Source organism: Myotis yumanensis, unplaced genomic scaffold, assembly GCF_028538775.1.
Source record: "Myotis yumanensis isolate MYYU_CA2020_CCGP unplaced genomic scaffold, mMyoYum1.0.hap1 SCAF_1, whole genome shotgun sequence".
In the NCBI taxonomy this organism is placed as follows: domain Eukaryota; kingdom Metazoa; phylum Chordata; class Mammalia; order Chiroptera; family Vespertilionidae; genus Myotis; species Myotis yumanensis.
This window is the reverse complement of record NW_027223752.1, coordinates 133,228,021-133,288,968: the sequence shown is the minus strand read 5'-3', so window position 1 is coordinate 133,288,968 and position 60,948 is coordinate 133,228,021. Positions and strand designations below refer to the sequence as shown.

At 44.5% G+C, this 60,948-nt stretch overlaps 1 protein-coding gene across 1 annotated transcript; it reads right to left on the bottom strand.

The window, feature by feature from the left end:
- Positions 1-788: 788 nt before the first annotated feature.
- LOC139015256 (cyclin-Y-like protein 1) lies at positions 789-38,243 on the bottom strand. The gene is made up of 9 exons (XM_070422843.1): positions 38,048-38,243; positions 25,129-25,247; positions 17,850-17,947; positions 14,879-14,914; positions 12,248-12,299; positions 9,688-9,807; positions 5,234-5,400; positions 2,045-2,210; positions 789-899 (listed from the first exon to the last, which is right to left on the bottom strand). Exons 1-9 carry the CDS (start codon positions 38,241-38,243, stop codon positions 789-791), a joined length of 1,065 nt encoding a protein of 354 aa, XP_070278944.1.
- Between the last annotated feature and the right edge of the window lie 22,705 nt (positions 38,244-60,948).

Here is a 60,948-nt window from a genome sequence, read left to right as displayed (position 1 = left end):
TCCATGTTTCTCTCCCTTTCCCTTTCCTTTTCCCTTCCTTTCCCTCTGACATTAATTAAAAAGAAAGAGAAATCTTCAAAGTCAGAAAAACTGAAATGAAACTCATAATTAAAATTATGTTAAAGTAATTCATATATGGTAACAATGTCCAAAAGGTTCCGGAGGAAAGGAAACAGCACATAATATATATATATTAAAAAAGTAGCCATTTTGCTCTAGGAAGCAATAAACAATATTTAAGGAATTTTCTACTGTAAAATAATCCATTTTCCACATTATTAAAGTAAACATTAAAGCATTTGAAACTATACTAGTATACAGAAATAGGTACTTTAAACTTATTAAGTGAGAGGACCAAAGCTGAAAAGAAAATATCAAGTGGCAGGTTAACTAGAAATTGTCAAAAGTTTAAGAGAGACATTTCCTTTTTATCCAAAAATGAAAACAAAATTAAACAAATGTAATATCCTCTAGTAATAAAAATAATCAAAAGGGAAATGAAAAATACTAAGGATCATAAATTAAGCATAGGCTAAAAAAGATCCTCATCAGGTTAAAATCTTTCACTTATTTTTAAGAGGAAATACTAAACTTGCCAGAATAGGGAATATTATATTTCAACAGTCCTTGTTTTGGTAGGTGAGATACTCATTATGTCAACCCACCCCTCCCCGCCACCCCCGTCTCCCTTAAAAGGAAATAACTTATCTGGGATTGGAGCAGGAGCTGTGATTCTTCTCCAGTCCTTGCAGAGGAGGCGCTCATCCTGTCACAGCCCTCATTCCTCCTTAAGATAAGATGGCATGGCCACGCTGCACATCAGTAAGGTTAGCACAGCTGCCAGATTTTTTTGTGGCCACCCTGCACAGGTTTTTGTTTTCACAATATCTGGAAATGGCCTAGGGGGAGACATGAGATAGAACACAGGCACATTCAAAATAAAGGAGCTGCAGCCTTCACAGAGAAAGCATCACTGATAGCCACACAGTCCCACTTCTTTATATGGATTATAGGCATTGCCTCTTCGTAGAGCTGGCGTATACACTGCATGGTCCTTGGGATCCTATTTTATGTTCATCCACGAAGTTAAGTAGTTTAGGGACTCTGATTAGATTGACAGAGCAAAGGGGAACTCAGAATTTTTTAAAGTTTGGGTTTTTTCAAGATGTCAAAGGTGTGACAGTCTTTCTCACAACAGTATCATCTGTTGTCTGTACACTTGGTTCCTTAAATATAATAAATATACAGTTGGGAAAAGTCATTGTTTACTCAGCTATTTACATTCTATCCAATCTTCATTAGTTAGCATTTACTCTAAGCAAATTTTAATGAGGCAGGCATGTGCTGTATTTTACTGAAACATAGGAAAGTTCTACTGACTGAAGCACCATCAAGGTACTATTTCACTTGCACGTTAAGGCAGACGCACTCTAAAGGACTATTAAGTAACACAAAAACTGTCCATTTTTGTTGTAATTTTGTTGTATACTCCCCAGAATTCATAAGCCATAAATATTACTTTGTCGCACATACTTTACAAATCCCATTAAAAACCCATATACTTTCTACACCCAGTGTTTGAAGTACATATTCTACAATCTAAGTATCACTCTCTCAGGTTACTTTTGTCTAACAAACTGAAGGTACTGAACTGTGATCTATACAGAAAAGACATGAATTTGCAAACTGAGTTAAGAGTGATAAGTAGAATATGGTTGTAGATATGATTAATGATACAATTGTAGGAAATTATTCATGTATGGTTATAAAATAGAATACAGTTTCAAAAAAAACCATCGAAGTTTAAAATGGATTTAAATTATTCTGAATCGTGGTCACAGAAAAGGTAATTTTTATAATGTAGGATTCTTATATACACCATAAAAATACTGCTAATATGATGTGAGAGAGTTAATAAGTCTTATTCAATGTGTTAGTTTAAAACAGCTTTTCATTTTCCTAGTCTCTACATAATATGATTTATGCACAGATACTGCTTTTTGAATCTGACAGAAAACCCCACTTTGTGATTCCACAGCCTTACCTCTAGGTTCAGTGCTCTTTCTTTTCGAAGAGGAGTCAATGCAATAGGCAACAATCCATGGTCACTTGCTAAGGACCGAAGGTCAAAATAGTATTGGGCATAGACACTGGTAGAAACATACAGACGAAACCGCAGTAGACATATGTATTGCCTTTCCAACTCATTTCTGGGGAAGAAGGAAAACACAAAACCACCACAGGGCAATTTTAGTCAACATGGTTCTCTTCAAAATTGTCATTCTAAGCTACTAGGTTGGCTCTGAGTTTAGTTTTAAATCAAATAAAGGCTACCCAGCTGGGCTAATACACTAATGTTCAACCAGGCAAACAAGGTTCAACAATTTGTGGTCCCCTTTGAGTTTGGGACAAGGGGAAGGACTTTGAGTTTGGGACAAAGGGAAGGAGGTTATGTCTCTTGTGCACAACTGCTGTTGACTAGGGGCTCAATTATCAGAGTCCCATTAGTGCAGCTGTAGGTTTATTCTTCTTGCTCACTCTCAGGGCTCCACTCTAGTGCTCAGATGAACGGAATGGTGTATGCTGTTTCTTAGCCCTGAAGAACTTGCAGACTTTTTCACCAGGCTGATAGCAGGAAGGGGATTAGTAAAGTAGAGATGTGCCAACAAAAGGACTGAGCCCATCACCACAGCAACAAATGGATCCATTCAGAACCACCACTCTTATCTTTGAGGGGAAAACTCTTGGAAAATTATCAGACACCAAAAAAGAAACTGAGGAAGAGACAAATAAATAGAAACATGTACAATGCTCATGGACAGGAAGCATTAACACCTTTAAAATGTCCATACCACCTCAAATAATCACTTTCAACCAAATTCCTATCAAGATGCCAATGCCATCTTTTACAGAAGTAGAACAACTAATCCAGAGTTTTATACGTACCCACAAAAGACCCTGGACAATTCGTCACAGCAGTTGAGAGAAAAACAAAAGAGGCTGGAGGTATCACACTACCTGATATCAAACTCCACTACAGGGTTAGAGTCATCAAAACAGCATGGTACTAGCATGAAAACAAACATAGATCAATGAAACAAAATTGAGAGCCCAGAAATAACCCCACACCTATATGTTTAATTACTATTTGACAAAAGAGGAGACTTCATTCAACGGTATGAAGACAGTATTCAATAAATGATGTTGGGCAAATTGAACAGATACATTCAAAAATTGAAGCTAGACCACTTCTTACACCATATACAAGAATAGACTCAAAATGGATTGTTAACCTAAATGTAAGTGTCAAAACCATAAAACTCCTAGAAGAAAACATAGGCACTAAAATCTGGAATATTTCTCTTAGTACTTTGCTGATAGATTACCCTGAGCAAGCGAAATAAAAGAAAAAATAAAGGATTGGGACTATATCAAACTAATAGTTTTAGTATAGCAAAAGAAAACATCAACAAAATAAAAAGACAACCCACTGATGGGAAAACATATGTGACATTGATATACCTAATAGGGGGTTTAATATTCAAAATTTATAAAAAACATATATAACTCAACACCTTATATAAAACATATACAGCTCAATACCAAAAATAAGAAAAATCTAATTGAAAAATGGACAGAGGACCTGAAAAGACACTTATCCAAAGAGAGCATACAGATGGCTGATAGATAGGAAAAGGTGCTTAACATCACTGATCATCAGTGATATGCAAATTAAAACCACAATGAGATATCCTCACACCTGTCAGAATGGCTATCATCAACAAAGAGCAAGTGCTGACAAGGATGTGGAGAAAAGGGAACCCTCGTGCACTTTTGGTGGCAAGGTATATTGGTGCAGACACTGTGGAAAATAGTATGGAAGTTCCTCAAAAATTAAAAATTGAACTGCCTATGACTCAGTGATTCTACCTCTGGTATATATCTGAAGAAAACCAGGACACTAATTGAGAGGATATATACACCCTATATTCACTGCAGTATTATTCATAATCCTTAAGCTGTAGAAGCAACTCAAGTGCCCATTAACTGATGAGTGGATAAAAAAGCAGTGGAATATTATGACTCATCCATAAAAAAGAATGAATTCCTGCCATTTGTAAGAGAATAGTTGTACCTAGAGGGTATAATGTTAGTGAAATATGAAATAAGTCAGTCAGAGAAATACAAATAACATATGATTTCACTAAAAAGCAATATAAATGAACAAACAAAACAGAAGCAGACTCAGAGGTAAAGGGAACATTTTGATGGTTGCCAGAGGAGAAGAGGTTTGGGGGCGCTGGGTGAAGAAGGTGAAGAAATTGAGAAGTACAGACTGGCAATTACAATGCAGTTATGGGGATATAAATTACACCATGGGAAAGAAAGTCAATAATACTGCAATAACTATGCATGGTGTCAGGTCAGTACTAAAAATACCGTGGAAAACACTTCGCAAAGCACATGATTTTCTAACCATTATGCTGTACACCTGAGACTAATATGAAATAACTAGAAGCCCGGTGCACAGATTTGTGTTCTTACACAACCCGGGACCCCTCGGGGGATGTCAGAGAGCCAGTTTCGGCCTGATCCCTGCAGGCCAGGCCAAGGGACCCCACTGGTGCACGAATCTGTGCACTGGGCCTCTAGTATGCATATAAGATCTTTGGTTAATCTCTTCCCGCACTTCCCACTCCCCCATTCTCTCTGAGATTCATCAGTCTGTTCCATGTTCCCATTCCTATGGTTATCACTCCTGTGTTAAGCATCTGCCCAGGTCGCCAGTGCACATCATAACTACTGGCTGGGCAGCTGGTAGCTCAGGCTTTTATTTATATATAGATATTGAATGTAAAGTCTTATTGAAAATAAATGAAATTTTGAAAATGGGGGAATAAAAGACCTGAACTGGTAGAAAGCGTTAAGAAAAGCATGAAGGTATTTACATTACTGTTGTTTTTGGATCTGAGCTTCTACAAACTTTGCTACCAGAGAAATATACCAAATCATCACACAGATGATTATAATAATAACACATGAAGACATACTAATTAATGAGGAGTATGAAATGTCAAAGCAAATATGGATAGAAAAATGTGTGTAATTTTATGCCTAGTTCAGTCCTCTGCACAATGTAACCTTTCAAAATATTTCTTATTTTGTAAACTTTATGGGGCAAATAAGGTATTCGAAAATGGTTAGAAACTTCATCAAAATCTTGCAAACTCACAAGTTCTTGATTGTAATGCCCCTTAGCAATGGGAAGAAGTGAAAATTCCACATAGCCTCATCGTGCAGATACTTGTAGGTCAGAATAATCGCTCCCAAAACAATGCGTTTCCAGTTAGATGGGCAAATGTCGATTTCAGCATAAGATAAAAGTCTTTCTATGTAAACCTGCAAAGTAGAACACTGGTTTTTGATTCTAGTTCAGTTTAAGTGCTGTGATAAGAACTTTCAGGAATGATAGATTTCATCAGTTTTTGACATGCCTTTTATTCATAGCTTCTAGAGAGACTGCTTGGCCAGCCAAAGCCAGAGGCCAAGAAACAGTTGCAAATCAGACACTTCTACTGCCTACTTTCCCATGTGAATTTCCAGCCTGCTCACCAAAGAGTCGCTGGTTCCACTCTTGGCCCCAGTCAGGACTCATGCGGGAGGCAATCAATAGATGTCTCTCTCTCATACTGATGATTCTCTCTCTCTTTCTCCTCTCCTCTCCTTTCTTTTCTACTTTCTCTGAAAATCAATGGATAAAATATCCTCTGGTGAGGATTAAAAATTTTTTTAAAGAGAGTCCCCCCAGTGGCTGCTGTGTGGTGCAGCAGGACAGGCAGTGCAAACAGGTGTGTCTGAGGCAGGTCTCTACAACTGTCAGGTATTCCTGGACTTAGTGCCTTTGTAAGAAACACACACGCACACCAAGGATAGACATTTCATATCCCCTAAGCCTCACATCTCCATCACGATTCTGTGAAATCCATCTCTGTCTTACACAACCTGAAGCTTGGTCAGTTCTGTTGGTTTCAGTTGGTAGCAGAGCTGCCAGTCTCTATCTCCCTGGTTCTCCTCTAAACCTGCCAGATAGCTGGTGAGATCTCATGATTTCTTCACATGTATTACATGTCTATTCTACAAAGAACTGGGTGAAGTTAACAGCTAAGCAAAGATTATAGAGGCAAGCTGTGATTTGCTGTTTCGTCAAAGGGTTCTTTGAAGGAGAATATGTTTACTGTCCGAGGTTGTCAGAATGACAGCCCACATTAGCCAAAGGTGTTAAAACCCAACTGTATTTTAGAAAGCAAAAGGTTACTGAACATTATGTGCTATTAGTGAAAGTTTGCACCAATCTTCCAAAGCTAAATGCTCCCAGATATCCTATGAATGAACCTCCTTACAAGGTTCAACTGTCAACTTTCTGGGAATAATTAGAGACATACACAACATTGGAAATCACTCAACTTTCCTTCATCACTTCTACAGATTTAGAATGTGCCATTACTCATTCATTTATACCACTTGCCCTCCTGTGTCAGTGGAATTGAGATTTCTCTTCTCACTGAAACTCTTCTAGCAGTGAAGTCAATCCCATCCCACTTCTGAAGAACACCTCCCACAATTACCTCTTCTTGAACACTTTCCTGTGACAGAGATTCTCCCCAATATGAATGTATTTATGTGATACCCATCCCACTCCCCACAATCCCTAGACTGCCTCCTCTCTGTTTGCTCACAGTAAATGCCCTGAAGCTGCTTCTCATCTCACACTCTCTCCTTCACCCACTGTAGTCTGCCCCTGGCACTGTCACTCGACTGAAACTACTACTGCTAAGGTCATCGATGCGTTTGCACATACAAACCAGAGCTCTTCACCCCAGCTCCCCACTCCCCACGCAGTCCCTAATGTCATGTGGGGCACTGCCATTTGCCTAGGTGCTTAGCCAAAGACGTCCAATTGAGTTGACCTGTTGCAAACTATTAGCAATTTTTGTTATCCCTGCCTGTCACTGATAGTGAGTCTGCTTCCTAGTCTATTTGTCACTTCTCACCCATGTCACTGTTATTGCCCCTGACTACTCGGCCTCCACTCAGACTCCCAGCTACAATCATTCTCCCCAAAGCAGCCAGGATAGCTTTTGTAATCAAGAGCACTTCCCCACCCTGCTCAACTCTGCCAAAGTGTTTCCACCAAACAAATAAAAATGTCACTTTCTCCCATGGCCTGTAAGCTGCAAGGCCCAATCAGGTAGCACTTGCCCTTCTAGGTCCACATGACCTACATTCTCTCCCTCATTCCACACTCTGACCACACTGGCCATACCTCACTCTTACTCAAATACCAAGTATAAGTCCCCGTCTCAGAGGCTGGCACTTATTCCCTCTGCACATAACGCCAGAGCTCCTCATCTTCCTCAGTTCAGTCAGGCCAGGGTCAGATGTCATCTCTTACAGAGGCTCTTCCTGATCACCTCTCTCAAGTAGCAAGCCCCTCTCAGCATGATATCACGTCACCCTGCTGTACCTTCGTGATATTTACTACTACCTGAGATATTCACCTTTTAACAACACTCAGTTAAAGAAATATTTATCTCTTCTTCACTAGGACAGAAGCTCCATAAAAGCAAACACTTTATTCAACCATGGCTCTCCTCTATCCTCTGCACTTAGATCTGTAAGGACTCAGCTCTGAAGGAGAAATCATCAGGCATAGCTTAGGGTGCTATCGAAAACAGGGAGAAACAATAAAATAGAAGGAAGATAAGCGAGGTTCCAGAAAGAGAGTGAGGTCAAAGTGCTCAATGCTGACAAGAAGTTGCTCATTCCATAAATATCCACTAAATACCTGCTCTTGTTACTCTTCCTGCTTCCATGCACTTTTTATTCACACATTTTCTCGGTATTGGAATAGCTAATACTAATTCCCTGCCAGTAGCTCAGATTCATGCTCGAATTCCACATATTCAAACGCGTGGCCGGGTGCATCAAATGCGTGCATGGAGGGGGGTGTTCCCTCAGCCCAGCCTACACCCTCTCCAATCGGGAACCCCTTGGGGGATGTCCAACTGCCAGATTAGGCCCAATCCCATGGGCCTAAACTGGCAGTCGGACATCTGCCTCACAATCTGGAACTGCTGGCTCCTAACTGCTCACCTGCCTACCTGCCTGATTGCTCCTAACTGCCTCTGCCTGCCTGCCTGCCTAATCGCCCCTAACTGCCTCTGCCTGACTGCCTGATCACCCCTAACTGCCCTCCTCTGCTGGCCAATTTGGTTCTGACTAGTCTCTTTCTATGCCAATCAGCATCAAAAGCTCTGCTTCCTAGGCAGCCATTGGCTCCTCACACTTCACCCAGATTTGGTTCTGACTGGTCAGTTTCTATGCCAGTCAGCGTCTCTGGGTCTATCAACAGAGCCTGCTCAGAAGTGCGGCACTGATGAGCAGCCCCAGTGGAGGCCTGGAGAGAAATAGAGGTGCTGCTCCTGGCCCGGCTTGGAGACAAAGAGAGAGGCAAGTGTTGATCAACAGCTGCCACACAGGCTATGGATCAGACCCTGCTTCTCTCTTCAGGCCTCTCTCTGAGCCTGGTTTGCAAGTCCCCTCAGCAGTCAGTGCTGGGTCATAGTGCCTGCAGCCGCAGCAGTCAGTGCTGGGTCACCACGGCAACCAAGTGCTGACTGCAGGACTGACTTTCGGTTGGCTGAACCTCCGGTTGTGACGAACTCAGGGTTTTTATATAGTAGGATGATCTCTAGAGATGCCCCTCTGTCTCACAGGTGCATCATCTTAATGTGTTTGAAAAGGACTCACCCTCTTCTACCCCAGATGCTCTCCTTGCTGAGTTCCCTAGCTCTTCAAGTGGGAGCACCACTCCCGCCTTTGATCAGCTGTGCTCAGCACTCCAGAGGGCTGGCAGATACGTGGAAAAGCCTGTGTCTAATCCAGTGCCCACTGAGGGGTCTCTATTCAGAAGCAGAGGCTGCCTCTCCAAAATTCTGACTGAACACTGACGGAGGAGGCACTGCACTAAGTACTCTTCCCTCAGACCAAGCAGGAGACTTTCCACTTTAGGATTGTCCGAGGGAGGAGTGATACAATCCCCATTCGTTCTCACGAGAATGGACCACTCATTCCAAATGACACATTGTTTCCACAGGAATCCTGGATGAATGACACAGAGCCCCTTACACAGCTGTAGCTGAGCAGACAACCAGCAAAGCCCTTTCAGGTCCTACTGGCACTAGAATCCTGGAAACATCACAGGCAGGCACAAGAGGACAGCAAGGACGGATGAACACCCATCATCCAAGGAACAGAGAACTTAGGGCTCTAGTTCTCAGTCAGGACACACATTACAACTGCCGGGGAATGCAGCCTGCGACTCAGCTTAGACCTACACTGAACCTGACACTGCCTGGGGCCCAGAAGGTTCTGTTATTGCCCCCATCCTGCCCCATCAGCACACCTTGTATGTATGCCTGTGTGCACTGCATGTGCCTATGTCTCCTGAGGTCTGGAGGGAGAAATTGGAAACCTCTCCCTCCTGCTGCCTTTGATAGCAATTGCTTTGTGGTGAAAAAAGCAAGGACATTTTTAAATCATAGTGATTATTAAGCTCAAGTGTGTGAACTTTACAACCTTTGATAGGTTTCCCTTAATAAAGTTCTGAAGGAAGAACTATCTTACCAATGTTGTTATGGCATATCCTCCTGTTGCCTTAAAGGCAATGAAGAAAGGTCGAATAAATCTGTAAATTGATTCGGGATCAGGATTATGATGAAAGAATTCCTCAGGAACCTTTTCTTCCTGAAAGAAAGTACCCATTGAAGAAAAATATTAAGTACTTTTGTAACAACCATGTTCCACTTGTGCCCATGTGCCGCTTAAAATAATTTTGATTGGGTGACATGTATTTTAGCCTTTTAAATATAAATAATGGGACCTTAAAAAACAGTGACTGAATATTGACACTCATTAAAGATAAATACAGGCACAACCTCAGAATATTTATATATTCCTTTCGACCATCCCCTACAATATTCTGTCTAAATGTGAACTATTTTTAGGCTCCAAAGACTTATTGGTCATCATGTCATACTTCTTTGCAATCAACTTTGAGAATGTAACCATCAGGCTCTAAGGCTGTGCTGTGCATACAGTGCTCACCAGCCACATATTGTTATAGAGCATATCTGAAGACATTTTAAAATTTTTGTCATTCTAATTAATTCAATATTTAAATAGCTGTTTAATTGTCTTCTAGAGATCCTGACGTATCTATTAGGTTTATGTACAAATATTCATATTGCTTGATGCTATTGAAAATTTTCTTTTAAAAATATACATTTTTGTTTTTCAGGCATGTTGTCCACTGTAGCAAACTAATTATACAAAGCTGAAACTCAGTTCTTACTGACCTATCCTATATAATAAAAGGGTAATAAGCAAATCGACCGAATGGCGGAATAATTGGTCTCTGTGATGCGCACTGACCACCAAGAGGCAGAGCCTCAGCACAGGAGCTGACCCCTGGTGGTCAGTGTGCTCCCACAGGCGGAGTGCTGCTCAGCCAGAAGCCAGGCTGATGGCTGGCGAGTACAGTGGCTGTGGCAGGAGCCTCTCCCGCCTCCGTGGCAGTGCTAAGGATGTAAGCCATCAGTCAGACATCCCCTAAGGGCTCCTAGACTGCAAAATGCACAGACTGGGCTGAGGGATCCTCCACCCCCAGTACACGAATGTCGCGCACTGGGCCTCTAGTTTCTTATATAACACGAGAGGCTCAGTGCACAAAATCCGTGCATGGGTGGGTGGCCCTCAGCCTGTGCCCTCTCACAATCTGGGACGCCTCGGGTAGGGTCCCTAGGCTTGACTGGTGATGAGGCCCTATTGGGGCTTTCCTTCCCCTGGCTACTGGCAGCTGGCCATGCCCCCGCTGCTGCCACTGCTTGCCATTGGTGTGGCACTGCCAACCCCTACCCCATCACTTGGCATCTCCCTCTGCGGGCAGCAGGCGTGGGGTGTAATCATTGGCTGGCCTGGGATTTCCCTCTGCGGGGTGATCACTGGCTGGCCCTGCACACCCACCACCACATTGCTAGCCAGTGGGCTGGGCCTCCCTCTGTGGGTTGATTGATTGCGGGGGCCCCCAGATCAATCACCCAGCAGAGGGTGGCACTGCCCACACACGACAGTGCTGTCCATAGGGGTAGCCTGGGTCTTTCTCTTTAGGACAATTAGTCGTGGGGCTTTGCCCACCCAGCTGGGGCTCCACAAACGGTCACTGCACAGAGGATGGCCTGGGCCTCCCTCATTAGGGTGATCACGGAGTGCCCGCCCCCCCACCATGATCGATCGCCCCGCCAGCCAGAGGCATGGGTTTCCCTCTTTGGGGCCTTGGCCTCCCTCTGTAGGGTGATCATGGGGCGATGGCCGGGCCCCCTGACCAATCACATTGCACCCACCTTGGCAGGCCTGGCACCAGTGTGTGTCATAGCATGGTCATCCCAAGTTCATCTGGAAGGTCGTTCTGCTGTTTGGTTGTTTGGTCGGTTTGCATAGTACACTTTTATTATTATAAACTAGAGGCCTGGTGCACGGATTTGAGCCCAGGTGGGGTCCCTCAGCCTGGCCTATGGGGATCAGGCCAAAACCAGCTCTCCAACATCCCTCGAGGGCTCCAGGACTGTGAAAGGGTGCAGGTCAGGCTGAGGCACCCCTCACCCCAGTACACAAATGTTGTGCACTGGGCCTCAAGTTTCTTATATAACATTAGAGGTCTGATGCACAGATTTGTGCACAGGTGGGTTCCCCTGTTCTGGCCTGCAGGGATCCGGCTAAAAGCGCTCTCAGACATCCTCCAAAGGGTCTGGGATTGCAAGAGGGCAGTTCTCGGGTTACACACCCCAGAATCGGGTCCCTCCTCTCTGGTTCCGGGTGCATCACCTGAGAACCACAGCTGCCAAGTCACAGCAACTCAGTAGCATCTGCATTGAGTGTCAGCCCCTTGTTGGTCAGTGCGCGCCATAGCTACCAGTTAGACAGTCGCTTCTGCTTTTATATATATAGATTCCTTTTGTAAAATAATTAGATACAACATGTGGTGGGGAAGAAAACTTAAAGGAAGGTAATGTGAACTCCAAGCTGGAGAAAGTAATTTTTTACTAGTGATTAATTTTGAAGCAAATCAGCATGGAATAAGCACAACTGTCTGAGAGAAAAGGACAACCTCAATACAACTGGCACTTACTGTGACAGGATGGAGTCTCTCATCAAAAATGTCCTTGGATCTATTTGCATCTCTAGAAAACAAGAACGTGATTGAAAAAAAACTAATCCAGGAATTGTCGTGTTAGCAACACATCTGCTGGGAGTAGAGGGGGGTGGAGGGAGCTTAACCTTCAACAAAGAAAGTCCTTCTACAAATTCTTCTCTTAGATCCCGTAGGAATTTTCTGACCTCTTTTTATTCAGCACATCAAATTCTGTGAAATTTCTTCTACAATGACCTGCCAGAGCTGCCTTTATAAGCATTGACCCTCCCTAATAGGCAACGCTAGGCAACCAAATCGATGGCCAGTCCTCTAACCTCTCATTGGCAGACACAGGAACATTTTACAACGTAGTAGTAGTGGGCAATTCTTCATGTGAGAATGAGATTCCTGTTTTTTTTTCACTGTTTTTTCTCTTACTAGTTTCCTATATTATATTCTTATTATATAATATATTTCTTCTTGATTCTTTACAATAATCTGAGGTTAAAATTTGCCTTTGTATTTTAAAAGTGACCACTCTATTGATTTGAGGGGGAAAAAATGGATTGGCTGCCTCCTATACATGGAACTGGAAAACTAGCTATGTGGCCTTACAGTATTGAACCTACAACCTAGGTATGTGCTGCCCTAACTTGGAATCAAACCTGCCAGCTTTTGGTGTACAAGACGATGCTCCAACCAACTGAGTGAGGGAAACCAGTCTTCTGGGGGTTTTTAGGTTTAATATTCCACACTACTACACTCTGCTCATTTACACAGTGGTTCTCCAAGTGTGTTTTGCAGGCTTCAGTGTTTCCACTAGACCATTTTCAGGAGACCCATGAGGCCAAAACTGTTTGTATAGAAATATTAAGGCACTGCCTGCATTTACACTGACATTTGCAATGACTGGATAAAAGCCAAAGTCAGTAAAACCGGTTTCTGAGCAAGATTCAAGGCAGGGGTCCCAATCTGTGCTAGTAGTCATTCTATTCTTCACTGCCACTTGTTGACAAGAAATATGCTTTACTTAAGCACATCTTTGATAAAGCAGTGACAATGAATAATGTTATTAGAAGTTGAATCTTCTTTTTATACTCTACAGTGGTTCTCAACCTTCTGGTCCTTTAAATACAGTTCCTCATGTTGTGACCCAACCATAAAATTATTTTCGTTGCTGCTTCATAACTGTAATGTTGTTACTGTTATGAGTTGTACTGTAAATATCTGATATGCAGGATGGTCTTAAGTGACCCTTGTGAAAGGATCGTTCGACCGCCAAAGGGGTCGTGACCCACAGGTTGAGAAATGTTGCAAGGGGAAGTATGCATTAAGCATTTCTGCATACTGAAATGTGGTTGTTAAGGAAAAGCACTTGGAATTAGTTGTGAGATGAATGCCCTACTGTTCTCAGAGAATAATATTTTTATTTGATAATACAAGTGTCGTGCACTCAAGACTGAAAAGTGAGTCTGTCACTTCCAGGAAAATAACTTATACATTTCTTGCCAATTGCACAGTTCCAGCTATCAAGCTCAAAATCAAGATTGGGGAAAACTTGTACCCTTTTTGTGACCTAACAGTTTTTCAATACCTAAAGGTTTTTCTGGGAAGACTGGTGGTTATGTGATGCTACCTAACAAAAGTGAGTTTTGATACTGTAAAAAGAAATGTGAGCTGATACTTTCCAAATGACCAATGCACAATGTTATTAGAAAATTACTTACAATTTAAGAGATTCATTTAGCATAGAAGATGTATGCATGGGTACTAATTTAACAGAGACCTTAGTACAAGTTCAAGGATAGGATTTAAAATTCCATTGTAACTAATTTCAGAAGACAGCTTCTGTGGACTTCTGGTATAGTATCAAAGAATATTGAAAATTATCTGAAGGCTTTGAAAATACAAACTTTTCTAGCCATAAAGATACATGAGGCTGGGTCTGCATATTGTTTACTCAAAACAAATTATTGAGATGACTGAGGTAATCACTAAGGATTGAAGACAGGGTGTAAGTGAGAATCAGCTGTCTTCTGTTGAACCAGACATAAAGAGATTTGCAAAATGTAAATAAGTGACACAATTTCCATTCGACCAATTTATTGTGGAAAATGATTCTCTTTTATAAAGAATTTTGTTAACACTATGACTCGCTATCAGGGGTGTTTCTGCCCCCCAGGAAACATTCGGCCATGGTGGATACAGCTTTTGTTGTCAAAATGGGGCCTGGGAAGATGGTGCTACTGGCATCTAGTGAGGAGAGGCCAGGGAAGCTGTAAACACCCTGTAACGCACAAGGCAATCCGCCACAACAAAGCAGTATCCTGCTCAAAATTTCAACAGTGCTATAAAAACCATGTTTCAACATACAAGGGATTCCTTTTTAAATTCTCAATTTTAATTTCTAATACAGTAAATATCAATATAACCCACATAAACAAATTTTCTTCAGGATCCTCAATAACTTATGCATTGGAGTCCTAAGACAGAAACAAATGGTTCGCTTCAACAATGTAATAGGAGTACTATAGCTTACTCTAATAATATCCATAGTTAAAATCTAACACTAACTTTATATCTTGTAAGTTTATTAGCTAGAATAACAAGACTGGTTTTAAAACTCACCTCTTCTTTATGTGGTAATATATTGCTAGTGCCAGGCTGTGGAGAAAAGAAAAAGTAACAATTGACTTTATGTCAGGTCTGAAGACAGGTTTGAAAAGGGGTGTGGTGGGGGAAGACCATCCCAGCTGCCCAGTGGTCATGAGATCCTCATTCAGAAAGTATCGCCTAAGCACTTTCTGCCTTGTGGTAGTTCTTTGTCAGTTACTAAAATTAGGAAAACCAAAATGCTAAGGAATATGCTGTTAGAAGACATGTTTTGGGTGATTATTATAACATATAAGTTATTACACTCTTGCCCTATCTTTTGCCTTTCTACTCAGAGAACCTTTCATCCTGTACAAGTTAGATCTACTTGTACACATGCTTAAATTTAAGCCACAGTAGTTTTTCCACCTGCCCACCTATTTTCCTTCTTCCCCTAAAGTTAAATAAAATGCTCTATACCGAAGAGTATCATTTAAGGTCACTTTTACATAATTGTTAAGAAAATATAATGGCAAATATAAGAATGCAATGAAGTAAAATTATACACCATGTAGTATTAAAAACATTTATTTCCAAATTAGTTTAAATAAAATTTTAATGATCAGATGTAATTCCTCATATACTGCGTAAGTTCCTATATCCCTATGTTATTCCCAGATGCTGTGTAACATGAAACAAAGGATTGCTGTAGATCAAGTTATATGCTTTTTCTCTTTGCCCCAAATGTCAGAAATGAAGCTCCAAATAATTGAGGAAAAACAAACCTGAATTTTATAACTAGGTTATAGAATATTAGCAGTTGTACAAAGGCCTGTAGCATTGTTAGCATCAAAGATGGGCACTTCTATAGTGCTTCAAACAGTTTCATCTTCAAAATGATTTTAAAATCATAGAATTTGAAGCATATAAGCTGAAAGGAACCAATGAACTTGTGATGATATTTAACTCAACAACCCATTTTACAGAGAAAGTAACCAAGGCTTAAAACTGACTTGCTCAAGGTCCCACCAAGAGTGAGAAGCAGTTCTCCTTCTTCTACCCTCTAACCAGGCAGTGTGGTTCCCAAGCTTGGCTGTGCATTGGGATCATCAGAGGAGTTTTACAAACTGCCTCCTTCCACCTTGAGATGCTCTGATTTAACCAGCATTGGTTAACTTTGGAAGCTTCTCAGGGGATGACAAAGTGCAGCAAAGTTTGAGAACACATGAAGTAGAGTTAAAATCAAAATCATCCCAAATGCTTTTCTCCACATAAAAATGCCTTCCATCCCTCCTCAGCTTATCAGAAGGCTTGTGAGAGTGACAGAGTGTGTTAGGGAAGGAGAAATGGAATGCATGTGTTTAGAGACACATTTAGACAAAAATTGTGTAAGTGATTCTAATAAGGCTCTCCCATCCCATTGAGAACAATGCACTATTACCCCAGAATAAACATTTTTTCAAAACCATTCCTAAAAGCTAATGAGCTCTATTAATATTCTCACTAAACCTTTAATTTACCAATAGTAAATGTACTGAATGATCATTTTCAAAACTTGATAAGAGCAAATGAAAATTTACTGTACTTCCAAAAATTAGACGAATTTGGAGGGAAAAGGCGTAACACCCACTTGTCTAAGTAAGGCTAATCTTCAAAACAACTCTTGAATTATATATTGTAACACCAGAATCATCTAATTCAAAAGAAGCTATGAAATGCAGCCAGAAAGGACTGGTTTTTACTCCCGGATTTAGTGGCCAGACTGAAGAAAAAGACTCAGTGATTGTGAGTTGGGTGCCAAAGCTCAGGACTTTAGAGAGAGACGGGCTCCAGTTTTGCTGAAACTCAATTTGATCTCAACTGTTGTTATGAGAGAAGAAACTTACATTATTATGATTGTGAACTGGCTGTTACAATTAAAGTAGAAGTTACTGAGAATTTAATTAGCCAAAAAAGCTGATACAATATAAACAAAATTAAGTTTATAAATAAATTATGTCTTAGGACTGAAAAATAAAATCAGGAATGAGGATATTAATATTTTCAGGTAGAATTTCCCAAACTGTGTTCTGGAAAGTCAACCCTCTCATCTTGGAGAGACACCAATAATGATCCTTGGACACCACCAATGGGGTTCAGGAAGCTCTAGATCCTAGTTTGGTTTTATTTTGCTATTAAGTAAGCTTGAAAGTTTCATATTAGGGTGTTTTTAAAGTGCATCTCCAATTGTGGACTATGAACTCACAGAATTTAGTGAATAGTTTTCACCATCATGACACTGTTATGTTTGCTTAAGCGTAAACCTGACTGTGACTATATTTCCCAAACTTCACCTCTCTCATGATTTTTTGCTTTGATTTTGTTATATATGGATCGATATAATGTAGTTTCTTGAAGATGTGTAAATATATATCTATACATACATATATATAACTAAATTTAATTCATCTATGAAATTAAAACCTCAGTTGAACAAATTTAATCCTCAAAGAAATTATCTTGAAAAGTTGTTCCTTTAGACTGCTTTGATGCATTTTTCCTGGAAGGAGACTGCATTTCAATATAGAAATAGTGCAGGAAAAAAGAAAGTAGGATGGGGGAAACCTGACACAATCCAATGAACTGTAATTGCAGATACACGCTGGTGCCAGTAGGGGACAAGCTGTCCCTTCTTCCAAGAGCAGCTTCCAGGGTAGTACACATGGTTTTAGGCCTGTATCTCATGAAGAAATACTTTATTCCAGAAACATTCAGTAAAACGCACCTCTCCTTTCATTGTGTTCAACAATGTCTCAGGAACAGTAATGCCTCAAGTAAAGATAAACACTTTTGGGGGGATTTTTCAATTGTTAAGTGGGTTTCCCTTCTTCCATTCACTCTAAGATTAAAATGGAAGTGGAAATCAATATATAATTGACACCAGTGTTTTAACCTGAGCACTGAAAAGGACAATCAAATGAAAGTACATATGGGCAGGATAAGGGGTCTGTCCCCTATTTGTACTCACCACTGCAAGGTGATTTTCAAATCAGACTGAGAAATAGTGCTGTCTACAAATACTGTAGCACACGAGCTGTACTTTTCCCTAAGGTGACCAGGAGACACCTGAATGGGAAGGGGAGCAGAAGAAAATATCACAGTAACTTAAACCTACAAAAGTGTGTTTTTCCTCGGTTAAAATGTCAGACAATTAAGCATTACAATTGTTCTCATACCCTATGAACTGCTTCAGTGCAATACCATGTGCAGCTCTGCAGTAAACACACTGCATGCTCTCACTTCCAACGATGAGAATTGACGAAGGGGTCATAAAATGCTGCCCTGGACATACTACCTATAATCCAACTTGGCAAACACCTATGATTAATTCCCTTTATAACAATGTAAAACATTTAAAATAAGATTTTAGTGTTTTTTCCTTGAGAAATGAATCCTGCCAAGATTTCTATTTCTACTATTTATTTTCTACATTAAGACATACTGCCTTCTATAATATTGAAGCAAGAGCTTTTACTAAAGTACATAAAAGCCAATAATAAATGTTAGTTCAGGAGACAGTGTGACAAAATACATGTATCTGAGGCAGAGGTGTGTGTGTGCTGGGGCTGGCCTGCGGCTCACAAGTTAGGGACCAGAGTTCTCTCTGGGCCTCAGTTTCCTTACCTTGAGAATTAAAAAGTATTGTTTTAAGATTCTCTCACATCCAAAAATAGATCAAACAACTCTGAGAATTTAACTCTCTCCTCATGTTGAAATAAGACTATTATTACATTACTCAAAAGAGAACCTCAGATAATACGGTACTTAACATGATATTACAAATTCTACTGGAGACCTGGTGCACAAATTTATGCACAGGTAGGGGGGTCCCTTGGCCTGCCCGCCAATCAGGGCTGATTGGGGCTGTCTTGCCCAGTCCTGATCCGGGCTGATCAGGGCCAACCAGCCAGGGGGAGGGACTATGGGAGGTTGGCCGGCCACAGGAGGTTGGCTTTGGGAGCACACTTACCACCAGGGGCAGCTCCTGCATTGAGTGTCTGCCCCCTGGTGGTCAGTGGGCATCATAGCGACGGGTTGACTGGTTGTAACGGTCTCTTAGGCTTTTATATATATATAAACTAGATCCAATGCATGAGTTCATGTACGAGTAGGGTACCTCAATCAGGGCTGATTGGGGCTGTGGGAGGTTGGCAGGTGGGACGGGACATGAAAGGTTGGCCAGCCAGCCTGATCGGGGCCACTGGGGCTAGCTGACCAGGGGAGGGGTCATTGGAGGTTCCAATCAGGACCATTGGGGCCAGCTGGAGGGAGGAAACGTGGGATGTTGGTCAACCGGCCTTGGGTTACGGCCATGGGAAGTTGCTTGGTCAGCGGGAGGTGCTGCAAAGGGTTGGCCAGCCACCTTGGGGGAGGGGCTATGGGAGTTTGCCCGGCCCAATGGAGAGACTGCGGGAGATTGGCCAGGCCATTGGGGCCGTCAGGCTGGCTGGCCGGTGGGGGGAGGGTTTGTGGGACGTTGGCTGTGGAAGCACACTGACCACCAGAGGGCAGCTCCTGCATTGAGTGACTGTCACCTGGTGGGCAGTATGCATCATAGCTACTGGTTGTTCGGTTGCTTAGGCTTTTATATATATAGATTCCCTAAGCTACATGATACTTATCAGGACCCCGACTCACTCAGTTGCTCTCTCTGACTACAAGGCATTTTTCTTCCACTGTTTCTCAGCAAGGTTAACCCCACTTCCCATCTACCTCCAGGACACCTCTGCCAGCAGCCACACGAAACAACTGTCCCTTTCTCTGTACTCACACACCTGAGTTACTACTTGTTACATGGTATCAACTGCTTCTAGGGCATCCCTCTCATAAAAAGTGAGCTTCTCTAGGGAAGACAGGACTTTCACTCCTCTTATACTTCCAACCTTCTCAGCACAGAAACTGGGGCAAGTTAAGCGTGCGACAAGTGTTTGACCAATTGTCTAAAATCTATTGCAACTGGAAGGCAAATCCTCCTACTGATACAAATTAGAATTTACCTGCAGTGGTGTCAGACATATGACAATGATTTTTTGAGATATGCTAGAGAATAAATTATCTTTAAAACACTAGAAATATTCATGTCTTTTAGAAGTATCCATTGATTTAAGAGCCCAACAATACAGCAATAATCAAATACGGAAATAGCCCAAACGATGTTACAAAAATCCTCTTAGAGTAAAACCAAAACCCAATTCTAGTCACTGTAAGTAGTTGAAAGTAATAGTAGTATTCTTTAATATGACAGAATACCAACAATTTTAATAAGCTTCGTTTTGTTAGTGGCAAAATGGCACCAGATGTTTGACTTTTGTCGTTGAGTTTGGCTGATTAAGAATTTAGAGCCAAGAACTTAAATTATAAGAGAAAGTATATTTAGAAAGTCACAGAGGTAGAAGTGAGCCAGTGTTGCTGTGTGGGCTCCACACACAAGTTACAGAGGCAGAAGAAGGGCCCCTGGAACTTAGAAGAAAGGAAGGAAGAATATACCAGCCCAGGGGAACAAGACGGGGAAGGCAAGGGCATGCTCCAGAGTGAGAGAACCTGAGAAGAGGGCGGGGAAAACTACAGGCATGCTCAAGGGAGAGAGAGCACAGGTGCTGGGTCCTTCATCTTAAGGGCTTTTTACCTAAAGGCAGAAATTTTAGGGACGGTCTTAGGGGACCTAAGCTGGGCCTGAAGCTGAAACCAACTGAGGCCTAGATATTACTTCTACTTTGACCAAAACTCTGTCTCTAAGCTCAGCAGACCGGAGGCTTTGTTACTAAGATTTTTAGAATCAGGCCAGAACCTCTTTTGTCCTCAGGGCTTAATGCTACGGGAGTCAGGATGCAAGGGCATGCATGGAAGTTGTATGAGGCTATTCTCTGGGCCCATTGTTTCTCTTTAAGGGTGTCCATATGCTGGGGGAGGAAAAGTGAGGGGACCAGCGATATGAAAGTTCAGGGGTTGTAAACTGCATGACCAGTGATATGCTAAGGGAGGAAAGGTCACCCTTGGGTGAGGTCCCACCCTACAATACTTGGTTTCCCAGTTTTGCCCATTGCTAGGCACCAACAGCTTTCTACTTTGGTGACATACTTGGCCTATCGTTCCTACTCTGTTCGTGTCTGCCTCACTGCCTACTGAATCAGTTTTCTTGTGTTATTATAAACTAACTCAGATAAGCCTTCCTTCCTCATATTCCTGTAAAATAGCTTTCATCATGCTGTCATACTTTCCCACCAGTGTGCCCCTCATATACACAAAAGACAGGAAGGGAGATTATCTGGTTGATATCTTTTAAAATACAGAGCATTTAAAAACTGCCAGTATCCAATAATCAGAAATATCTTTATATTATACTAGAGGCCAGATACAGAAAATTCATGCAGGAGTAGGCCTTCCTTTCCCTGGCTGCCAGCACCAGCTTCCCTCTGGCACCCGGGACCCAGGCTTCCCTCACAGCCCTGGCTTCACCTGGAAGATGGTTGTCCGGGAGGATGTGGGGTCAAATTAGTATATTATACTTTTATTATTATAGATAAAATATCATTTTGCCTGTTTCAGATGCTTCCCTTTAAAGCCACTGACTCCTCAGTAACCAGAAGCTCCAGATGGCATAATTTGAAAACAATCACTATTTGGAGGAATAAATTCTCCTTCAAGCTAGAAATATCTTAACTATAGCTAAAACTCTGATATGTTTCTTAAGCCATGCAGTTAACACATACTTTACTTTTCGGATCTCATCAGACAAATACAGCTTAAAATATGAAAACTCATCCAAATACTTTATTTCTAAATGGAAGGTTTACTACTATACAGCTGCAATATGGCATATAATACACCATAATAAAGTCAATTATGACCAGAAACCTATATAGGGGGGAGCAAAAAGAATAGGAATAAATGCACCAAAATATAGACTAGTTAGTAAAACTTTGGGTGATATTTGCTCCCATTTCCTCTACTTAAATTTTTTTCCATTATAAATGTACATTGTGTTCTATTTGAAAATAGTGCTAAAACACTGAAAATTTTTAATCAGACATGGGCTCACAGGTCTATGGGGGTTCATTTAGTAAAGCAACACTTTACAGTATAGTACTGTTAGGTCCAATCAAAGCAACACTGAGTACTTCCCCATCAGTCCAGGTCTACTCCCAATTTTTCAAAATTTCCAGTACCAAGTATCTAGTACCCACTATGGTGGCAGAATTAAATCTCGTAGCAAATCCTGGATATACTGGCTGCCAGATGATTATGTTCCTCTCATCTTGCTTGAATATGTAAAACAATTGTTCTTTATGGTTAAAACTTTACTGTTGCTGGCTTACAACCTCAATAAACTCAATAAACTCCACAGAAAACCATAGAGATAAAAATGCAAATACTAAAAAAGAATCAAAGAGCCTAAATGCTAATGACAAGGTAGTCTTTGTAGGTATTTCAGTAGGTCACTAGAATACACAAGGCAAAAATCCTACTGTATGTTCACTCATTCAGAACAAATGGTAGAATAGATTGACTTTTACAATCTTTTCAAGAAAGGGAAGCGGTTCGTTAGATTTACTGATTATTATTATTGTTTTTTATTGTCTAAAGTTTTACATGTCTACTTTTTCCCCAATTGACTGTCCCTGCCATTCCCACCCTGGGTGGGAAAGCCCCTACCACCCCAGTGTCTGTGTCCATTGGTTATGCTAATATGTATGCATATGAGTCCTTTGGTTTCTGTTCTTACCACCCCCCCTCCCCACTGCCATTTGTCTCTGGATCTATTCTTGTTTATCAAATTATGTTCATCATTATATCATACATATGAGTGAGATCATGTGATATTTATCTTTCTCTGACTGGCTTATTTCGCTTAGCATAATGCTCTCCAGTTCCATCTGTGCTGTTGCAAATGGTAAAAGTTCCTTCTTTTTTATAGCACCACTAGAGGCACGGTGCATAAAATTTGTGCACTGGGGGTGGTGTCCCTCAGCCCAGCCTGCACCCTCTCCAACCTGGAAACTCTAGGGGTTGTCCGACTGCTCGTTTAAGCCCAATCCATACACCGGCAGTTGGACATCCCTTTCACAATCTGGGACTGCTGGCTCCTAACCACTCGCCTGCTTGCCTGCCTGATTGCCCCTAACTGCTTCTGCCTGCTGGCCCAATCGCCCCCAACTGCCCTCCCCAGCCAACCCGATCACCCTCAACTGCCCTCCACTGATGGGCTGATCTTGCCCTCAATGGCCCTCCCTGCTGGCCTGGTTGCCTCCAACTGCTCTCCCCTGCCAGCATAATCTCACCCCCAACTATCCTCCCCTACCAGCCTGAATACCCCTAACTGCATCTGCCTTGGCCCCTACCACCATGGCTTTGTCCAGAAGGAAGTTGGATGTCCAGAAGATGGTGGGTCAACTCAGTCTAATTAACATATTACCCTTTTATTAGTATAAATAGATTATATAGGATAGGATTGCTGAAAGGGGGGAGGGAAGCCTTTTTCAGCAGGAGGAGATGCACTTGGCAGACAAAAATACATAATCACAGTATCTTGATTGAGAGCCAGCCCTATGCACTGTACAGCCAAACTTATCATTAAAAAATTGAACCGCTTTCTTACACTTTACACCTTACACCAAACAACCTTTGCCCTTAAAACCTCTCCTCCCTTAAGTTCTGCCTTCACAGTTCACCCAGATTAGGTTTTGATTGGTCAGTTTCTATGCCAGTCAGCATCAAAAGCTCTGCCTCCTAATCAGCCATTGGTTCCTCGCAGTTCAGCCAGATTTGGTTGATTGGTCGTTTTCTCTGCCAGTCAGCATCTCTGGGCCTATCTCTGGGCTTGATCAGAGAGGCGTGGCTGAACAGCAGCCACCCTAGGTTTCTGGCAAGCAGGCTGAACCACTGACCTCTCAGAGAGAGAGAGAGCTGAGGCTCCTGGTGAGGCCCAGAGAGAGAGAGGCAAGGGCTGATCAGCAGCTGCCACAGAGGCTGCGGATCAGACCCTGCTTCGCTCTCTGGGCCTCACCAGAACCTACAGCAGCTGATCAGCCCTGTCTCTCCCGTTTTCTGAGAGGTCAGCAGTTCAGCCTGCTCTCCAGTCCCTGCTCCCCCGAGCCTGCTGCATGTGCAGTGCGGTGTTTGGTCGTCCCTTCAGTTGTTTTGTACATTATGGACCCTGGCTCTTTATATATATAGACTAGTAGCCCGGTGCAGAAATTCATGCATGGGGGTGGGAGGGAAAGGGGGACCCTCAGTATGGCCTGCACCGTCTCCAATCCAGGACACCTCGGGGAATGTCTGACTGCCTGTTTGTTCCCACACTTTTAACAGATGACAGCTCCACTGTTGTTTCTTTCTTCTCATGCTTAAAACAATTGGAATTAGTAGGTATTCAAAGTGTGTATACATTTTGGGAGGACACTCTGTCTATCTCTAGTCAGCGGTGAAAGGAACCAACAGCGGATTTGGAAGCCCCAGACAGGGAACCTCGCTCACTCTCCGCATGTCTCCCCTCTTCACTTTCCACCTTCACGGGCAGCGGAAGAATCAATGTTTTCTCTCATTAACTCGGAAAAGCACATTCTGTCACCCGCCGCCTGGCAGGTGTGCGCTAGGACCCATACGAGCGAGGCTCAGTCAGGCCAGCCTTTGCTCATGGGTGCTGGCACCCAAAGTGCACATTCCTCCTCTGCAATCACCCCGACTATCCCACTGTTTCACTGAGAGGACGAACCTCTTCGCCTCCTCTGGATTCTTGATCTTGAATGCTGACCAAAGGCACCTCAGTGAGGGCCGCCCGTGCCCACCAGGTGTGTCTGTCTGCACCTGCTCCCACCTAGGCACCTGCATTAGCCCCACAGAGGTGATTTCAAGCTGCACTGGCCTCCACGGGAACAGGGCATCTCCACTCCACCCTCTCACTGTAATCTCACAGGCGCCTACCCTCAGCACCCAGAACACTCAGCCACTCTCCAAAGGACATGAGCATGTCGGAGGGGACGAGTGCACATCCTGTGGGGTCTTAGGCATGCTAGGGTTGATGGAAGTGCAGTGGAGGGGCGGGGGGAACTTGTGGACGCCTTGTTCCAGGACTGTTGCAGGCGCACAAGGGTGACAACACCTTGCGGGATGTTCGCATGCAAGGGGGGGAGGAGAGGATATGTACACCGGAGGCCTATGGCTTTGCAGATATGCAAACCCCCAGGGTGTGGCCAGGAGGACGTCAATCTGGCCCTCCACGGTGGCTGTCCTTGTGATCACACACCTACTGGGCCAGGAGGTGGGACTTGTGCAGCCACTCCTTGGCACTTCACCTCGACCCACAGGCTCCGGATGGCACGCTCACGGCTGCCATTGCCACCATGTGGGGAGTACTGGCCGCCCTCCTCTGTCCAGACCACAGGCCCAGAGCAGTCTGGGCGGGGCAGGACGCTGGCGCGCGCTGCTCACCTACCCACAACGGCTGGGATGGAGTGGAAGCCAGGCATCCTGCCCTGCTGTGGCCAGGCGCTCCATGCCTCCACGCATTGTACACTGGCACAGAGCGGCCAGGGTGAGACACCTGCCCCAAGGCGCTCGGTGCCTATGCACATGCACGCTGCCCACAGGCCTGCCATCTTTGTTAGGTTAATTTGCATACTCATCCTGATTGGCTGGTGAGCATAGCAGAGGTGATGGTTCCAGAGTTGGTGAAAGTCCTGGGAGCCCATGGGTGTGGCTTGGCTTGCCTCCTGGGGCTGGTGAAGGTCCCAGGAGCCCGCGGCTGCTGCCACCATTGCCTTCTGGGGCAGTTGACACTTGCGTATGCAAATTAACCGCCATCCTTGTTGGATAATTTGCATAGTCACTCGGATTGGCTTGTGGGCGTGGCTTGGGTGTAGCCGAGAGATGGTTAATTTGCATGTTTCTCTCTTATTATATAGGATAATGAACTCACAGAAAGAGAAATGAAAAAAAAATCCCATTTATCAGTGCACCAAAAAAATTAAGAAAACTGGGAATAAATTTAACTAAGGAGGTAAAAGACCTCTACTCAGAAAACTATAGGACATTGAAAAAAGAGATAGAGGAAGATCTAAACAAATGGAAGAACATATTATGCGCATGGATTGGTAGAATCAACATCATTAAAATGTCCATACTACCCAAAGCAATCTACAGATTCAATGCAATCCCCATTAAAATACCAATTGCACATTTCAAAGATCTTTAACAAACTTTTCTAAAATTTATATGGAATAAAAAAAGACCCTGAATAACCACAGCAATGCTGAGAAAGAAGAACAAAGTTGGAAGGATCACAATACCAGAAATGAAGCTATATCAGCAAGACATGGTTCTCACAACTGCCTGGTACTGGGACAAGAAAAGACAAATAGACTAATGGAATAGAACAGAGAACCCAGGGTTCCTCACATTTAAGTTCAATAGCAAAGGCTAGGCAAATTATCATGCCTAGGAGTCTAAGTGCCAACTCAAACCTTACTATCAAGTACCTGTTGAAATCCTGCCTACTGCCTCATCTTAACATATCCTATATAATAAAAGCCTAGGTAGTGTCACACGACGTTGTCACAAGATGGCTGCCACAAGATGGTCACCACAAGGTGGCTGGCAGGGGAGGGCAGTTGAAGGTGATGAGGTCGGCAAGGTGGGCATTTGGAGGCAAACAGGCCAGCAGGAGAGGGCAGTTAGGGGTGACCAAGCCTGCAGGGGAGGGTGTTAGGGGTGACCAGGCCTGCAGGGGAGGGCAATTGGAGCTGACCAGGCCTGTAGGGCAGTTGGGGGCGATTGGGCCAGCAGGGGAGGGCAGTTGGGGGTGATCGGGCTGTAAGGGGAGCAGTTAGATATCAATCTGGTCGGCATGGGAGCGGTTAGGGAGCAAACAGGCTGGCAGGAGAGTGGTTAGGGGGTGATAAGGCTGGCAGGCAGAAGTGGTTAGGGGCAATCAGGCAGGCAGGCAGGCAGGCAGGCGAGTGGTTAGGAGCCAGCAGTCCTGGACTGTGATGAGGGGGAAGTCCCAGATAGGAGAGGGTGCAACCAGGCTCAGGGACAACCCCCGCCACCCCCCAGTGCACGAATTTTGTGTACTGGGCCTTTTGTTAGATATAAAAAGACAGCCGGGGACCACCACACATCTGAAGGAAGCCAACAAGAAAGACAGACCAAAGCAGAATGGTAATCACAAGTGTTGTAGAAGTTATGGAGAAAAAGGAACCTTCATTCACTGCTGGTAGGAACATAAACTATACATCGACTATGGAAAAGTGTATGGAATTACCTCACAAAAACAAGAATAGAATTACCATATGATCCGACAACCCCTCTTTTGGTTATCTACCAGAAAAATTGAAAAACATTTATTTGCAAAGATATATGTTCATTGTAACATTATTCCTGATGGCCAAAACATGAAAATAAAGTGTCCTTCAGTAAATGTTTGGATAAAGGAGATGTGGTGTGCGTGTGCGCGTGCATGTGTGTGTGTGTGTGTGTGTGTGTGTGTATGATGCTACCACTCAGCCATAAGAAAGGAGGAAGTACTGCCATTTGTCACAACATGGGTATTATATTCTAAATGAAGTCAGACAGAAAAAGCTAATAAGCATATGCTCTCATTCATATGTGGAAAATAAAACTAAAACTCATAGACATAGAGAACAGTATGGTGTTTACCAGAGGGAAAGGGTGTGGGGGTAAGTAAAGGGTAAAGGGGACCAAATATATGCTGAGGGAAGATTATTTGACTTTAGGTGGTGGACACACAATGCAATGTAGCGATCATGTATCAGAGACATGTAAACTTGAAATCTAAATAAGGATTTTAACCAATGTCACCCCAATGAATTTAATTTAAAAAATCTGAACTTATAAACAAAAAGCAGATTGAAAGCATTTCCTAAAATCTACATGCTAAGAGCATCATATTTCTTAGTTATTATTTTCATAGAACAATTTAGAATCTGTGGTATCAGCAAATGGGTTGTCCTATCCTATCTAATAAAAGAGAAACATGGTAATTAGCCATACCTCCGCAACCCTTCCCATTGGCTAATCAGGGCAATGTGCAAATTAACAGCCAGCCAAGATGGCGGCCGGCAGCCAGGCAGCTTGAAGCAAACATGAGGCTTGCTTACTTCAGTGATGGAGGACTCCAACGTTCCCCGCCTGCTGCTGCAGGCCTCTGAGCTTGCAGTTTGAAACATTGTTACAAATATAGAAGCTAAACAAACTCCAGAAACCTGCTTTCAGCCAGCCGGGATCTCAGAGCTGGAGTTGAAACAGTGTTTCGATGATAGAACCCAAATAAGCCAGATACCTGCTTTCAGCAGCTGAGGCCTAAGAGCTGGAGCCAAGCCTCAGAGCTAAAGCTGGCCCAAAATTAAAAAAAGAAAAAGAATAAAAGGAGCGGTTGGGAGCTTCAGTCACCCGCCAGTCTGAAAAGAGCCCTCAGCCCCTCACCCAGACTGGCCAGGCACCCCAGTGTGGACCCCCACCCTGATCCAGGACACCCTTCAGGGCAAACCAGCCGGCCCCCACCCGTGCACCAGGCCTCTATCCTATATAGTAAAAGGGTAATATGCCTCCCAGCACCGGGATCAGTGGAGCCGCGAGGCCTCCAGGCAATGGGATCAGCGTGACAGGGGGCAGCGCCCAAACCCCCTGATCACCCTGCTCTGTTTGTGACAGGGGAAGGTGCCCCAACCCCCTGATCAGCCCTGCTCTGTGCCTGATAGGGGGGAGCTCCCCAACAGCCTGATTGCCCTGTGGCTCTGTGTGTAACAGGGTGAGGCGCCCCAACCCCCTGATCGGCCCTGCTCTGTGTTTGACAGGTGCAGTGCCCAAACCCCACCCCCCACGGGCCCTGCTCTGTGTCTGACAGGGTAGAGCCATAACCTCCCCATCGGAACTGCCCTGAGTGTGACAGGGTGTGGCACCCCAACCCCCTGATCCGCCCTGCTCTGTGCATGACAGGGGGCAGCGCTCCAACTCCCCAATTAGCCCTGCTCTGAGCCCGACCAGGGGCTGCACCTAGGGATTGGTCCTGCCCTCTGCCACCCGGGAGCAGGCCTAAGCCAGCAGGTCGTTATCTCTCCAGGGGTCCCAGACAGTAAGAGGGCACAGGCCGGGCTGAGGGACCCCCCCCCCCCCTCACCTGAGTGCACAAATTTTTGTGCACCAGGCCTCTAGTCTATACTAATAAAAGAGTAATATGCTAATTAGACCGGACATCTTCCACAGGACTGTCCTGACAAAGCAGGGGACTTGGATGGCCTGTAAACTACCCTAGGACCCTTGCCTAGGCCAGCCCCACCCCCAGCAGGGACCCCCCACCCTGATTGAAAATGAGGTCAGCTTGCAAACCACCTAGGCCCCTCACCCAGGCCGGCTCCGCCCCCAGTGGGGACCCCAACCCAATTGGGATTGTGGCTGGCCTGAAAACTACCCTCAGCCCCTCGCCCTGACCAGTCCCACCACCAAGCAGGGACCCCCACCCCAATTGGGGGCATGGTCAGCTTGCAAACTGCCCCAGACCCCTCCCCCAGGTCAACCTTGCCCCCACTGGGGACCTCCACTCAGTTTGGGGGCAGGGCCAGCTTGCAAACCCCACAGCCCCTGCCCCAGTGGCCCTTCCACCCTGCAGGCTTCCCCCACCCTGATCCAGTCTTCCTTTGGCCAGTGATGTTCAGTAGTTAGAGCATTGTCCTTTGCACCAAAAGCTCTAGGGTTTGGTTCCTAGTCAAGGGCAAGTACCTGGGTTTTATATTCACTCCCTTCCCCTGGTTGGGGAGCATTTGAGAGGCAGTCAGTGGATGTATTTCTCACATAGATGTTTCTCTCTCTCTCTCTCTCTCTCTCTCTCTCTCTCTATCTCCTCTCCCGCTTTCTTCCTCCCATTCTTCTACTCTCTCTGAAAAGCAATAGAAAAGTATCTTCAGGTCAAGATTAAAATTTTCTCTATATAAAAGCCCAACAACCGGAACAACTGGACGACTATCCGGTAGCTATGATGCGCACTGACCCAGACCTTGCAGCTGGGGCCCTGACATCCTCAAATCTGGTTCACCCTCAGCCCGGACCCAGACAGGAGGGAGGAGGGAGCCCGATTCCTCATGGAATTGGCCGTGCCTTAACCGTGCCTTGCTTGCTGCTGGCAATAAGGGGGGGCTGGCTGGCCAACTTCCCAAGGTCCCTCCCTCCTTCAAGCCGCACCCCCCCATCGGTCCCAAACACCGAGGGACCCCACCTGAGCACAACTTTGTACACTAGGTCTCTAGTAAACAAACAAACAAATAAATAAACTTCAGAAAAGCAAAACATTGCATTGGTAAAAGAATGAAATGCTATAAAAAATGACAGGATATAAGAGAACACTATCAATTAAAAACTAGATAAACAAAACAGAATTATAAAGTATTGGTGGCCCTAGCCAATTTGGTTCAGTGGATAGAGCATTGGCCTGCGGACCAAAGGGTCCCGGGCTTGATTCTGGTTAAGGGCACATGCCCAGGTTGCGGGCTCAATCCCCAGTAGGGGTCATGTAGAAAGCAGCCAATCAATGATTACCTTTTATCATTGATGTTTCTATTTTTCCATTCCTTTCTGAAATCAATAAAATTTTTTTAAAAAAGAGGTTGGTGAACAAAGTCAAGGAAACCTCCAGGAAGCAGAAAAAGACAAAATGGGAAATAAGAGGGGGGAAATATTTAGAGATTTGTCCAGGAATACTGGTCTAAGAGTTCCAATGTGTGAGTAATGGGAATGTTAGGAAAAAGAAGGAATAAAGAATGTATAAAAGAAACAAAAATATCCCCTGAAAGTAGATAAGACCTGGAGTCTTGATGGCCACAATAAAATGAAAAGGTGCATACCAACACATACCATCAAACCTCAGAATCCCAGGAATAGATTAGCTTCTAAACATTTCCAGAGAAGAAAGGGTGGAGGAAATTATTGAAATTGCAAATATACCGTGTATCATACATTGCCAATATATTTAAGAGCAACACTATAATGAGAAAACAGTAGAAATGTCTTTAGAACTGCAAAAATTAATTTCAACCTAGAATTCTCTGCTTTGTTAAGTAGGAGGCATTTCAGAGAGGCTAGATCTTCAAACAATTTCTGCCCATGTATCCTTTCCCAGGAAAAGTGCTTCAGTGAAACAAAGGAGAATAACAATACAGAGGAAAACATAAACATGGGACAAAGATTTTCAACCAGTGTACCACCAAGCACACTGGTGTGTGGCAAGAATATTTACAAAATGCAATACCTGACTATTTGGGCAGGGGCACTGACCTTTTCCCTTACATTGTCAAATAACAAAATGACAACAACCAACACCACAATAGATGCCAAAAGTGAATGAATCACAATTATACTTTTTTTTTTTTTAGATTGGTAAGACACATATTTTTTTGGTGTGTCACAGAATTTTAGTCATTAGTTTATGCATGCCATGAGATGAAAAAGGTTGAAAATCGCTGATCTAAGAAATCGGGGATCCAACATAAGAGAGCAGTATGTGAGATCCCAGATGACTTTAAAGAAATATGCTTCAAAGCAGACACAGAGCAGGCCTTCAGAGAACAAGTTCATAGTAGAGGAGGATAATAAAAGGCTGGGGAGATGGCTTCCAATGACAAATGGAACAAATGTGGTCAGTACGTGGAAAATATTTTTGACAGGCCTGTGACAAAAGTCACAGCATGTTTGGGAAAAAAATAGAAAAGAAGAAGTGAATACACTAAAAAAATTAATTCCACAACATAAAAATGAAAACTTACTAGGTATTATGTTAATGTAGCATAAATGTAGAGTTTTTGTCCAACAGTCATCTTTCTCTGCCAAGTTACTAGATTGTTAGATATAAAGCAGTTATTTCTGAAATCAGAGAGACCAGCCTACCTGCTGCCTTTGACTACGTGAGATCATGTTGACAAGGGAGAGGGTTTGGATTATTCTGAAGAAGTGTAGCATTGCTCAACTTTCAGTAATCCAGGGGGTCCCAAAAATGAATACACATTTTAACAGATGATAACTCAATTTTCACTCCTTTTCAGGTTTAATTGATTCAAAATAATAGGTAAAGTCAGACTATGCTTTGAATAAAGAAAACTTATTCTAATCTCTGACTAGACTTTTTTTTAATGGGGAGATAGAAAACCAGCAATAGGTGACAAATTGAGGGCACACAAATATCGACAAAAATATTAATTCTTGACATTTGCAACTCCACTGCTTAGTTTTGTTAGCAGTGCCTGGACCAGAATGGTCATCAGTTTGAAAACAGGTATTCACAAAATTATTCACTTCTGAAGATTCTTTCAAATTTTGAAAATGAACTATCCTATATAATAAAAGCCTAATGTGCAAAACGACCAAACAGTGGAATGACCGGTCGCTATGATATGCACTGACCAGCGGGGGGCAGGCGCTCAATGCAGGAGCTGCCCCCTGGTGGTCAGTGCACTCCCACAATGGGAGTGCCGCTTGGCGGCTCCCACATCGGGCCAATCCCCACCAGGGCCTGAATCACATGTTGTGGCCTCAAGTAAGTTAATAAACACCAACGTAATCGTGCAGAGTGCGTATACATTTTTTGATCAAAAGAATGAAGGGCATACAAGGAAAAGGCACAGCCAGAGAACTAGAGGGCTCAACAGTAACAAACATTTGCATAGTCATGATAACAGAAACACTGATTCAGATTTACTAACAACCATGATACATGTTGGGAGAACAGAAGGAGGGAAAGAAGACCACACTGGAGGGAGGAAGCTAAGCTGTCAGCTGCTAAAACAACAAGTCAATAGATAACACAAAAATTGCCGTAGCTATGATATGGTTGTTACTTTTGTTAAAAAACAAATGAAAAGTTAAGGCACAAAATTAAGGTAGATCTTTTTATCACAACCATGTTACTGACATTTAACTTAAAGGTCAGAACCCCTTAAAAAATGACCATTACTAAACCAAAACTTTCCTGCATATGTAAACCTGTTAATTAAGGTAACAGAAGTGATTAAGAAAGTCTTCCAAAACAGGTTCATGCTAATGATACTGGACTCATAATAGATTTTTAACAATTATGGCAGACAATTTTTAATTCAAATTATTAATTTCTTACATAACTTTTCCAGTATGTACTTACGTGGTAGAAATAGTTGTTCTTCCTCTTTTCTCCCACTAAGAATACAAAGAATGAACTGATCAATACTGATACAAATGCCACAGAAAAACATAAGTTATTGATTTCCTGAAAGATTACTAATATACAAAACTAGAGGCCCAGTGAAGGAATTTGTGCAAGGGTGGAGTCTGGCTGGCCAGGCCCCAATCAGGACAGATGTGGGCAGGCCTGTTGAGAGGAGGAAATGGCAGAAGGTTGGCCGGCCAGGCTGCCCTGACTGGGGCCTGATTAGGGCCAAGCTGGTTGCAGGGAGGGGCCATGGGTGATTGGCCAGAAGGCCCCACCCCCAATTGGGGTGGGGAAGGCCAATTGAGGGCAGGGCCAGCTGTGGGGAGGGGTTGGATGTGTGGGGGGCGGTAATCAGGGGCAGAGCTGGCTGTGGGGAGGGGCCACGGGCGATCAGGGTGGTGGTGGGTGATCAGGAGTGGGCTGACTGGGGATTAGAGCTGCAGGAGGTTTGCTGGCCAGCCCTGTGCCCTATTGGGGAGGGGGAGCAATCAGGGGCAGGACCATCCTGGGGGAGGAGCTGCAGGCTACTGGGAGTGGTGGGGGCCCAGCAGGGGTGGTTCGGGCCTGGGGTAGGGGCTGCAGGAGGTTGGCCAGCCAGCCCCCCCACAATCTGGTCAGTTCGCTGGCCACAGTGGGCGTCAAAATGACTGGCCTGATCCCACCCGTTATGGTGTTCTAGTTGCTGGCTTTTTATATATATAGATAAGACCAAATTTTATTCCATTTCTTTTATAACTTCCAACAAAATTTAAAATTTAAAGCAGCTGGCAAGATGAGTCCCATAAGCAGTATCTTAAAACTAAGTTTTACACTTTTGACCTAATGGATATTCTGTTTTAGGTACAAATAAAAGTCTCTCATGTCCAGAAGGAAAGGGCAAAGGGCAAAGCCAGGGGAGAAACTTGGCTAACAAAAAAGCTTATCTGTTGTGCCTCTGAGCCACTATTCAGTCGGAGTTTCCAATTCTACACGGATACCCTCTGTACTTGAACCACCAGGATCTAACAGTTGAGGGCTCTAAGAACCAGTTTCTGGCCAGGCACCTGCAAGCATCCTGAACCACTTAGGTAACCACCTAGAATATCTTACTAAGAAATTAAATGCATCTCTACTCAACTGCAAAGTAACCTATCCAATTTAAACTTTAAAATGATGGGGCTAAGCTAAGTAAACAAGTGTACAACACACAAAATCATTTTGCTCTAATAAAGATCTGAAGAAAAATAAAAGCTCCAAAGAGGGTCTTGGGCTGAACTCTGTTTCCCACTCTGCCTCCTTTAACATGGCAGGGGCATCATAGGCACACATTCCTTAGGACTGAGGAGAGGGGCACGGGATAGCACTTCCTTTACTCTCTCACCCTCTCTCTACAGGTGAGCAGCCCCTGGCTCTGGAAGAAACTGAGAAATACAGCAATCCTAAGCAAAATGATCAGCTCCAGACAATCATGCACACATGCCATGAAAACGCATGTTAAAACCCCCACTTTGTATTGAGCTGCATGGATGCAAATAAAATGGACCCTTCCCTGCCTGTACTTCTGCTGTCACAATCAACTGAGACTCGATCCTCGTGCCTTTTTAAGCAAGTAAACTCGATTGAACATAACATTAAGGAAATAAGCAGTCAAGCAGAAGCATTAAAGTATTACAGTTCTAGTTCTTATCCTAAAACAAACAAGACACAGGAAATTGACATAGTTGAACCTGCTCTTGCTAGGCTTCTGGGAACCCTATAGGGCTCTGTTCCTCTGAGGTACTCTGGCAGCATTACATAGGGGAGAGAGTTTGAATAGCTTCAAATTCTAATGTGGGACAGGATTCTTTGCTTGAGCACTATGTAAGATCACAAATTCAATCCTCATATGTAAACAACTGAAATGTTTTTTATTTGTTCAAACAAAAACCTGTGACCTCAATCCTATCTTGACTTACTGATCATTTGACATTTCTTCCGGAAAACTGTGCCAGCCCCAGGATGGCCAGAAGGGATTAAACCTGAAGGAAGAAGAGAAAAGGCATACAATTTTGTTGAGTAGAAAAATTGGTAATTTAAAAAATAGCTACACATCAACTTATATCACTTCCTGTTGGGAAGACTCTTTTTAAAATATATTTTATTGATCTTTTACAGAGAGTAAGTGAGAGGGAAAGAGTTAGAAACATTGGTGAGAGAGAAACATCGACCAGCTGCCTCCTGCACATCCCCTACTGGGGATGTGCCCGCAACAAAGGTACATGCCCTTGACAGGAATTGAACCTGGGACCCTTGAATCCGCAGGCCGACCCTCTATCCACTGAGGGAAACCAGTTAGGGCATGGGAAGATGTTTTAAGTAATGGTAATCAGCCAATTTTAGTAAAGGCAACAATATAAAAATTCTACTCAGAAAATTCAAAATTGCCGAATCTTGCTATACATATGCAGTAAAACCCGGCTATGTCTTAGACTTTTTTTTCTAACTTGCACCTAAATAATCTATGGATTATTTATGTGTTTCCCCATTTCTACTTATCAATTAGAAATACAGTTACTATCTTTCACGCTGATATTACCAGCACATTTTAGAAACACTGTTAAGAAACAAATTAAACTGTGGCCAATTACTGTCAGGTACCTGCTAATATATCAAATATGCCCAAATCATGAGCTATATTTGGCAAATGTTCTTTACCATTTGGCTAATTCTAACTCCATTCACAAAATGAACTTATTTAGTTAGCTGTGGCTTACTTGGGGCTATTCATCATGGCACGTTTAAAAGGATAGTGTAAAAGCTCAATGCTTTAATCTACAGGGAATCTTTCAAGACAGTGACTTTTTATACTTTCATCAAAGTGATTTTTTTCAATCTTTATTGTTCAAAGTATTACAGATGTCCCCTATTTTCCACAATTGTCCCCTTCTAGCCCACCGCCAGGCTGTCACCCCCCTATTGTCTGTGTCCATGGGTTACGCATATATGTGAAAGTTTTCACTTGCATTCTTTGCTTGATCTAGTCCCACCCACCCACCCACTCCAGCCTTCCCTCTGAGATTCATCAGCTGTTTCATATTTCTATGTCTCTGGATCTATTTTGTTCATCAGTTTGTTGTTGTTGATGTTTTAGACATAGATGGAGTGGTAATTGTTGTTTCTGAGTTGTATACAATAATTTCAAATGGAAATAATCAAGACTGGAGCAAGTTAAATAGGCTCACTTTGTGGAGAGTATATAACATATAGGCTGCATTCTAAGGAGCGCTGTATGCATCACCAAATGGAATTTGGCACATCTATCACCAGCATGTCAGCCTGTCCTGTTCAGCAGCTGGTTACACATCCGTTCACATCTCTAAGTCTCAGTTTCTTCATCAGCAATAGAAGAATATACATGGGACTTGTTTGCAGTTAGAAGGACCAAATGGGCTATACATGGGAGTGAGCTGTAAATCTTAAATATATAAAGGTCCTATTTTGGTCTCTCATCCAACACTACCCATCTACTAACTGGTTTATAAAACCACTCAGACAGAGGCTTACCTTATAGCACCAAACAGAGTGAACAGAAAATTTCACAGGTTCTCACTTGTTTTGTGTTTAAAGGTACAATTCATTAAGTCACGTAAGTTGCTCGTTTTTTCATACTATTTTAATATACTGAACAGGGAGTACTTTTCAGTTATAAAGACATAGCGACCACCCAGGTGAACCCCTAGGCTTAATTATTCTAACTTTTAAAGAAATTAAAAGCTAAACTAGAGTTTAAATAGAATAAGAGCTATGATGTGTTTTCTCTATGAAATAATCTCTACCATTTAAATGAAAAAAAAAAAAAGGGCCAAAGAGGCTTTAACATCTTTGTAAATGTATGTTTACTACTTCACAAATCACAGTCTTCATTAGCTATATTTGTTACCCAGAATTATTTTAAACCAAGTACCATATTTCCACTCTTCTCCCTCTCTCCTCCCACTTCTCCACTCCCCAAACCCCTCTTCAGGCATCTGGTCTTCAGAACTTTGACCTCAACATTCTTACAGTTAAACAGGAAGCTACTGGCAGTACGGGAGATGATGAGGACAAACATTCTTGCACACAATTTTACATCTTAACTGCCAAGACTTTATGTTACAAACTAAAGTCTACATATGTGTGTTCTCTTTAGAAACTTTTGACCAACACTCTTGTGCACCATCCCCGCTCCTTTGGGACAAACAATGTGACAGGGAAGTCTGTTAGGTCACTGAAGGAAGACTGAGGAAATTTTGTGTCAACGTGGACATATCAAAGTAATCAGAACTCCCTGGGTTCTGCTATAAGTAAAAAAACAAACAAGCAACTATTCTCTGTAGGACTGGCAGTAACATTTCACATGATTCGAGAAATTTTGAGTTCCCTCTCCCACCATTTCCTTCTGTGTTCAAATTATAAGTTGGAAGGAAGAAATAGCTTCTATCCAGGCAACTGAAAACAGCCAATGTAATAACACTATATAGGTTCTATGTCGGTTATCGATTTCGAGTTTACCTAACAACCCCTAAAATCTTTGCAGCAGAACTGTTCAGAGTATCAACTGTCTTAACAGCTGGAAACAAGGGTATCACTGGGCCCTACCTGATTCCTTCACTAAGAACCAAAAGTCTAGGTAAGGACAGGGAGATGGGATGGAACCTTGGAAGTTGGGATGTTAAAGTTTTCACTGAGAAAAAGGAGAGAATATACCCACAATTCTTCCTGGAGTCCCAGGAGACATTACAGAGAGCCATGAACAGGAAGGGCCAACTGGAGTGTCTCAGGCTGAATGGGGATGGAAGAAAGAACTGGGTATTTGGGTACTGAACAGGGAAAGAAACTGGTCAGACATGACCGGGGAAAAATAAAGGTTCGGGATGCCAGAAAGAAGGCAAGGAGGAGTCTGAGGTGGTGCCCATCTAGGGGGTCCTGGGGTCAGCAGAGCCCAGAGGTGTGACTGAGATCAGCGAACCCCTGCCACTCCTTACCTTTGGGCGTTTGCCGGTTACTGAGGCGCAGCACAGGGTGGCATTTGCAGAACAGGAGACCCAAGTCCTCATGTGCCCAGGCAGCTTGAGTCACCTCACAGGCATCAGACTCAGGGTGCGGATTCACCCACTCCAAGCTCTGGCCCACCTTGGGGCTGGCATTGGGCTTCAGGCAGCAGCTGAATTTGTTCCCCATGAGGAACCTCTACTCGTGCTGCTGTCACTGCCTTCACTCAACAGTCCCCCTAACCACCCCCCGCCCCGCCCAACCCCCAAAAGGGCAAACCCAGGGGCCCCCGACACCCCGCCCAGCTGTCAGCTGCTGCTGCCTCCACAGAGTTGACTAGTCTGTGAGGACAGCCAGCAGTCTCACGTATTTAAAAGGTGTGCTGATCAGGCAACTGCTGAGAATCACAACCACTGCAAGAAGAGAGCACAGCCTAAGCTCCACCGCCTGCCACAGCTGCTTCTCAACTGAAGGCAGGGCTCCTGGCGGGCCCCAGCCAACCAGAACACATTCTGTGGTCACCTGGTTACGAGGGACCAATCACGGCAGCGTTCCCTCCGCGTGCCCACCTGGCAGGGAAGGCAGTGGGTCAGAATGCTGGTCCTCCCTGCCCTGTAGCCCCTCTATCCCCTCTCCCAGCGCACTCATGTGGCCCAGCCTCTGGGTCCAAACAGCATTTCCTAAACACACTCAAATGTTGTCAGGAGGGCAGGAAACCTACAAATGCCCTTGGCGATGGCCAAGAAGTGAATACATTTTTCAGTTACTGTACACGTTTTGGAGAAAAACAGAAAAAAATCAAGAAGAAAAAGACGTGTACAGTAATTGCAAAATGTACATACATTTACAAACCCTTCAATCAAATAGTTGCCCCCCCAAAGGACCAGAGGGAGTGTTTTCCTTTATTAAAAGAATAGGAGAAAAAGGTCACCTCAAAAAATCAGGGAAACAGAGATTATTAATATTCAACAGTATAAGGGATATAAGTCTGGTGACAAGAATGAGCAAGATATTAACATGTGGAGACCACAGTGGAATGGGAAATGACCTGATGAACTTCAGTTTCTTTTAAATAGCATCTAGTTACATCCTCAGAACCTGGATGTAACTGGATGCTATTAATAATATTATTGTCTAAAGTCTTAGGAATGTCATTAGATAGCATTTTGGATGGCTCTTGGAAGCTTGAGACAACACTGAAGATTATGTTGTAAGCAGTGCCTGCACTTAACGACAGAGACGCGCACAACAAAACTCAGACTTCAATCGCCAGACATTTAAGGTTTTCCCTCCAGGCCCCAGAAACCTAAGAACAGGTGCTCTTTCTGAGGACTGCGCCCCTCCTCCCTCCCTCCCTTCCCAGGATCAGCAAGGAGAAAGCCTGTGACAGAGCCCATAAGCCAGTACCTACAGCAGCTGGAGCCCACTCTCCCCACCCCCTTCTACTTTTCTGACAGCGCCCCAAATACTGCTGCCAGATCCCAGGGAGCCAGGGCCTGGTGCTCAGGGTAAGGCATCCTGTTGCCATAGTGTCTGGGGCTTCTCACAGACAGGCAGGCTCCATGGATGCAAGTGGATGCAGACCTGGGAAGGAAGGAGCCGCCTGGCCCTCCTTCCATCTCCGCACCTCCACCCAGGAGAGGGGATGTCCATGGAATCCGCTTGTGGGCTGGAGAAAGGGGCACATCCCTGCCACATCTGCATCTGCCAGACTCCTCCCATTGTGCATAGCACCCAGCAGAGCCTAGCCCAGCAGTAATGGGCCCAGCCAGGAGTCAGCATCTTGGAGCCTGCCACCTCCCAGAGACCACGCCCTGCCTCCAGGGCCAGGGTCTGCAGCCTTCCCTGAATTCTGAATCCACAAGGACCAGACGCCCTGAGCCTAGGATCCCCTTTCCCAGTGAGGACTCAGTGTAACCCACGATGGTCTTCCCGCAGGACAAGGCCAACTGGGCAGGGGCACAGCACCCCAGGAAGGCAGGCAAGTGCTGGCTAGGGGACTGGGCAGCCTCGGGGAGCCTGACTGGCAGGTGGGGACACAGCTGTGCCTGAGCGGGAAGGCAGGTGAGTGCATACCCGGTGGTCAGGCTCAGCCTGACAGGGCCCCTGTGCTCTCTGGAGGCTGGAGCTGACCATCCCATCTCCTCAGTAAGAACCACGCTCCCATTTCCCGCAGACTGGACTGGAAATCTCCACGTGAGACCTGGACGCCCTGGTTCTCCCTCCGTGTGGGGTTTGACCAGCTTTCCAGCTGACTTTGGCAGACATAATCCTCAAAATTCGAGTTTTCTAGACGCGAATCTTTAGCTAGGAAAATTTTCTGCATGCTGCATGGCCCTTTCCGCTGTTTCTCTTCCCTAACCCCTGACCTGTCCACCAGGTTGGCTCAAGCCCACCACACCGCTCAAGCCTTTCCCACCCTCGCCGCCAGGCCCCAGAAAGGGCCCAGCGCCTGGACTGCAGTGCTCAGTGGCCACTCCACCCTGGGAGCTCCCCAGGCTCCCCAGCTTTCTCTACTGTCTCTGGTTTGTTGTCCTAAAAGGGGTCCTGCGGAAGCGACCTCTGTTCTGCTCTAGATGCCTGGTGGTGTGGGGAAGCCACATGCGCTCTTGACATCAGGGGCACATGCTGTCCACGCTGGGGGCACGCACTCTGATGCTGGGAACACGCGCTCTGATGCACAGGGCACGCGTTTTGACACACAGAGCATGTGGTCTGACGCCCTGGGCACTTGCTCTGGACCCCCTGGCAGGAGCTGCGGGAGTGGAGCGCTTGGGTCAGGGAGGCCTGTGCACGTGGTGACACCCTGTGGTCCCTGTGCTCCCTTTATTCCAGGCTGAAGGCTCCTGGGGGTGGCTGTGACCACCCTGCCCTGCGGGGACCTGCAGGTAAGCAGAGCCCCAGGGGAGCTACCACCACCAGTGTGGGTGAAAGGACGAAGGTCTCACTCCAGGCGTCCCTGTGGGTCTCTTTCTCCCATTTGTCAGAAGCCATGGCTCCGTTGCCCCTCAGGAGTGAAGCTGTCTGTCCACAGGAGTGATGTCTGTGCTGGTTGGGTGTGCTGGGGAGGGGAGGCTGGTCCTGCACCACTTGTCTTGGGTGCTGAGGTGGACCTGCTACCGAGCCTGGGGGAGGCCATGGGACCTGCACCTGCGGGTGCACCAGCTTGGTGGACCTGGGCAAGCAGGGCACCAGGACAGGGGTGTGCCCTGTTCTCTCAGAGGTCGCCTGTCCTTTCCAGCTCCCTGTATGCAGTCCTGTTCCCTGGAGGAAACTGGATTCCTGCTGCAGGGGATGGGGTGGGGGGTGGGAGGGTGGGGGTGGTCGCTCAGGCCTCCCTCCTGCTCCAGCTTCTCCCTTCTGCCCCAGCTTCTTCCACCTGCCCCAGCTTCCCCATCCTGCCCACAGACCCACCTCTCGGCCTGTTCCCACCTTCACAGTGCCTCCAGAGGCTCACACAGATACACAGTAGGTCTGTTACTGGCTTAGACCTGCCACCCAGAAACATCAAGACAGATTAGCATTAGAACATCCCCACTGCTGGGATAGGCACTGCCCACAACCTGCTTATGGCTATTTGCCCTCCTCTTTATCCTGCTGCACTGGGAACTGCAATGTCACACCCACCCTGGTCCTCACAGGGCCCAGGGTATCACTGTGCTCACTGAGCATGCCTTCAACATACCTGGCCTGGGCCTAGTCAGGGTCCTTACCTGCATGGCCGTATCCCCTCTTCCCATCCTGTGTCTGTTTTTTGAAGGTGATTACTTCACTCAAGAGTTTCATTGAAATAATGGGACTGCTTAGTCATTCCCATGGAAGTGCAGAGCATCTGGCCACCTCACAATCCTTGGTGGGTCAGAGACGGGGTAAATCACAGAACCCTAAATACAGGTGCCAGCGCTGCAAAATGATTACCTTGTTGGTACATTCGGGGAGCAGTGTCTACAGCGACAGTCCTTCTCTGAATCTCATACTTGTTAAAAAGAATAAAGATTCAGATGACACAATTCAGAATCCATGAACGGCCCGGACAAATCCTCCACTGCATGCTGTTTCTATGGTCACTTCTTTGGGGAAGACCCTACCTTTAACAGCTGCCCAACTTCTCTTCCCGACCTGGAAAAGTCACATGTTCACCTGCCAGAGATGGGAAGCGCTTGGGAGCCATCAAAGGTATTGAAAGCATTGTAGTTCCTGCTTTTCCCCTGCTGGCTGTGTGACCACAGGGGAGTGCCCAACCTCTCTGAGATGGTTTCTTCCTGCCTACACCAAGCGATTAAACAAAACTTTGTCCTGCCAGTGTCCCTCAGTGGTTGAGCATAGTCCCAGGAACCAGAAGGTTGTCTGTTTGATTCCAGTTGAGGCACATGCCTGGGTTGTGGACACAATCCCCAGTGTGGGGCATGTAGGAGGCAGCTGACCAGTGATGTTCCTCTCTCCTCAATGTTTCTATCTCTCTCCTCCTCTCTCTCTAATAATCAAGCAAAACAATACAAAAACTTATCCCTGGAATCCTGCACATCCCTTTGCTTTTGCCAATTGTGAACAGCCAGCATGTCTCTGGCACTCAGGTTTCAAATCTTGAAGATAGACACGCAGAGGATGCGCCAAGGTCAGGGGTCAAAAAGATTCACATAAAACAGCCTGCAGTGAAGGAGCCATCTTCCTGTCATCATGAAAGGTGGGCCATGTTTCTGGAAATTGACTGTGTTAGACTTGGGAAAGTATAATCTACTTAGAATCTTTTGCACATCTTGCTTCTGAGATGTTGCTGCCAAGTTTCATAATTCTGTTTCCTCTATCCTCCGTACACTCCGACATACACATCTGAGAGAATATATATATGACACATACATACCTTACATTTTCCCACAAAATGCAGCTCAAACCCTGTGGAAAATCACCAGAAATTAGTGCACAGGTTCCAGATAGTAGGCATTTCCTATAAAATGAAGTTGGGGATGGAATTTTTTATATTAACTAAACCAATTTCCATGCGATGATGGTGAAATAATAAGAAATAATATAATATTGCTATTTGCCCTTTCTCTATAATAGAAGTGTCAGAGATAAAAGAAAATTAGTAAAATGTATATGAAAGTCTTTCTCCTATCAGAGTCTGGGGTGCACTGTGGGACTGAGTTAAGTCCCCGCCTACCAAAATCGCCAGAAACCCAGACCCAGACCCAGCCAGCCCCACCACCATTGGGTGAGATCCAGACCCAGCGAGCCTCACATTTGTCAAGCCCCACCAGGTGGGGGGGGTGCAGCCTCAAGTCCCCTGGCCTGGAACCAGGCAGGGCGTGCAGCCTCAGGTCCCCAAGTGCACACTCAGGCCCCCTGGCCCAGCACCAGACCAGGGGGCATGTCCTGAGGTCCTTTGGCCTGGCACCAGTGCTGGTGGCATGGCCTGAGGTACCTCATCATGCCCCGCCTGGTGGGGGGGCACAGCCTCAGGACCCCATCAAGCCCTGCCTGGTGGAGGGTGCAGCCTCAGGTCTCCCAGCCCAGGGCAGGGGGAGCAGCCGGAGGTTTCCCAGCCCAGCACCTGGGCAGGGGGTGTACCTTAAGATCCCCTGTCAAGCCCCACTGGATGGGGGGGTGGGACCTCAGGTCCCCTGGCCCAGTGCCAGGGTGGGGGGCACGGTCTGAGATCCCCCGTCAAGCCCTGCTGGGCAGGGGGTATGGCCTGAGGTTCCCTGGGCTGGGGCGGGGGTCATGGCCTGAGGTTCCCTGTCAAGACCCACTAGGCAGGGGGTGCAGTGTCAGGTCCCCTGCCCCGGCCCAGCACCACACAGCCTCAGGTCCCTGCTGATTGCTCATTAAGACTTCTTACAGGAACTCAGCCTCTGCTGTGATGTCAGCCATTTTTTGTTACGAAAACCCCGCCTCCGCTGTGGGCACTGCCATCTTCATGATGGTGTGATGGCCAATTTGCATATTTCCTCTTTATTAGATAGGATGATAACATTGTAAGGTATTGTATCATTCCCTCTCTCATTTTCCTGTGTCTTGGGTATGCCTTGTAATGATCATTGAGGCAACAATTACAATGAGGTATCCTCTGCAGTTCTTGACCCTAGATATTATTTTTGCATTGTTCACTTAGTCAACAAATAATTATCAAATGTTTATCAAGTGCCAGGATATGTTCTAAGTATAGGTGACTTGAAAGTGAACAAGTGATCTTCCTGCCTCCAATCTTGCCTGTGTTTATCCTTTCTTCCCAGCCTAGTCAGAGGGAGCCTCCTTTACAAAGTGCAGATCTGATTCTGTCACCATACTGTCATTAATGTTCAGATTCAATTCAAAACACTTCAGGCTTTTGGTTTCTGTTAATTTCTTAGCCTTCTATCTATAACCTTCTCTCTCCACTCTTACACTGTAGTCATACTGCAGTCTCAGTTTTGTCAGCTCATCCAACTTTTTTGTTTTGAGCTTCATTTATATAGTTCCTTCTGGTCGGAATACTCTCCACTCCACTTACCTCTCTACTCCCTCCAGATTTTTAGCAGGCAATCTTCCCAAATACCTTCAGCTGTCAAGTTAGATGTCACTGCTCCTGGGTTGCCTTTTCTGTGTTCTTTAAAGCCTACTCTTGTTTATGTGTGCAGAGCACACTCTACTTCTCATTTCGTTGCATACATCATAATGTGTTGCATTTGTTACCTCTCACAGCTCCTTTATAAGTTCTTTGAGATCAAAGACAATTGTGTGTTCAACACCTTGCCTATACTTAAGATATGCTACTTTTATTTTCAGTTACATTTACATTTAATATTATTCTGTACTAGAAGCCCAGTGCACAAATTTGTGCACGGGTGCAGTCCAGCTGGCCCGGCCCCGATTGGGGTGGATCAGGGCTGGGCCTGTTGGGAGGAGGAGAAGGTGGGAGGTTCTCCAGCCGGACCGCCCCAATCGGGGCCAGGCCAGATGGGGGAAGAGGCTGTGGGTGATTGGCTGGTGGATCCCGCCCCCAATTGGGGTGGGGGTGCCAATTGTGGGTGGGGCCAGCAATGGGGTGGGGCTGCAGGAGGTTGGTTGTCTGGCCCCGCCCGTTATTAGGGTAGAGGGTGTCAATCAGTGGCAGGGCCAGCTGGGGAGAGGGGCTGCAGGCTGAGCGGGGTGGTGTTGGCCCATTGTGGGTGGGGCTGGCTAGGGGGAGGGGCTGCAGGAGGTTGGCCACCAGCCCCACCTCCTATTGGGGTGGGGGGGCAATCAGGCACAGGGTGAGCCCATCGGGGGTGGGGCTGGCCGGGAGGAAGGGCCATGAGAGTTTGGCTAGGGGGCCAAACCCCGGAACGGCCCTTTCGTTGGCCACAGAGGGCGTCATAGTGATCAGTTGTTCTGGTCATTACGGCTTTCTGGTCACTGGGTTTTTATACATGTATAGATTACTTTCAGATGTACAGCATAGTGGTTAGAAAATCATGTAATTTACAGACTGGTTCCCCCAATATTTCAAGTACCTACATGGCCCTATACATAGTTATTACGATATTGATTAGTCCCTGTGCTATAATTTACATCCCTGTGACTATTCTCTAACTACCAATTTGTACTTCTTAGTCCCTTCACCTTTTTCCCCCAGTGCCCACAGCCTTCATCTCCTCTGTCAATTGACACTCTGTTGTCTGTCCCTGTGAATCTGTTTCTATTTTCTTGCTTATTTTGTTCTTTAGATTTCATATGTAAGGGAAATCATACGGTATTTCTCTTTCTTTACCTGACTTATTTCACTAAGCATAATACCTAGGTCTATTCATGCTGTCTCAAAAGTTAAGATTGTTTTTTAATGTTCAAGTAGTATTCCATGTGTATATGTACCACAGCTTTTTTTTTTATCCTAACCCAGGACATGCTTAGAGAGAAAATGGGAGAGGGAGTGAGCAAGGGAGGGAGGGAGGGAAAGAGAAAGAGCATTGATGTTACAGAGAAACATCAATTTGTTGCCTTCTGTATGTGCCCCTACCAGGGATGGAGCCCACCACCTGAATATGTGCCCTGACCAAGAATCAAATGGGCAACCTTTAAGTGCAAGGGATGGTGCCCAATCATCTGAGCCCCACTGGCCAGGGCCCAACAATTCCATTTTTTGGTATACACTAAAAGGACTTGAAATCTGGAACTCAAATGGACATGTGTACACCAAGGCTCATAGAAGCATTATTTACAATAATGTAGAGGCGGAGATAACCTAAATGTCTATCAACAGAGGAATGGACAAACAACAGTTGTATATACATACAACAGAATATTATTCATTTTACAAAGGTAATGAAATTCTGATTCATGCTGCCGTAGGTGAACCTTGAAAACATGGTAAGTATGAAGTAAGCCAGGGGGAAAAAAGGACAAATATATGATTCCATTTATATGGGATATCTACAGTGGACAAATTCAAAGAGATGGAAAGTTTAATAGAGATTACAAGGCACTGGACGGAGGGAGAAATGAGAAGTTAGTGTTTAACTTGTATAGAATATCTGTTAGTTATGATAAAAAGTTCTGGAAATGACAGTGGATGATGGTTACACAATATTGTGACTGTGCTTCATGCCATTGAATTATACATTTAAAAATGGTTAAAATAATACATTTTGTTAGGCATAGTTCACCACAATAAAAATAAATTAAATTGAAAAGCAAAACAAAGATAAGAAGGAACCAGGGAATCTAATGAACAAAATACACTGATGGACAAAATAGATCCAGAGACACAGAAACATGGAATAGTCTGAGGAATCTGAGGGAAGGTAGGCGTAGGATATGGGTGGGGAGACAGTAACCAGGGCAACTCATATGTATACATGCATAGCCCTGGGACACAGACAATAGTGTGATGAAGACCTGCAATGGACATATATAGGGTGGAGGTGCTTATTGGGGAAGGGGAGAGAGGGGGAGGCAGCTGTAATACTTTCAACAATAAAGATACATTTTTTAAAAAGTAAGCAGGGGAACCAGAAATCTTTACTATGACTGAAATAGGACCAAAGGCTCAGTTTATAGGGACTTGTTTTAAAATAAACAAAGTTGAGATGTTAAATATCTTTATAAACAAAAGATTGAGGTAATATGTATATAAATTATATATATGTAATATGAGAATGAATGGCTAATATTTTGTCTTTGGAAATGTTTGACTTTTTCTAATTAATATTCATTAGGCATGCAGAATCAAAGTAATTATGCCTATGTTGCATTGAAAGGAATTAAAGGAAAGTGCTGAGATTATTTTGAGGCTATTTTATATTCTCCACTTGATTATTATTTTCTCTAGAGTAGGAGCTGCCTTAACTCATGTATGTAGTTCTATTCCTTGCCACTTGGTAAACCCTGATCTATTATTTGAATGAATGATTGTGGGCAGGATTAGCAAGGTTGTTTTTGTTTGGGGCCTAACTGCATTGCAATGTAGGTGTTAGCAGCAATGTCTCCAGTATGGCACTGAAACAAGAAAAATACAATAGGAGCTCAAAGCTATAAAGTTGGGGGTATTGGAGGAATGTAAAGATGTATCCTATACGTTAAAGTTCAAAAAGAGTTTCGCACTATTTTATCAGTTTGTATAGAGTACAATAAATTATTCTACAAATATTAGAATACAATAAGTGAATTATTTTAATATTAGGTATTAGATAGATCATGTTGGCTCCTTCAGTGGAGACCCCAGTGAGGTCATTAGCTGCTCCCTATTTCAGAGTGCTGTAATATCTGGATTCTAAATTGTCATGCCTTTGCTCACCAAGGATCAATCACTATGGATTCCTAATGGATAGTGCTGTGTGCCTGCAAAGTTTACCAGCCTGTGCAGTTGAAACTTGCAATTGTGGTCTTCTATAAGATGGTCTAACCAGGCAATTTCAGCATAAAAATGATCACTAAATGAAGTGCGAGACTATGAAAAGCCACAGGTCACATCATTAAATGTATCTGAGATAAGCGTCATTATTCTCTGTTCATGTTACTTGGCAATACTATTTATGTTACTTTAATCTAATCCTAAATGTTATTGTAAATGTTTTCCTTTCATTCTATTTTTTAAATTCTTTATTGTTTAAAGAATTACATAAGTCTCCCTTTCCCTCCATTGACCTCTCCCTGGCCGCCCCCACCCCCAGCATATGCCCTCACATGCCTACTGTTTGTGTCCATTGGTTATGCTCATATGCTTGCATAAAAGTCCTTTGGTTGCTCTCTTACCCCCTCACCCCCTGCCTTCTCTCATAGGTTGGACAGTCTGTTAAATGCTTCTATGACTCTGGTTCTATTTTTGTTCACCAGTTTATGTTCATTATATTCCACAAATCAATGAGATCATGTGATATTTATCTTTCTTTGACTGTCTTATTTTGCTTAGCATAGTGCTCTCCAGTTCCATCCATTCTTGCCAATGGTAAGAATTCCTTCTTTTTTACTGTAGCCTAGTATTCCATTGGGTAGATGTACCACAGTTTTCTAATTCACTCATCTGCTGATGGGCACTTATGCTGTTTCCAAATCTTAGCTATGGTAAATTGTGCTGCTATGAACATAGGGATGCGTATATCCTTTCTGGTTATTGTTTCTGTTTTCTTGAGACATATTCCTAGAAGTGGGATCACTGGATCAAATGGGAGTTCCATTTTTAATATTTTGAGGAAACACTGTACTGTTTCCATAGTGGCTGCACCGGTCTGCATTCCCACCAGCAGTGTAAGAGGGTTCCTTTTTCTCCGCATCCTCTCCAGCACTTGTCGTTTCTTTATTTGTTGATGATAGTCATTCTGACAGGTGTGAGATGGTATCTCATTGTTGTTTTGATTTGCATCTCTTGGATTATTAGTGACTTTGAGCATCTATATATATGCTGGATGCCTGCTGCACAGTAATTTGTGCATTGAAGGGGGCTGTGGGGTTCTGTCAGCCCAACCTGTGCCCTCTCACAGTCTGGGACCCCTTGGGAGATAACCACCTGCTGGCTTAGGCCTGCTCCTCTGGTGGCCGATGGCACGCCCAATCCCGCAGTGTCTGCCCCGTCTCCCCCAGTCCTAGATGGCAGGCCCGGATCCCACGTTGGGTCGGGTGGCCAGTCAGATCATGCTGCCTCCCGCTCCGCCCCACACACGACAGGCCCGGATCCCATGCTGGGGTGGGCGGAGGCTCAGGATTGCGCTGCTGGGGCACTGTTGGCCCTGAATCTATTTTACTGTACACCTGTGTTTGCATTTCTCACCCTGTAGGACAGCAACTTTGAAGAATGCCCTCTCGCACTCCTATATATATCCTATATAATAAAAGAGGAATATGCTAATTAGCCCAGATATACTAATTAGTTATGACCAGTCAGGTGCTTAATAGTCAGGACCTGTCAGGCGCAGCCCGAGAGTGGCCCCCAGAGGAAGTGGCCACCATCAGGGGCGCCGGTCAGCCCTGAGGCTACCCTGCCAGGGGTCACAAAGAGGCAAGCCTCACTGCCTGGCCTAGGCACGGCCCCAGGGGAAAGTGGCCATCTGCAGAGGTGCAAGCAGGCACCCTGCATCTGGGCCGGAGGCCGCCCAGCTGAAAGAGTCACTGGAGACTTTCGTTAAATTCAATAGTTAAAATCACTATGATCTGTAAGAGCTGACATCCTCAAACACTCAGGACCCTAAATCATACAAATTAATAGGAAATAATTGCATAATGCTTTGAACTAATTGCACACACTTTAGTATTGTTTACAAATTATTCTACATCCTTCAAGTAAATTCAGCAGCTGACTGAGGAGAGCAGGTGCTGAGATGTGAAGGACCCCAGCTCTGCTATCTTGAGTTTGTGGTTCCCAAGGAAAAAGCCAGAAGGGATGATAAACCCTCCTCAAACTCAGCCAGCACCTATCTAAGCTGCGACAAGCGGAGGCTTGGTTTAAATTGAGCCTCTCCAGCAGTGAATGACGCCAGCCCTCCCTGGATCAGGCAGGTTCCTGTGGAGTGCAATCTCCAGGTAATAAGAGGGGGCCCCAGTTTCATCCCTGGCGATGTCATGTGCATTAGCTCAGTCAGCAGGGAAAGAAGGGAAAAGGCATCATGTGGGGCAGCTCTGGCGAGCAAGTGGAAGGAAACCATGTCTGGCAGACACTGCCGTGCTACCCCCTTCAACATGTAAGAGGAATAAAATAAACCAGTACAAACACCCCTCCCTGCCCTGGAGAGATCTGGGACTGAGGGACATCTTGCCCAGACATTGTGTACCTGCTTCCCACCCACTTTATCCAAAACGACAGGTTAGGGGGTTAAGGGGAGGTGGAGGAGCCCTGCAGGACGGGGACACCCTGGAACTGCACCCCTGCCCTCCATCCAGACCTGACCTCAGGGAGCAAGGGCCTGACCCCACCCCCAGAAGATTTGCATATCAGAGACCCTCCAGTACTTCCAGGCACTGGGCATTCTGGCATCTTCACTGCCTCCCGGCCACTGACCCTCACTGTCTCTAGCCCCAGAAACACTCTGTCCTCCACAACTTTCGGTCTTTATAGCCTAAATGCATGGTGGGTTTAGTTGCTTATTCACGGATTTCATTTGATAAGAACCCAGCAAAGTTGCTTAGCAACTGAGCTGCTCAGACTTCATCAGAGACATCGAATGACACACCTTACTTGGCTTTTATAGCAAAGCAATCTTATTCTTTTATTTTTTAAGTACATTTTTATTGGTTTCAGAGAGGAAGGGAGAGGAAGAGAGATAGAAACATCAATGATGAGAGAGAATCATTGATCGGCTGTCTCCTGCACACACCCTACTGGGGATCGAGCCCGCAACCCAGGCATGTGCTCTTGACCAGAATCGAAGCTGGGACTCTTCAGTCCTCAGGCTGAAGCTCTATCCACTGAGGAAAACCAGCTAGGACAAGCAATCTTATGCTTAAAGACTTGATTTTTGTCATAAACAAGTGGATTTGAATCATATCAAACCAATATACATTTTTTAATGAAATGTCTCTTCATTTCTACTAATGCAACTCTGCCTTAAAGGTTATGTTGTATAATCTATATTAATAGAAGGGCAATATGTTAATTAGACTGGACATCTTCCAGACATCAATCCGGATGTCCTTCTTCACAAAGCTATGGTGGTAGGGGCCGAGGTGGTGGCGCATCGGGGTGACCAGGCCTGCAGGGGAGGGCAGTTAGGGGCAATCAGGCTGCCAGGCAGGTGAGCAGTTAGCAGCCAGCAGTCCCAGATTGTGAGAGGGATGTCTGACTGCCAGTTTAGGCCCGATCCCATTGGGGATCTCTCTCGGGGTCCCAGATTGGAGAAGGTGCCGATCGGGCTGAGGGACACTCCCCCTGCCTCCTGTGCACGAATTACAGCTAAAGTAAAACATTTTAAAAGGGGGAATCTGACTGATATTATGTTAAAAATTTGTTACTTAAATATGGAAGTATAGAAAACACTTAAAATACAGAATATCTTGTTTTAGTATAATTGCAGCAGGTTTTCTCTTTGCATAGGTGTACAATGTAGAATATTCTATGGGATGTAATCAATCCAAAATGTTAAGCTAAATAATCACCAAAGTATAAGTGACTTAGATATGATATTTAATTTATTAAATTTAGAATGAGTGGAGGGAAGACAGAGCAACTTTGGTTGGTTCAACTTATTTATGCATTCATAGGTTGATTCTCTCTCTCTCTCTCTTTTTTTTTTTTACTGGTTTCTTTTTTTTCATTACTTAAAATATTACAAAGAGTAATATGCTGGGGTCCAATCCCAGAGGGTCCAGGGGTCCCCAAAGGTGTGGACGGAGTCGGCGAAGAAGGACTGACACGAAGACAGCCTTCAGTTGATCAGCAGCCTAGTCAGGACCTCTAGCCAGGATCTCCAGCCAAAGTTCTGGTCGGAGTTCTGGTTAGGAACTGACGAGGATCTGATGTTTATTGTCTTGTTACATCCGTATTTATACCAGCCGATTTTAATCCTGTCAATTTCTATTACAAAGGTTAGGGCGTTTCTTATCTCCATTCCAGGGAGTAAAGATTATGTAGCTTAACTACCCGCCTGGCACTTAATTAGGGGGTTGTATCCCCTCCCTAACCTCAGGGAAAGATCCCCACCTGGGGAAACAACCTTTCTCAGAGAGGTGACCTTGGTTAAAACACATGGCGCTAAAGGGAGCAAACATATTAAGAACAGTATGCTATATATGCCAGGTCCATTGAAACATATGCTGTGCAGATGTTTCTTTCCTGCAGCGACTGTGTCAAGCAGCAAGGATGGACCGGCTTCCGGCAAATTCCCCCTTTTTTATTTTTTAAATGATAGCGCATGCAAATCAGTGGCCACCTCTCAGATTGGGCTGTTTAAGCCTCGGAAGAAGACTGGCAAGCAATGACAATAAGCATAGCTATAAACATAGTGGATGAAGCGCACAAGGAGCCCCGTTCCTGTAAAAGGTTGCCGGCCTCTTCAGTCAAGAGATTTCAGCTGTCCTCAAGTTGTTGGTTTGCTTGTCTTTGTTGGTCTGGCTAGTGGGCGGCGTCACTGGCGATGGGCTTCCCGAAGTGTTAGTGAGTTGAAGGGCTGCATCAAAGGGTCCATCACGGCCATGCTTGATGGTGGTGTTGGTGTCCAAGGAGGAGTAAGCTGTGTCCTCTGGGTCAGCTGTTATGGAGGATGGAGGGTAGTAGAGAGAAAAAGAAAAGAAAGCAAAAGAACTACAAGGCATAGAAGTGTTTAGAAAAAAGAAGAAGAAAGGGAAGAGGGCAGCACCCTGACACAGCCCTTTCCTTCAGCTGCCCCTTTCCCTGTGGTCCAAGGTAGAAATGGGAAACAAGTCCTGTTGCAGTGAAAGGGAAGCTGCTGTCAGCCATGTCTCTTATCTAGGTACTGATCTCAGCTGGACCAAGTCTCTTTCTGTTCCCGATCTGAGCTGGGCCAAGTCTCTATTCGTTATCTGGGTCCCTATCTGGGCTGGACATGGGAAGCGAGAAGCAGCCATGGGGGAAGGAGACCTTCCTCAGAAGGGGCGAGTGTTCAAGCCCCTGCACCATTGGGGGGGGTGAGGATCTGTGCCCCACCTCTGTTGAACCCCAAGTTCTCTCCTACTGGCCCCTCTGTGACTGTGCCTGTCTTAGGTTGTTCCTCCCTGAGGAATCTTACCCGTCTTTGACTAACCAGCCATGCTCCGGGGCCAAGCAGGGTGATGTGAGGTTCAGTTCTGTCTCCTTGGTAGTCTATGTCCCTCTGGCCTCCATGCCCAGCAACTGCCTTTGGATCCCCTCGCCTGCTGGCGGGGTCCCGGCATTAATCACATATCTTGGGGAACCCAGGTTTCTTCCCCAAGGAGGGCCCAGCTCACACCATTGGGCAAGAGACAGATCCATGGTACCAGCCACCATGAAGCTTCAACCTCAGCATGAACAGAGAGCTCAGGCAACAGCTATGGGCAATTGGATTGTAAGAAGAGGGTCCCTCTTGACACGAGGGTAAGAGGGGCCAATACAGGACAAAGGAGAGTCCTGGGACAGGGCTTTCTCAGCCCAGGATGTCAGGCTCTTGGCACAAGACAACTCCATGTATGGGACATATACCAGACACCCCTAGTCACGTCATAAAAGGGAGGTGCCCTTCCTGGAACAGTAGGGTAGGGAGATTCTAGAAAAGGCTGTGTTCAGGAGAGAAGGAGAAAGGCCAAAGAACCAGCAAATAAGTAGTTAGATTTTTAAAAAAAGGGAAAAGGAAAGAAGATGTGGGGCAAAGCTGGGTCAGATTGTTCCAGCTCAGGGCTGCACATCTGCTGCAGATGGGCACTGGTCAGGTGTGCTAGGGTGAGGTGGAAACCCCATTCCCCTAGGTAAGCCCCACTCTCGGGACGGATAGGACTCCACCATAGAAAGAGGGTGGATAGTCTTCGCTGACTCCGTCCACACCTTTGGGAACCCCTGGAACAGGATTCCCCTAGGTAAGCCCCCCCCACTGAGAACCCCCACACTCAGGACGGATAGGACTCCACCAGGGTGCTACAGACCCCCCTATAGAGGATAAGTAGGGTAAGAAGGTGGATAGTACAGAACTTAGATTGAGAAGATGTGCCATACTGAATCTAAAGAAAGAAGACTCTGTATTGATCTTTTAACACATATGCTTGCTAGCAGAGGAGTTAATTTTTTTAAGATTCCTCAGGGAGGAACAACCTAAGACAGGCACAGTCACAGAGGGGCCAGTAGGAGAGAACTTGGGGTTCAACAGAGGTGGGGCACAGATCCTCACCCCCCCCAATGGTGCAGGGGCTTGAACACTCGCCCCTTCTGAGGAAGGTCTCCTTCCCCCATGGCTGCTTCTCGCTTCCCATGTCCAGCCCAGATAGGGACCCAGATAACGAATAGAGACTTGGCCCAGCTCAGATCGGGAACAGAAAGAGACTTGGTCCAGCTGAGATCAGTACCTAGATAAGAGACATGGCTGACAGCAGCTTCCCTTTCACTGCAACAGGACTTGTTTCCCATTTCTACCTTGGACCACAGGGAAAGGGGCAGCTGAAGGAAAGGGCTGTGTCAGGGTGCTGCCCTCTTCCCTTTCTTCTTCTTTTTTCTAAACACTTCTATGCCTTGTAGTTCTTTTGCTTTCTTTTCTTTTTCTCTCTACTACCCTCCATCCTCCATAACAGCTGACCCAGAGGACACAGCTTACTCCTCCTTGGACACCAACACCACCATCAAGCATGGCCGTGATGGACCCTTTGATGCAGCCCTTCAACTCACTAACACTTCGGGAAGCCCATCGCCAGTGACGCCGCCCACTAGCCAGACCAACAAAGACAAGCAAACCAACAACTTGAGGACAGCTGAAATCTCTTGACTGAAGAGGCCGGCAACCTTTTACAGGAACGGGGCTCCTTGTGCGCTTCATCCACTATGTTTATAGCTATGCTTATTGTCATTGCTTGCCAGTCTTCTTCCGAGGCTTAAACAGCCCAATCTGAGAGGTGGCCACTGATTTGCATGCGCTATCATTTAAAAAATAAAAAAGGGGGAATTTGCCGGAAGCCGGTCCATCCTTGCTGCTTGACACAGTCGCTGCAGGAAAGAAACATCTGCACAGCATATGTTTCAATGGACCTGGCATATATAGCATACTGTTCTTAATATGTTTGCTCCCTTTAGCGCCATGTGTTTTAACCAAGGTCACCTCTCTGAGAAAGGTTGTTTCCCCAGGTGGGGATCTTTCCCTGAGGTTAGGGAGGGGATACAACCCCCTAATTAAGTGCCAGGCGGGTAGTTAAGCTACATAATCTTTACTCCCTGGAATGGAGATAAGAAACGCCCTAACCTTTGTAATAGAAATCGACAGGATTAAAATCGGCTGGTATAAATACGGATGTAACAAGACAACAAACATCAGAACCTCATCAGTTCCTAACCAGAGCTCCGACCAGAACTTTGGCTGGAAATCCTGGTTATAGGTCCTGACTAGGCTGCTGATCAACTGAAGGCTGTCTTCGTGTCATTCCTTCTTCGCCAACTCCGTCCACACCTTTGGGGACCCCTGGACCTGCTGGGATTGGACCCCAGCAGTAATACATTTGTCTCCTTTTTTCCCCCCTTGACCTTCCCCCAGCCTTCCCTAACTCCTAGTTTCTGGTTGCCGGGGTCCAGCCCCAGTGGTCCAGGGATTCCCAAAGGTATGGATGGAGTCGGCCAAGAATGTTTTACACAGAGACAGTGTTCATAGCTCTCTAGCTCTCTTTAGTCTCCGTAGATCTTCCTGTGCCTGGCTGAGGCCACAGAGAAAGATCCCGAGGCAAACTGAGCCTTTATTTTATAGTCAGAGGTAAACAAGGTAGTGGTTACCAAAGTTACACTGTTCTTGTGAGTTTCAATTGTTTACACTGTTCTTGTGAGTTTCACTTGTTTTTGTTCTTGTTCTTGCTGCACTTCCCTCAGCCCATTAGCTTCCCAGATAATATCTAGGGGGAGTCAAAAGGTCAAGCCTAAATATGCTTAAGAGGACTGTGCCCTCTAAGCTGGGACTTGTTTGTGACTTTGCCAACAGGTCAGTCTGAGGCTTTACCCTATATCGGCTCCCCACATCTCACCCTTCTTTTACTATTAAGCTACTGTAATTAAAGTTTTTAAGCTACCATAATGAAAGTAAAACTTAAGCATCAAGAACAAAACTCTGGCTATTAAAACAATAACAAAATAATGCCAATGCAAAACCCAAAACATTTAAAAACTTAAACATAACATTTTTAAAACTACTCAGAATAATAAAACAATGGCAATGCAAAACAGCAATAAGTAAGTTTCTGCTAAATGAAAGTTTCTTTTGCTGATTTACTCAGCGTCCTTGGATGTGGCTGCGCAAGACTGGCAGCTAACCAATGCTAACATAGCCAGAAACATGGTTGAGGGAGTAGCTTCCACTTCTTGCTTTACTACCATCTGCTGGGCCTCGGTTGTTAACTTCTTCAGCTGACCCCATGTTGGCACCTCGGTCCCTTGCGTAGCCTTCGTCATCTTCCTTTCTGCTTTACTGTCATCTGGGCAACTTTCAGTCTTTGGAATGATGGGACAAGGAGCTTCTCTGGGTCCGTTGTGGTGATGCTCGTAATGCTCTGGTACCCAAATTGGCTGCACTGCTCCCTCTGGAAAGACACAAAACACAACCTCTTCCCCACATCATTACTAGATCTGGTAAAACTCTTGGCTGGTTTTTGTATCCTTCTATAGGGCTAAGTCCACAGAGGCTATTGTACAGGAGGCCCGATACCTTTTGGCTGCTTGTACAACCCTCTGCATTGTATTTTTTAAAAATTTAACATATGACATTCTTCTCCCCCTTTTTTGTTTATATAGAAAAGGTTTATATTGATGGAATTCTGACCATATATAAGCATACATACTCCTCTGTATTCACAACTTCCCACTTCAACCCAAAAAGCCGCAGCTTCACATTTCTACCCTTGAATTGGCTCCACCCCCGAGCCTCAACACCTCAAAACAAAACCCCAACTTCAAGCCAAACTGATAGTTTTTCCTTTTGTGTCAAGAGCTAACTTTGATATGCTAAAACTAAGTAAAATCCACTTACTCAATCCAAAACAGGCATTAAAAAGAAAAACCCCAAATGCTCTCTTGTATCCATTTTAAGAGTAGGATTGGCGCTTTCTGCTATTACCTGAGTCCTGATCTATCACCCCAGGGAGAGCTTGCCAATCCTGCACTTTCCCCGAGGTGGAAAGGCTGCAGTGGGGTTAAGGATAAGGATCCTTGGGCCTACCTTATCCCATGCCTCTACATTTACCTTCCCGGCACCTTTCCTTCCTCAGAAAAGCGTGGACACACTTGTATAAAACGTTCCATCTGACTGGGAGTAACCTTAACTCCTCTGCTAGCAAGCATATGTGTTTAAAGATCAATACAGAGTCTTTTTCCTTTAGACTTAGTATGGCACATTTTCTCAATCTAAGTTCTGTACTATCCACCTTCTTACCCTACTTATCCTCTATAGGGAGGTTTGCAACACCCTGGTGAAGTCCTATCCGTCCTGAGTGTGGGGGTTCTCAATGCGGGGGGCTTACCTAGGGGAATCCTGTTAGGCCTGTCCGGGCGCCATATGCCGGGGTCCTGCCCAGTGGTCCAGGGGTTCCCAAAGGTGTGGACAGAGTCGGCCAAGAATGATTTACATGGAGACAGCGTTCATAGCTCTCTTTAGTCTCTGTGGATCTTCCTGTGCCTGGCTGAGGTCACAGAGAAAGATCCTGAGGCAAACTGAGCCTTTATTTTATAGTCAGAGTTAAACAAGTTAGTGGTTACCAAAGTTACACTGTTCTTGTGAGATTCACTTGTTTTTGTTCTTGTTCTTGCTGCACTTCCCTCAGCCCATTAGCTTCCCAGATAAGATCTAGGGAGTGTCATAAGGTCAAGCCTAAATATGCTTAAGAGGACTGTGCCCTCTAAGCTGGGACTTGTTTGTGACTTTGCCAACAGTTCAGTCAGAGGCTTAACCCTATATCAGCTCCCCACATCGTGTGTCCATTATGCTTATATGCATGCATACAAGTCCTTTGGTTGACCACTTACCCCCCCAACCTTTCCCAGCCTTCCTGCTGTAGTTTGACAGTCTGTTTAATGCTGCTCTGCCTCTGTATCTATTTTTGTTCATCAGTTTATAAGGGTCTCAATTATCCATAAGTGAGTGAGATCATGTGGTATTTTTCTTTCACTGACTGGCTTATTTCACTTAGCATAATGCTCTCCAGTTCCATCCATGCTGTTGCAAATGGTAAGAATTCCTCTTTTTTAACAGCAGCATAGTATTCCATTGTGTAGATGTACCACAATTTTCTAATCCATTCATCTGTTGATGGGCACTTAGGCTGTTTCCAAATCTTAGCTATGGTAAATTGTCCTGCTATGAACATAGGGATGCATATATCCTTTCTGACTGGTGTTTCTGGTTTCTTGGGATATATTCCTAGCAGTGAGATCAATGGGTTAAATGGGAGTTGCATTTTTATCTTTTTGAGAAAACTCCATATTGTCTTCCATAGTGGCTGCACCAGTCTTCATTCCCACTAGCAGTGTAAGAGGGTTCCTTTTTCTCCGCATCCTCACCAGCACTTGTCGTTTGTTGATTTGTTTGATGATGGCCATTCTGACAGGTGTGAGATGGTACCTCATTGTTGTTTTGATTTGCATCTCTTGGATGATTAGTGACTTTGAGCATGTTTTCATATGTCTCTTGGCTTTCTGAATGTCTTCTTTTGAAAAGTGTCTATTTAGGTGTTTTGCCCATTCTTTGATTGGATTGTTTATCTTCCTTTTGTTAAGTTGTATGAGTTCCCTATAAATACTGGAGATTAAACCTTTATCGGTGATAACATTGGCAAATATGTTCTCCCATGCAGTGGGATTTCTTGTTGTTTTGTTGATGGTTTCTTTTGCTGTGCAGAAGCTTTTTATTTTGATGTAGTCCCATTTGTTTATTTTCTCTTTAGTTTCCAATGCCTTAGGACAGGGGTGGGCACGCGTGCCAAACATGGCAAGCCAGTAACTTTTGCTGGCACGAGAAATCCTCTCTTATAATCTTCCATTCACAATTGTGAATCTTTGTTCTCAGTGATGAATTTTGTTAAGTCTCATAATAAGAGTAGCCTGACAGATAAAAGTAGTAGCTCATGCATATCTCTGAAGGTCACGAAATATAAACCTGATGAAAAATCTCTCTCATCAGTGATGCAGCAGCAAAAGCACCACTGATAACATCAAACGGAGTCATAAATTTTTCTGTTGGACTATCAGTGTACATGTATACATTAAAAAAAATGTATTTTTCATCATCATATACTGTTTTTGTCGCTCAAATGAATTTTATTAATTCTTCAAGGTTCTTCACATATGAACACCTTAAGAGATATCAAGTAGGCGTAACATGTTCTCAAAAAATTAGGGTTGGCATGCAGAAGAATTTTGAGTCAGAGATTTTTCTGGTTTTGGCATGCACTCACAAAAAGGTTGCCCACCCCTGCCCAAGGAGACATATCGGTGAAGAAACTGTTTCGGCATATGTCGGAGATTGTGTTGCCTTTGGATTCCTCTAGTATTTTTATGGTTTTCCTTTATCCATTTTGAGTTTATTTTTGTGTATGGTGTAAGTTGGTGGTCTAGTTTCATTTTTTTGCATGTATCTGTCCAATTTTCCCAGCACCATTTTTTGAAGAGACTGTCTTGACTCCATTGTATGTTCTTGCCTCCTTTGTCAAATATTAATTGAGCATATTGGTTCAGGTTGATTCCTGGGTTCTCTATTGTATTCCATTGATCTATATGTCTGTTCTTGTGCCAGTACCAGGCAGTTTTGAGAACAGTGGTTTTGTAATACAGCTTGATATCTGGTATTGAGATCCCACCAACTTTGTTCTTCTTTCTCAGGATCACTGCAGCTATTCGGGGTCTTTTTTTATTCGAGATGAATTTTCGGAGAGTACATTCTAGGTCTGTGAAATATGTGGTTGGTATTTTAATGGAGAGTGCATTGAATTTATAGATTTCTTTGGGTAGTATGAACATTTTAATGATGTTGATTCTACCAATCCATGAACATGATATGTTCTTCTATCTGTTTATGTCTTCCTCTATCTCTTTTTCAACGTCATGTAGTTTTCTGAGTAGACGTCTTTTACCTCTTTAGTCAAGTTTATTTTAGGTATCTTAATTTTTTTGATGTGATGGTAAATGGAATTGCTTATTTAATCTCTCTTTCTGTAAGTTCATTATTGGTGTATAGAAATGCCATAAATTTCTTGGCATTAATTTTGTATCCTGCTACATTGCCGAATTCATTTATCAAGTCTAATAGTTTTTTGATGGAGTCTTTAGGGCTTTTTATGTACAATGTCATGTCATTTGCGAATAAGGACAGTTTTATTTCTTCATTTCCAATTTGGATACCTTTTATTTCTTCTTCTTGTCTAATTGCAAAGGCTAATACTTCCAGTACTATGTAGAACAGGAGTGGTGAGAGTGGGCATCCCTGTCTTGTTCCTGTTCTTAGGGGAAATGGTTTTAGTTTTTGCCCATTGAGTATGATGTTGGCTGTGGGTTTGTCATATATGGCTTTTATTATGTTGAAGTATGATCCTTCTATTCCCACTTTGCTGAGAGTTTTTATCAAAAATGGGTGTTGGATTTTGTCAAATGCTTTTTCTGCATCAATTGATATGACTATGTTGTTTTTTCCTTTCAATTTGTTTATGTGATGTATCACGTTTATTGATTTTCGGATATTGTACCATCCTTGCATCCCTGGGATAAATCCTACTTGGTCATGGTGTATGATCTTTCTGATGTACTGCTGGATCTGATTTGCTAGGATTTTGTTGAGGATTTTGGCATCTATGTTCATGAGGGATATTGCCTGTA

Bases quoted from the DNA above. Each gene is read 5' to 3' on its own strand.
- LOC139015256 (XM_070422843.1), bottom strand. From the start codon at position 38,243: ATGGGGAACAAATTCAGCTGCTGCCTGAAGCCCAATGCCAGCCCCAAG. The intron at 25,248-38,047 runs GTAAGGAGTGGC...TGGTCTGGACAG, and splicing joins TAACCGGCAAACGCCCAAAG to AGGAGGGCGGCCAGTACTCC. The intron at 12,300-14,878 runs GTGAGTTTTAAA...CTTGTTTTCTAG, and splicing joins TATTACCACATAAAGAAGAG to AGATGCAAATAGATCCAAGG.